Below are 60,948 nucleotides of genomic sequence, written 5' to 3' on the forward strand. Positions count from 1 at the left end.
TGGTTCAGATCCACTTGGAGGAAGTTACCAAGCAGAAAGAGGCAGCCTGGGCCCGAGTTTGCATGATTAATTCGGATCCTGGGCCTAAGGCCGAAACCGGGCTGAAGTAAATAGTACCACAGAATCCAACCACTCCACACCCCGTTGGGCAAGAAGAGGCTGAGGCCCCGGGGAGCAGCGGGGGCAAGAAATTTTCAGGTGAGGACACAGCAAATTAGTATCTGGTGGGTGCTAGATCCGTAGTCTCCTGCTACACGCCAGGACTTCATTCATCTATCCCGCGGATGGTGCAGGAGCTGACACCTACATCTGACCCAGAAGGACCTAAATCAATGCATTTCAATGGACAGAGAGGTGGAAAGGGGGGACAGGAAGACAGGGAGGGCCTCCCAGGAAGGAGGAACAGCTTGAACAAAAGAAGAGAGGTGGGAAAGTGGAGGACAAACGCTAGGAACGCAAATAGCTTAGTGTGGCTGCACTTGATGGACAGAGAGAGTTGGAACTCAGGTTGGGGCAGATCATGGAGGGCTAAAGTACCAACCCCCAGGTTGGGCCATATCCACTATAGAGGCAGTGGGATGCTTACTAGTTTTTCAGCAAAGGAGAGACCCAACACATCATGGTGAGGTTACTGTCTCATAATTCTGCCTCTGGCTCTAAGACTAGAAGCTGTTGGAAGGCCAGGAGTCTATCTTATCTCAGCATCTTGAAAACCTAGCACAATGCCTGACCCTATGCAAGAATCAGTAAATAACTGTGGAGAATTCACCTAAATGCTCAGGAACTCAGCTGGGACTTTCTAGGGGTCTCTTCCCTCAGACTTCAGACTCTGCTTTAACAACCATACAACCAAGGCCATGCAGCCAGCTGTAATAGAGCCCCGGTGTTTTCTCACCTTTCATATGTTGCCATCTAGGTCTCTATATGGACCCCGCAGATATAATCAGGTCAAATAAGACGTTAGTGCCCCTCAACCCCTAGAGCCTGTCCTAGAGGGAACATCTCAAATGAGCAAAAGTGCTTACCTCGCAATGGATTAGCTCCACTACATTGCCCAGCTTTTTTGTTTTGTTTTTTGTCTTCCAGATCTAAGGAACTGAACTGTCAATAAGTAAATAATTTTTCCACCGTGGGATCCCATGGAAGAAAGTAAGTTTTTTTGATCGTTGATCTAGAACTCCAATCTGGAAACTTTTCTTTTTCATTTTTTTTAGTTGGCCTATTAGAAAAATCGTATCTTGGGGGTCTGCCCCGTGGCTTAGCGGTTAAGTGCGCGCGCTCCGCTACCGGCAGCCCGGGTTCGCATCCCAGGCACGCACCAACGCACCGCTTCTCTGGCCATGCTGAGGCCGCGTCCCACATACAGCAACTAGAAGGATGTGCAACTATGACATACAACTATCTGCTGGGGCTTTGGGGAAAAAACGGAGGAAGATTGGCAATAGATGTTAGCTCAGAGCTGGTCTTCCTCAGCAAAAAGAGGAGGATTGGCATGGACATTAGCTCAGGGCTGATTTTCCTCACAAAAATAATAAATAAATAAAATAAAATAAAATAAACTTTAAAAAAAAAGAAAAAAATCTTATCTGAATTTTTCTTCTTTTAGTCAAAACCTTTTATAGCTGTATTGTTAACACTGCTTTCCTTGATCTTAATATAGCTTGGGAATCTTGGCTATGTCCTCAAGCTTCAAACATTAAGAAAATATCAAACAATTAAAGCTCTGTACCATGTATTTTTTTAAAAAACTGAAATACACAGAATCAGGAAGAGGGATTCAATTCACTCATTTCCTGATTCTCAGACATATTATATGAGGTGTCCCGAGCTTGAATCTCAATATCACAATAATTTCTAAAAATATTCAGTTAGTAAACATGCCAAAGTAAACAAATAGAAAGAGTTCTGCAGCAACTTCTTTTCATGGTATTCTTTTTTTTTTTGTCCCAGATACTTTGACAAGCTCTGTGGAAATGGTGCCGCTCACGGGAGAAACTTTTCCAAACTAGGTGATGTGTCCAGCACTCTCCTCCCACCTCCCCTCTCCCTTCACAATACACTCCTGCTGAAGGGCGAGGATAAAACTGATTCGTCTACAAGAACAAATCATTTTAATAATTAACTTTATTAACATCTGGGTTCGTTGTATGACAGATACCCACACCAGTGAGAGAGGAAAATTATCCTTCAAACAAAAGGGAGATGTTAATCTGTCCACAGTCTTCAGCTTAATTTATTTGGGGTTTTTTGTCTGGTGTCTCCTACAGATCTCCTGAAAATTACCCCCCAACTCCTCCCAGACAAGACCAGAGACTGGAATGTTCATTAGATTTTAGTGCCACCTTGTGGCAATCTTTACAGGTTTTTTTCTTAAAAAAAAAAAGTAATATATACATATGATTATAAAAAACCTTATCTAGTCAAAAGACATGCATTTTATGACTATTTTTATTTTAAGATCTTTCATGAGATGTAAAACCCTAAAGAAGTTTTACAAGTAGAATCTTAGAAGTTCTTCATGTATATATTTATATACCCGTATAACGTTTTTCATCTACACTTAAAAAAATAAGTTTCTTCCTAGTTAAATAGTAACTTCTAAAAGAGGTTAAACGAGATAAAGGCTATGGAACCTAGCTAATTTACATAATAATGGACTTCCTCTTCCCCTTATTATAATGTACAGAAATGTAAAACAACTTTAACCACAAAAATCATCTGTCTTTTTTCCCCAGTTGAAAAAGCCATTATTGGGTATTCTGGTATAATTAGAAGTAATAATAATTCATTTACCAATAAGCATTTATTGGGAACCAACAATGCTATAGACATTCCTGATAGCCATTTGATTTTTAAATTTTTTCTAATATAAGGAGTAGCTTAAAATCTATAAGAAAATTGTCAACCTTCCATCTCAATGCAGTGAGTTTTAAAAAGGGAAAGGCTCTTCTAGAACTAGTCACGCTGTTTCACCTGGGAAAGTGGAGGTGGTCCCATCTGGTCCATTTGGGGCCCCTTCAGCCGTGAGTTACATAGCTGAGCCTTCAAGCTGCTCTCTGGGGTCTCCAGCAATGAGCAACAGCAAGTAAAACATCCCTCTCCTGCTCTGAGAGTGTGACCCAGTGTGACCCAGGCCTAAGGCAGAGAAGGCTGGGGTCACAGGAGAACCACCATAGCTAGACTATTAAACTTCGGAATGTGGGCATTGCACTCTGATCAGACCCCCATCTCTCCAGCCCAGGGCCAGGCCAGAGGGAGTAGGCAGTGCGCAATGGGGCAGCTCCTGATTGCTCTAAAACTGCACTGTCCAATCCAGTAGCTGCTAACCACAAGTGGCTGTTGAGCACTTTCGGTGGCTGGTGCCACTGAAAAACTAAGTTTTTAATGTTGTCTGATTTTAATTAATTTAAATTTAAACTTAAAAACTGATATTCAAGAGCCAGCCCTGATGGCCTAGTGGTTAAAGTTCAGCACACTCCGCTTCGGCAGCCTGAGTTTGGTTCCTGGGCGCAGAACCACACCATTCATCTGTCAGTAGCCATACTGTGGTGGCGGCTCACGTAGAAGAACTAGGACTTGGACTAGAATATACAACTATGTACTGGGGTTTTGGGGAGAAAAAAAAGAGAGAGGAAGATTGGCAATAGATGTTAGCTCAGGGCAAATCTTTTCCAGCAAAAATAAATAAATAGGTAAAGATAAAAACTGATATTCAGGGTGGGAGGAGGGGGAGATGTTGGTCAAAGAGTACAAACTTCCAGTTATAAGATGAATAAGTTCTAGGGAGCTAATGTACAGCATGGTGATTGTAGCTAGTAATACTGTATCACATACTTGAAAGTTACTAGGAGAGTAGATAATAAATGTTCTCACCACAAAAAAGAAATGGTAATTATGTGACATGATGGAGATGTTAGCTAAGCTATGGTGCTAAGCATTTTGCAGTATGTAACTATCAAATCAACACCTTGTACACCTTAAACTTACACGGTGCTATATGTCAATTATCTCTCAATAAAGCTGGAGAAAGAATTAAATGAATACTGATAAGGACCACAAAAAAAAAATAAGAGATAAAAACTTATATTCAATTCAGTTACAGTCATATGCCACATAACAACGTTTCAGTCAACGACAGACCGCATGTACAACAGTGGTCCCATAAGATTAGTACCATACAGCCTAGGTGTGTGGTAGGCTATACCATCTGGTTTCTGTAAGTACACTCTATGCTGTTCGCACAACAACCAAATTGCCTGACACATTTCTCAGAACATATCCTCTTCATTAAGTGACGCATGGCTGTATTGGGAAACTTTTATGTATGTTTGAAACAACTTGGGTACGTGAATCTACTTTTTCCTACTGGAGATTTTATGAAATCTAAATATAGATTGAGTATTTTTGATGAAAATTTAGCACCCGAATTGAGATGTGCTGTAATTTTAAAATGAACACTTGAATTTGAAGACTTAGATTGAAAAACATGTAAAATAGTTCATTAATAAATTTTATATTAATTACATATTGAAATGATAATATTTCAGATATAGTGGATATATTTTTAAATATATGAAATTTAATATGTTGGATATATTTGGATATATAATTCAAATTAATTTTACCTTTTTGTGTTTTTTAATCCGACAGCTAGAAAGCTTCATTACACGTGTGGTTCACATTACATTTCTATTGGACAGCTCTGCTCTAAAATGTCTACAAGTTCGTGTGGCTCCCTGGCTACTCCGTCACTCACCATCCTCTCAGGGAGTCACCTTTATACGAGCCCCTGGAACCTGTTAATTTTCCTGTGGGTATGATTTCCTTTTATTTGTCCTAAACTCACTGCTGGGTTTCCGAGGGGCTCAGACACTCGGACGAACACTGTGGTTTGGGGCAATCTGGAGCCTCCTGGTCCCACTTTCCATCACCGCTTTCCAAGCCAGGCACTTCCAGGGCTTTTCATCTGTCCCCTGAAGCAGCGGCCTCCTCCCTAACCTGTCCCACTCTCATCCCAACACTAGGTGGTGTTTTCTTAAACAGTAGAGGCTGTTTGGGCTTTTTTGCATGGTGACTTATTTTCCTTTCCAAAAAAGAGAATCAAATGTAGTCCTTGTCCAATTTTGGTAGAAAAGTAGGAGTTATAGATTGTTTTCTTGAACTCTCAGATCAACCTCAATCTTCTCAGTTCCGTTCAGTAAACACAGATTGAGGGGAGGGAGTGGAGAAGGGGAAGTGAAGGCACAAAAGATACATAAGGCACAGGACCAACATGTAAAGACACACACACACACACCCCCAACTGTGGGACAAGATACCACTAATGTGTGGAGCCAGCTTCACAGGAGGTCACATTTGAGGAGGGCCTTGACTGACAAGGAGGATATTTCCAGAAGAAAGAGATGCTCATTTGCACCATCTGAAACACTTTGTGGATTTTCTGTGGAGACAGCTTCCAAGCAGAGCCATTTGCTGGGAAGGGGAAGTGGCAATAGGCAGAAATAGAAAATGTTCCTCCTTCCACATTTGAGTTTGCCTGATGACAACGGTGGGGTGAGGTTTGTCTTTCCCTGAGGAATGGGAGGGCAGAAAAGAAAGAGGAAGGTCACAAGGACTTGCCATTACATAAGTGCTGTCATTACAAAATCCACCCCAGCGAATGCTCGAGGTTCTGTGGTGAATGCTGAAATTGCACATACGTTTATTAATTTAGCAAAAGCTGCGGGAGAGTGGTGTGGAGTTGCGGTGAGCAGGAGGGAGGGAGCCTCATGCCAGGAGGCTGGAGACTTGCTTTTTGGGCCTTCCAATTCCCAGTTGTACAGCCTTGGGCAAACCATCCTTTCTCAGTCTGTTTCCCCATTTGTAAAATATAGGTAGAACTCAGAGGTTGGAAATTCAGATATCCACGAGGCCCTGCAGGTAACATAACAGTGTGTCAGACATTAGGTCCTGGTGGAAACTGGGGCGAACCGGAGACGTGCCGTATCTAAGCTGTGGAAGTTCAGAATTTAAAAACAAATTACTGGGCTGTCCAGAAAAGACACTGGCAGAGCAGGCTAGATTTGGCCAGCAGAACCAGTTTGTGGCCCCTGACCAGATGAATTTCATTTTTAACAGATCAAAGAGGTTCACCTGTAGAAAGTAATATTGTTAATCCTTTCATAAAGTAGAAAAAAACCTTTATAAACAAAAAATCCTTTTTGTTTAATTTTATTATTCAAGACATTCTTTTATTTGAGTTGCTTAAACTGAGGTCCAAAAGATGAAATATTCCAAAGGATGAAACCTAGGGAAATGTGGTCTTAAGTAAGGATAGGTCATTCTCCCAGCTAAGAGGGGGTTAGCTTTCAGCAGGATGGGAGCTGTTACCCACTGTGTCAGTTCAGGGGGCAGTAATGCCAAGTTTTTTCTCTTCCCTTTTTTTAGGCTTGAAAGCAAATGATCTAATCAAAGTATTTATACAAGGATGATTCACTTCTTGTGTTCTCTTATGATGTCAGAATTTTGCAATAGGGAGGAGCTGAATTCACACTCCAATGCATTACCACTGAAGTTGTGTCTGTGGCTATTTATAGCACAAGACGGAGTCTGTGTTAGGAGCCACTGCTCCCCAGGGAATCTGGGGAGCAGCTGACTTGTTCGTGGAGAGGCTGTGATGGATATACTTCACTCCACCGTCCCCAGGCCTCTGCTGCTGCTCCAGCCACACAGGTGGGTGGGACATGGCTCAGCAAAAGAAACTGTTCCTCTTGAGGGTCCTCAATCAGAAAGGAGAGCACGGAAAATCTTTCAGACAACTCTCCGCTGGAGTGGCTTCATTGTGGAATGTGGAGTTGTGTGATTTCTGTTCGGCTTGGTCACGTATGTTTAAGAAAGAAGCTGATACGTGTATAGCAATGCCTAGAATGTTCACTCATTCATTCATTCCACTAAGATGTGTTAGGTGCCTCCTGTATGTCAGGACCTCAGTATAGGACCTACCTGCCCTGCTTTAAGGAACTCAGGGACCTTGCATACTTGGCATCTCACAGCTGTTGAACTCCCTATGTCTAAATGAAGCAGGGACAGAGCTTGAACCTGGCAGATATGAAGGAGGTGATGACAGTTGTTACTCTCATTCAGTCATTCATTCTGCAAACGTGCTCTGTGCCCAGCAATGGGATATAGGGAGGAATTCGATAGAGTCACTGCCCTCAGAGGACCTCTGGTTCATAAACATAAGTGGCAATACAGTACAATAGTCATAGCAATTAAACTGACTGTGTCACTCTAGCTATAATGGGTAGGCCCAGGGGAGGGGCCTGAGGAGGAGGTTAGAGAAGGTTTGAACTCAGTGGTATATTGCTACTTTGGTGGCCCTCATGAACTACACCCTCCAGTATTCACCTCCGTGTGTGGTCACCTCCCATAATGAGTCTGAGCTTGGCCATGTGACTAGCTTAAGCCTATGGGACGTCAGCAAGAATGATGCAACCTCCAGCTGGATAAGTACTTACACACTGGACTTGCCCTTTTGGAATGCTTCTTCCCGGAACCTGGATGCCATCCTTTAAGGAAACTCAGTCAGCCATGTGGAGAAGCCCATATGGAGAAGAACTGAACCCCTGACCAACAGCCTCAGCAAAGCTACCAGCTGGTGGCCAGCACCAACTGCCAGCTATGTGGGTGGGGCCATTTGAACCTTCCTTTCTGACACCCCAGCCAACACCATAGGAAGTAGAACTGCCTGAATCAACCCATAAAATCAGGAGAAAAAATAAATTGTTACTGTCTTAAGCAACTGTATTTTGGGATGGTTTGTTCTACAGCAATGGGTAACTGGAACAAGCTGAATCTTGATGGTTGCATAGAGGTTAGCCAGGCCAAGAGAGGAAAAGAAGGGCATTCTGGGGTATGGAGGCATAAGACAGCATGCATATTCAGGTACTAGGTAGCTCAATGTGGGGGGAATGTGGGGTATAAGGTGGAGAGAAGCAGTCACTGGAACTGAGGAGGCTGGCCACGCCCAGATCCAAGCATCTGGAAGTGGGTTGGGAATCCCAAGACCACCCCTAGTTGAATGATTCACCAAGCGGACTCACAGGGCTCAGCATAGAGTAGTACTCAGAGCTGAGATTTATTGGACAAGAAGATGCAAAGCAAGAACAGCAAAGGGAGAGGCACATGGGTGAGTCTGCAGGAAACCAGATGCAAGGGAAATTGTTCTTGAGAGCTGAATTGGAGCCCTCTCCCAGGGAGCCATGCAGGATGTGCTTACTTCCCCTAGCAACAGGTTGTGACAACACGAGTAAAACATTGCCAACCGAGGAAGCTCGTTAGAGACTCGGTGCCCAGGATTTTTATTGGGGGCTGTGATGGTTAATTTTTTCTGTCAACTTGGCGAATCTATGGGGCCTGGTTATTTGGTCAAACACCAGTCTAGATGTTGCTGTGAAGGTATTTTTTAGATGTGATTAACACATAACTCAGTAGACTTTGAGTAAAGCTGATTACTCTCCATAATGTGGGTGGGCCTCATCCAATCAGTTGAAGGCCTTAAGAGCAAAGACTGAGGTTTCCCAAAAGGAGAGAGGATTCTCCTGAAGACTGCAACATAGTTCTCAGCCTGCTGCCCTGCAGAATTGGGCTCAAGACCGCAACATCTCTGAATTTCCAGCCTGCCAATCTGCCCTACAGATTTTAAACTTGCCAACCCCCAGAATCGCATGAGCCAATTCCTTAAAATGAATCACTTACACACACTCTCTCTCTCTCTCTCCCTCTCTCTCTATGTACATATATGTATATACACACACACACACATATATATATATATATCCCATTGGTTCTGTTTCTCTGGAAAACCCTGGCTAATAACAGAGGCTGATCACATAGGCACCCTCCGCCTGGCATGTGCCTAAATTCCAGACTCCTAGAAGGAAACCGGTGTTCAGCATGAACCATGTTGTTCGCACAAACACTTTGGACACGGAGCCACTCTTATCGGTTATCGGTATGATCCCTCCCAAGATCTCAGTCCCCAGATGCCAGGCAAGGGCCAATCTGGCGAGCAGGCCTTTCTAAGAATAGGTAGTCAGGCCTGCTATCTACTCCTTCTGTGCAGAAGGTAAGCAGTTTACAACGTGGGCAATAGGGAGTCGTTGAATTTTTTAAAATGTAAATATGTCATTCCATTGGAGATTTTAAGTGGGAAGAGGGGCAACACGTTATGTTTTGTTTCCTAAGGCCATGCTGGCAGCATGTGAGGGATGGCCCAAAGAGGGGGAAGGGAGGGAAGCAGGCTTCAGATTAGGAGGCCTCTCTGGTGATCCAGGCAGAGCAAGGCTGGAGAGACGGGTTTATTTGAGAAAACAACAGGACCTGTGAGAGGTGTGTTCCCACTTCCTAGGCTGTAACCTCCTCTCCCAGTCAGTGGGAGCCTCAGAGAAAGGCCTTCTGCAGCTGGGGTTGCCATGTGCACTCTGTCTAGTCCCTGGAAAGATCTGGACTGGCAGGCCCAACAGGGTGTGTGTGTCTGTGTGTCTGTGTCTGTCTGTTGTCTGTGTGTACGTGTGTCTGTCTGTCTTTCTATGTGTTGAGGCTGTCTTACCTCCCACGCCTGTCCTACTGAGAGACATGTGCCCTGAGGAGGGCACATGCTGTGGCTATGAGAGAGGACCTAAGGGAGGGCTGGATCTGTGTCTATCCAGGAGATAGAGTCAGCTCTCTGGAGACCTGCTGGCCCCCAGGGCCCTAGCCCTGATCTCTTCTCTCCCACCACAATCCAGATAAGGCTTGAGCCCCCCTGGATGCCAGTGGGGCCCAAGGGCACACCTAGAACCTTATAGCTGCAAGAGCTTCAGTGAGCTCTTAAGCTTTTGCTGCTCAAAGTGTGGTCCGTGGACCAGCAACTTTAGCATTTCCTGGAAGCTTGTTAGAAATGTAGAATTTCAGGCCCCAGACCAACCCAGCCTAGGCCCCTACAGAATCAGAATCTAGAATTTAACAAGACCTCCAGGTGATTCCTATGAACAGCAAAGTTTGTGAAGCAGTGCCCTCGGCTTGTCCTCTGCCTAGCGTGCTAGAGGAAGCGTGGTGGTGGTGGTTCAGCTGTGTGTGTGTGCTGCACAGCCAGACTACAGCTGTACCGGGGCCTGCTGCTTACTAGTGTGTGGTGCTGAGTGTCATCTTCCACAGTGTCAATTTCTCATCTATAAATCGGGGGCATTGACAGTGCCTCCCTCACGGGGCTATTGCAAGTTCAATGAATTATTGCGTGTGACGTGTTCAGAACGGTGCCCGGCACATAGTAAGCACCTGGAAACTGTTAGCTGTTGTTCCCGAGTGAGGGGTCATCCAGCCTCCGCTCATCCCATCAAATGGGCACACACACTTCCCCACCCACAGGGTGGAGGAACAGCCATTCTTCAGTTAGGCTGCCCCGAGGGGAGAGACCCCTCCTGATGCTCCTGGAAGCTGTGTCGGGAGGTGACACAGGAGTCTGCTCCCTTGTCACAGGACAGGGTTTCAGTTCTTGGAAAATGACTCTCTCTCCAAATCTTCTCATTTCCAGGCAGTTCTGGTCCCTATAAGCCATCTCTGCAGACCTTGGCTGCCATCCTGAGAGCCAGCCTCTGCACACACAGTAGTTTGCCCATGCCCTTCTTAAGGGACACTACCAAGATCAGGACACTGTCCTAGAGGGGTAATCTCACTTTGTGCCTTCAGACCTGCTGGTTCTGCGGGCAGGCCAGTCAGACGGCTACAGGATGAGGCCTCTCTGCAGAGGTGCTGCCACGAGGTACCCGAGGTGGAATGGATGCTGAGCTGCCCAAGAGGGTCCATGCAGAGTAGAGAGAACACGGACCACCCTGGCATCCTGGCCAGCACACAAGGGGAGACGTGGGCAAAGGCAAGGCCCTTCAGTGGGCTCCCCAGAATCGTGAGAGGGCGGCCCAACAGTCCCCTCACTTCTCCGTGAACCAACTACAGCAAATGTCCCTGGTCACAGGTATGAGAGGGCAGACGGTGGCCCATCCCAAATGTGGACGGTTCCACAACCTCTTCACCACAACTGGACTTAAAACTTCCTTTAAAACCTTTGGCTGATGTTCTTGGAATTCAAACAAAGAAAAGAAGTCCCTAAGAATAGTAATACCAATGATGATGATTACAATAATAGGAATAATAACTAACAGTTGGGGGACTTGTGTATTAGGTACTGTTAAATTCTTGACATGCAGTGTCTCATCTAATTCTCACAACAAGCCTGAACAAGGTGCTATTGTGACGGGGACAAAAGGTGTCAATGCTGGGAGCCTCATCCAGTAGCCACCTCCTCCTTGCCCCTTTCCAGAGAGATTCTGGGTTTGCCTGCTGGACCACAAGCTCTTTCTTGTGATCATTAATGAAGAGGAGAATTGAAAGGAGCTGAAAGGCTAAGTTGATTGACATTTTAAAAGGTCCTGGAGCTTCTCTCGGAAGAAAACAACTTGTCCAGAAGGCCAGAGGTCAAGAGAGAAATCAGGGAGAGAGAGGAGATTTGGAGACGAGAGAGATTGCTATAAGGAAGAGGCTGCCTTGAGGACAGGGCTCTGGGGAATTTTCTGGATAACGGGGTTTTTAGGGAGTTTTTCTTGTGTGTCTTGCACTACAGCTCTCCTTTGCCACCTCTTTGGGAGATTTATATACATATTTACATTTCTTTTCAAGATTTGTTTGAGCTGGAGCTTTGTGTCTTCTAGATGCAACACAAAACTGAGCCGGCCCAGTTTTATTTGTATTGCACTATTATTATCCCTGCCACTTATAGATAAGGAGGCAGAGATTAGAGAGTTTAAATAGCTTACCCAGGGTCACCACTGCCAGTAAATGTGGAAACCAACCTCCCGTGAGCAATCCGCTCTGGTGGACGGCAACCACCTCCCACAGTGGTCGGTTCAGATGTGCATGAAAACTCATTGCTATTTCCAGGCTCCTCCAGGTCACAGGTCTTGTAGTTGCCCAGTTCACACACACAAGTGACTCCAAAACACTTGGGTTGTGAAGAGCATTTTGCTCACTCCCTTCCTTGGAGTATGTTCCCCAAATTGTCCCCTCATCCTCCTTTCCCTCCTCGATGAACCACCCATTCCCTTCCAGAAAAAGGCCTCTGTAGGAGCTTCTCTAACCAGGTAGTGTCTGCAGGAGTGGACATTTGCTGAGGTCTTCATCAAGCTTTGACCTTGTACTTTAAAGCCAGAGGCTGCCATGGCTAATTAGAGGCCGGCAGGCCTGCCATGGCCAAAATCATTCAGTCCCTCAGTGATCGTGTCTTGAGCCCACACTGGCAAAACAGCTCTCCCTGGAAGCAACTCTCTTTCCTTTCCCTCTGAAACGCTCCCTAGCTTAAAGCTCTATTGTCATAAAATAAAACAAAGCATGCCTTAGACCTCTTTATGTCGTATTACTTTACTCCAAGTGGCAGAAGGACTGCCAGCAAGGCCATGTTGAAGAGATTAGACTATAGAAAAGATACATCTGGCCAGCAAGAAGAGGGAAGGGGGGGACTTTTATTTTTTTTTAATCATATAATTATTCAAGCTTAAAAAAATATAGAGAATAAATATCTACCACTCAGTTTTGCAATCTTTGAATGCTATTTCAAACCATTTCGGTTTGGATGTGTACCCCTCCCCAATCCTGCTCCCTAGCCTCACTCCCTCAAATATGTTTTTTAATATCCTCATGCATGTATTTATACATTTACTACATATGAGTGTGTCTTAAAGAATATATGGTGGTGTTTTGCATGTTTTAAATTTTTACACGAATTGTATCATACTGCACGTAACTTCTGCAACTTGCTGTTTTTACTCAATGATGTGTTTTCTGAGATTGTACTGTTAATACATGTAGCTCTTATTCATTCATTTTACCTATACAGTATTCCATTTTGTAAATATTTATACATTCTCCTGTTGTTGGGCATTTGACTTATTTCCAAGTTTTTTCTGATACAAACAATGCTGCAATGACTGTTGCTGCAACTGGAGAGGCCAATGTGTACATATGGAAGGGTTTCTAGGATACATATCTGTGTTATAGGAAGGAATTTTTCCCATGACAAAATCCTGGGTTGCATTTCTAGCTAAGAAATTGCAACCAAGGGCATATGAGATGTGCACCATGACTCTGCCTCCAGCTTCCACCTTGGGAGCTCCATGTCCTAGGTGAGTGAATATGACCATCTTTCCAAGAATGTGGTCCCTGACAATGCCCTTACCTCCAGACTCAGCTAAAGTCACACATATACACCTTACTGTGAATCATTTGTCTTGTCTGCTTTCCCTTTTGGATTTACAGTTGGAAATAGAGACATTCTGGAGTGTTCTGATGATTCATACTGAGTGTGACAGTGAGGGAGTCGGAAGGGAGGGCATGATTGTTTAAAGAAGGGGAAATGGGATTGTTATACAGAAATCAGGAGGACTAATGTTCCACTCAGCCATTTCTGGGTACTAAACCACCCAGAAAAGATTTATTATTCTCCCAATTCTATGGGTTCCTCTGTTGGTCTCTCCTGGGCCTGCTCATGTGGTTAGTTTCAGCTGGAGGGTTGGCTGGGCAGGAAGACCCAAGAGAGTCTTACAATTTTAGAAGTTGGTGCTGGCTGTCATCTGGGTCACCTTTTGACCCCTCCACTCCATCTCTCTCCTTCCAGTAGGCTGACCCTGCTTCCTTACATGGTGGTCCTGAGATAGTGTTCCAGGAGAGTGGAAGACGCTGTAAGGACTCTTTTGGATGGGGCCTAGAACTCACACAGCATCACTTCTGCCAAACTGGCCAAAGCAAGCCACAAGCCCCATCTGGATTTAAAGGGAGGACACGTTGACACTCTCTCTTGTTAGAAGGAGCAGCAAAGTCATGGCACTTTGCAAAGGAGCATAATACTAATTGCTTCAGCCATCTTTGAAAACAATCCCATGATTGAGCAATTTGGGCAGAAATGGAAATTTAACATCCACCATTGAGATTTTAGCTAAAGTCTTCTGTGCAATTTCCAAAATACATCAAGATGATATAATTCTCATCTCCCTGGCTTTCTTGGCTAGAAAGAGGTTCACGGAGGGATAGAGTTTTTTAATTATTGATGATTGCTGATTCTTCTCTTCACTTAAAAGTCCAATGAGGAATCTACCTTCAACCTTTGTGAATTAATTCTTTAAATAACTTTTTTAAGCACCTAGTGTGTACAGTGCCTTGTGCTAGGTGCTGGGGATACAGCAGTGAACAAAGCAGATACAGTCCCTACAATTTTGGAGCTTTCATTCTATGGAAGAGAGAGAGGCATTAATTAAACAATTAATTACACAGTTAACAATTTAATTACAATGGTGTTAAGTGCCACAGGAGAAGTAAGGAAAATGTAAGTGGGGGCCCTAATGTGGTGTCAGAGTCATGGGAAACCTCCTTGAGGAAGACATGTGAGCTAATTTTTGAGGAATAAGTAGTCATTATACAGGCTAAGGGAGTGGGGGAGGGTGGTAAAAGGAATATTTCAAGCAGAAGAAACAGTGTGTGCTAAGGTCCTAGAAAGGGAAGAAGCCTGCATGTTTGAGGAACTGAGAATTAAGCAGAGGAAAGGGGAGAGTCAACCAGATGAGGTTGGAGACCAGGCAAGAGCCAGATCAGGCAGGACCTGGTAGACCAGGGAAAGGATTTTGGTCTGTCCTGGACTGAACTGTGTCCCCCACAAATCCATATGTTGAAGCCCTAACCGCACAATGTGACTGTATTTGGAGATGGAGCCTTTAAGGAGGTAATGAAGGTTAAATGAGGTCATACAGGTGGGGCCCTAATCCAACAGGACTGGTGTTCTTATATAAGACGAGGAAGCGCCATCCAGAGAGCGTATGCACAGAGGAGGAGCCATGTGAGGACACACAGCAAGAAGGCGGCCGTCTGCAAGCTGAGGAGAAAAGCCTCACCAGAAACCAAATCTGCCAACACCTTGATGGTGGATCTCCAGCCTCCAGGACTGTGAGAAATAAATTTCTGTTGTTAGTTTAAGTCTGTGGCATTTTGTTAATGGCAGCCATAGCAAACTAATACAGCATGTGGAATACTGAGATTTATGCTCTTAAAAGATCATCCTGGTTGCTATGTGGGAGATGGACCCAAGGAACAAAAATTGTCACTTGGAGATAAGTTAGAACACTATCACAGAGACTTGTGGAGGAAGCGAGGGTGGCCTACGACAGGCTGGTGGCAGTGGGGATGGAGAGAAGGGGGGCATGACAGAGAGATGGGAGGCAAGGGCCCTTCTGAGAGAGTGACAGCAACCGAGGCCTGACTCGAGGAGATGGTGGAAGTGAGAAATTGAAATTTTTGAAAAACAGCTTCTGGCATGCTTCTGGGCTCTAGAACACACCGAACTTCTGAGCGTGGGACGCTGAGTGACCACACAGCCGAAACTACCCATTATCCAAGTCCTGTCAGAACCACCGCACTGTAAGGTTGAGCCGGCCCAGCCACAACCCACAGTGAGATGGTATCAATTCGGTTAAGAAGTTTGTCTGTAAAGAGAAGAGAAACAGGCAGTAGATATAGAGGAAGTAGAGTTAAGTTTTGTTTTTGTTTTTGTTTTTTCTGAGATAGTTTAAGTTTTGTTTTCTTGTGAGATGAAAGAGACTTAAGCATTTTAAATGCTGATGGAAAGGAAACGGTGAGTGCTGAGATGCGCTCTAGAGAAGACCTAAATACACGCGTCAGGCCCTCCTGAAGGAGGCAGGAGGCATCGGCCCCAAGCGCAGGTGCTTTATGAGAGACAGAATGGAGGGATGAGATTAACGTATACGTGAGAAAACGAATGAATGAAAAGCAACTTCCTTTATGCCCTAAACTATATTATTTAGAGTTTCCAGTGCGGCTGCCGGCCGTTTCGGTTTACACCCACGTAACCAAGGGAACCCATACATGAAGCAAGCTCGACTCTTTCCCCTTCCTTCAGCTGGTGGTTGAGGCTCCTCCCAGGAGTCATGGGCAGGAGCTGAGGGAGGGCACTGGGGCAGCTGTGGTGGGTGCCACGGGGTTCCGGGGCCACCTGCTTGCCGTGCCCGCTGGTCCTGCTGACGCTCAGAGATGCGCCTCTCCCATCTCGCCGTGGGTTGTGGCTGGGCCTGCCCAACCTTACGATTCGGTGGTTCTGACAGGACTTTGATGATGAGTAGTTTCACCTGCGTGGTCACTTGGTGTCCTGCGCTCAGAGGTTCTATCTGTTCTAGGACCCGAAAACATGCCAGAAATTGTCTTTCAAAAAGCGTTTAGTTCTCTACCCCAGAGGGCATGGCCTTGCTCCAGAACCCCAATGGTCTGCATTGTGATTCTCCCAGCTGGGGCTGGCCACAAACTCTACATGGCATCTTGTCCCACCACTGATACCTCTGGCACCACAGGGTCTACTGGATCCTATGGCCCAAGTGGCAGGGGCGCTTGTGGCTGCAGCCAGGGCCTGCTGCAGAGCGCTTTCATGTTGTCCAGTGTATGGGCCCAGCACAGCCCAGCCAGCCTTTCCTACCCCTCGGGGACACATGATGCCCAGATGTCAGTGGCCACTAGAAGGCGGTGAACGTGTAATTTTAACACCCCTTCAATGTGCCCAGTCCTCAGAAGCTTGCTAAACACTTTCTTATACTATCCTTACAACTTCCCTGTGAAGCAAGGCTTCACCTCCTTGTCTTACAGATGAGGAAACTGAGGCACAGCGAGGTGAAGAGACTTGTTCAAAAATGCTCCACACTGAGAGAGAGAACCAACAAGAATACCAGGTGCCTCAGACTAGGTGATAAAATCTTTTAGAAACAGGGTGAGTGGAGTAGAGAGGAGTGGAGTATGGGAGTGGGTGCCTGTGGATGGTTAATTTCATGTGTCAACCTGACTGGGCTAAGGGGTGTCCAGACAGCTGGTAAAATACTATTTCTGGGTGTGTCTGTGAGGGTGTTCCCAGAAGAGATTAGCATTTGAATCAGTAGACTAGGTAAAGAAGATTGCCCTCACCGATACTGGTGGGTATCATCCAATCGGTTGAGGGGCTGAATATGACAAAAAGGTGGAGGAAGAGTGAATTGGCTCTTTCCTGGAGCTGAGACGTCCATCTTCTCCTGCCCTCGGACGTCGGCACTCTGGTTCTCAGGCCTTCCGACTTGAACTTGGACTTACACCGTCGGTCCCTGGTTCTCAGACCTTCGGGTTTGGACTGGAAGTATACCACCAGCTTTCCTGGGCCTCCCGCTTGCAGTCAGCACATTGTGGGACTTCTCAGCCTCCGTAATCACATGAGCCATCCCCTTATAATGAATCTCTATGTATCTATATAGATATCCTATTGGTTGTTTCTCCTTGAGAACCCTGACTAATACAGTGCCCCAGTAAATTAAAATCCAGTCCTAACCTGAATTACTAGAGGAACATATTAGCTTCAAAAATTACCCGATGAAATCAAGGTCAGTCCTTAGCACATGGAAGTAGATGGTGTGGTCTGGGCAACCCTCATCTCCCTCCGCATCACCCCAAGTCCAGGCCGTGTAGAAGCCCAAATGTTCAGGACCCACTTATTGGATAACCAAACCAAACTGAATGCTCGGTGAGACCCAAGAATAACCCAGTAGCAGATGAAAGACCTCAGTCAAGGGCTTCAAGCTCCCCCTTCTACCCCAATGTTCATTTTTAGAGCAGCCGTTCTCAACCTTTAATAAGCATCAGAACTTGTCTAGAGGATTCGTTAAAACTCAGTTTGCTGAGCCCCACACCAAGAGTTTATGATCCAGTAGGTTTGATTAGGACACAAGAAAACGTGCATTTCTCACAAAGTCCAAGATATATATCTCCTATTTGTCCTAATAAGTCTCTCTCTGTCTCTCTCTGTCTCTCTCTGTCTCTCTGTCTCTCTCTCTCTCTCCATATATATATATAAAGAGAGTTGGCTCACATGACTGTGGAGACTGAGAAGTCCCGAGATCTGCGGTCAGCCCACTGGAGACCCAGGAGATCATTGGTGTAGTTTCAGTCTGAAGACCAGCAGGCTCGATACCCAGGAAGAGCTGATGTTTCATTTGAGTGTGAAGGCAGGAAAAACCCATGTCCCGGCTAAAAAGCAGTCAGACAGGAGGAGTTCCCTCTTATTCACAGGAGGGTCAGTCTTTTTGTTCTATTCAGGCCTTCAACTGATTGGTTGAGGCCCACCCACATTGGGGAGGGCAATTTGCTTTACTCAAAGGCCATTGATTCAAATGTTAATCTCATCCAGAAACACCCTCACAGACAGAGCCAGAAGAATGTTTGACCAAATAAATGTCTGTGCACCCCATGGCTCAGTCAAGTTGACACAGAAAACTAACCATCACAGATGCTGATGCTGCTGGTCCATGACAAGGTTTTGAAATCACTGCTGCAGAGTGTCTGCTTCCTTTTGTGGCAGGGTTAGATCATAATCCCCCCTTCCGCCAGCATCCTCACAACCCAGAGGGGAGCCCCTATGACCCCGGGGCAGGAGTCGCAGTGGTGACCATGATTGACCTGCCTGCAGGCTGTGGGGCGTAGTGAGCCCTTGGCTGAGCAGCAACGACCCTGTGATGCCAACCACAGGACCCACGTGGGCCACTCACCTCCTGGGCTTGAGCTTCTTTTAGAGTTCACAGTAAAATATAGCACGTGCTTACACTAAAAAGCATTTGTTGTTTATCTGAAATTCAAATTTCACTAGGCATCTCTTTTTTATTTTATTTTATTTTTTGCTAAATTTGGCAACCCTAGTTTCTTTCTTTGTGAAATGCAGTGCCACTCAAGTCATGGGAGGATGCGAGACGGCATCGGGCAGGCTGCACAGACAGGGCAGCCACTGCTGCTGTTATCACCAAGACTGCTTCCGGCCCAGGCCAGGAGAGAGGAGCAAACCTGGAGAGAACTGCTCCCTGGGCAGAAGGGAGCACAGCCTTCTAACCCTGGATAAGTCAGCCTGGTGGAGGGTGGGAGGTGTGGGGCTTACATCAACCACAGAAGGACGGCCCTCCCAGACCAGTGCTGACACCAGCAGGAAGCAGGAAGTTCCCTCCAGCCCCAGGCTCACTGCTCTTCTTGCCAGGGGAAAGAAGATTCTAAACTACGATTCAAAATAGTAGCCAGTGTCAGCATTTGGCAACCCCAAGCTGGATCGCCAAGCTCCAGACCCCAAGGTGCCTCCGGTTTTCCAGCCCCCAGGCCAGAGGAGGCCTCTACACCCAGTCCATTCCCTGTGCTGGGGCCCAGACCGGAGAGAACACCCTAAATCTGGTTTGGCAAGAGGAGGAACTTCCCCATAAGCGTGTCCTCAAGGTGCCCAGAAGTGGGCGAGGTGCCGGGTAGGTGCACTCCCTGGCCTGGGCGCAGTTTGCTGGTGGTCTCACTACTGCCTTACTGCATGTGGGCACTCTTGCAGCTGCTCCCTGGCTGCTCCCAGGCACCCTCTGTCCTGCACAGCCCTGTGAGCTCCACGGTCGTGGGAAGTGCCAGGTCCTAGAGTCTGTCGTCCCCTGCCCTGTGGCCCCCCACCTCCCATAGGCCCCATGTCAAGCAGACTAGAGGAATGAATAGAGGCAAAGACCAGGTCAAAGTTTAGGTGCCACTAGTACTGAGGGAGGCGTGGGGCCGAGACCCCCACTCCACAGGGCCCCAGGGGAGCACAAGGCAGAGTGTAGACAGTGGCCCAAGGGGAAGCCACTGGCTGCTTGGCCAGCTCGGCCACTGACCTGCTGCTTGGCAAGTCACTTAGCTGCTCTGGACCTCAGTTTCCCTTCTGAAACATGGGGGTATGAGAGTGACTTCGCCTGCCTCCTCAGGCTAGTATAACAATCAACTACCTGTGAAAGGGTTTTGTAAACTCTAAGTTGCTATTAGTTAGGGCTGTTTCAGTCACAAGTATGAGAAACCAGATGTAAACCAGATGAGGCCAAAGAGGAATTTACTGGCTCAGAGTATCAAGACTCAGGACAGGGAAAGGAGGCAATCTCCTCTTCTCTCATCCCTGCATCTCTCTGTGAATCAGCTTCTTTCCTGTCAGTCTGGCTTCTCCCATAAGCCTGGAGCATCTCCCAGCTTTCCTTATCTACCAGTACCAACTTGAAAAATCCCAGAGAAGGTTCTCATTGGTCCCACCTGGGTCACATGTTCACCTGTGGTGTGGGGCACTATGTTTAGCAGACTTTTCTAGAACTACATATTTGGAGATCATATTTTCCCCAAAAGAAAGGAGGTATTATTCCCTGGAAAGGGGGAATAGGATAGAAAATTATCTACTATGGAGGTAATATTTTATCGCTAATTTATTATTGTCATTGACATCAGCATCCTAAATTGGCCTTATTTTCCTAATTCCCATTATTCTTGGGCAACATAGTGGCTAAGGGCACAAGCTCTGAAACTCAGACTCCTGAATTCAAATTCTGGTTCTAGCTCTTTCTAACTGTGTGGCATTAGACAAGTTGCTTAACCTCTCTGTGCCTCAGTTTATACACTTGTGAAGATAAAATGAGTTGATATATGTGGAATGTGAAGAATAGTGCATGGTACCTGCCAAGGGTTCAATAAATGCTAATCATGATTATTGTCACAGGACAAGGTGACAGTGTCTCAGAACCCCAGCGTGAGAGAGAGAACTGGGAGCAAAACCATCGCTCCTTGCTTACTCCCCAACTTTCTTCCAGAGAGCGCTGACAACTTCAGGAGCTACATTCAACAGAGAATTATTGAGCTGTGTGGTAAGCCCCAATTATTTGAAAAGTTGCTAGACCAAGTGTCTCTCCTCCAGAAGCTCCCAGCCAAGTAAGGGCGGCAGGCACATAAAGAGAGGGCTTTCCTGCAAGTGGGCTTGTGCTGGTTAGAAGTGGACGCAGGGTTCTGTGGGAAACCACAGTGGGCACTGGGTCCAGAGGAAGCTGCCTGGAGGAAACAACACCTGAGCTGAGATATGGAGGGTGGGCAAGAGTTTGCCAAGCAGGGAAAGGTAGGCAGGGCACTTTGCTAGTTAGGCCTCAAGCCGTTGGCTCAGATCCAGACCCGCCTTCCTCCGCTTCATGCTGCTGGGGCTCGAGCTCTGCAAATTCCGTCTCCCTTGTCAGCTGGTTCCTGGCGGGTTCTGCCGACAGGGGGCACCAGAAGCAGATTGGCAGGCAGGAAGAGAGAAGGGACTTGCTCCTAGTTTGCTCCCTGTCCTGCCAACTTCTCCCCAGCCAGAGCCCACTAGCCCAGAAGCATCAGGTGAAGCCTCCAGCTGTCTTCAGCCTCAGTGGCTGGCAGCCACGGGGGAGCAATGGATAAAGAGCAGGAGCGGAGAGGCTGTGAGAGGAACAACCAAGTAAACCAGTGGGCAGGAGCATCAGAAAAGTTCCCAGTCGACAGCAGGCAAGGTGTGAGGATGGCCCTCATGCCCAGCACTCGGTACCAGAAAGGGGCAGGTGGGGGCAGGATCCAGCCCTGGGGCAGTTCAGAAACAGGACCCCAGGCCCTGGGAGGTGGGGCCCAGCAGGCAGGGCCTGGGCCCAGGGGAGCTGTGGTGCAAGGCAGCAGACCAAAGCTCCCAACACTCCCTCTGCCTTCCAAGCACTGGCGGTTTATTCGGACATCACTGAGGCCAGACCAGGGGCCAGGACTCTGAGTGTGGCGGATTAGGGGAGGGGATGGCTCTAAGGACAGGGGGCAGTGTCAACAGGGACCTGGCTATCCTCTTTGTATCAAGCTCCCACCCCCATATTAAAAAGAAAATTCTTTAGAGTACCTCTGTGTGATACACTCTCGGTTCTCCAGCAGGAAGCATGAGTGTGGTGACCCGCATGTGGGAAGTGTGCATAGGGGTATGTGTGGTGGCAAGTGGGGGATAGTAGATTTCTGGGAGCTTGGTCATTCCCTTAAACAGCTTATTTGTGGCGTCAAAAAGTCTGTCTTCAGCACTGTTATTCACTTCCGTGGGTTCAATTTCCACCTTTACTTCTAAATATGCATCTCCAGCCTTGACTTGGTTTTTGAGTCCTGGATATGCAAACTCACTTAACTCCACAGGAAAGTTTCACAGCATTTCAAACTGAACGAAATAAAATACCTCACTGTCCTCCAAAACTGCCCCTCTTCCTCTCTTCCCTATTTCCAGGAACCATAACATGTTCACCTGGTCACCAGGGCTCAGACCCTGAGAGTCAGCGCTGACATCTCCTTCTCCTCACTCACAACAAGAACACCAGGCAGTCCTCCCTTGCTTAGGGCTCAGATCCATCCACGCCCCCCATACCTGCTGCTTCACCCAGGGCCCCTAGCTAGCCACCCCGTCCTCATCCTTACAGCACAAGGAGCCAGATTCATCTTCCAAAGCCCGACCCTCCTCTCTGAAGCTGCAGTTAACTCTCTTGCCTTTGGACTAAAGCCTGCATGCCTCCCTTGGGGGCACCCCATCATCTGAGCCAAACTGCCCTTGTTGCCATTCCCTCACTCGACCCCACACATACTCCCTGAGCTTCCCAGTCAGGCCCCGCCATGCTCCTGGAGCGGGCCAGCCAGGGGGACATTCCCACTGTGGGAGCGTGAAGCGGGTGACACTCACTTTAGAATGGACTGGTTGCCCCTAGAGACGGGGTGGAATCTCTCCCTGTTTGAGGCTCTCACTCAAGAGGCCGCTCTCTGGGCCGTGATGATTAACAGTCGTGAGCAGCGCCAGGATCAATGAATCGCAGACAGAGATGGGGCTGCTGGCACAGGGTCGCCACACAAAGGCAGTAACTCAGGGTTGTCCAGCCTCGTCTGTCCCTCACACAATCCCCAGGGCCTGTGGGAGGGCCCAGGACGGGCCTGCGCCCGCGAGAAGTGAGGAGGAGGCTGCTTGCTCGTCTCTGCTGAGTGGCTATCTTTCTACCCGGGTCTTGTCTCACCATCTAAGAGTTTCTCTGCCTTTTTGCCTCTGAACAGATCAGCTGGAGTTGGTGACATACTGACCTGATCGCCTCTGACGGGAAACTAACCCTAAAGATGCCGTTAGTCTTACATTCAGAAATTCATCGTTTCTGTTTTACTTCTGTGTTATTTTTTTTTAAAGATAGCTTTGTATCTGGCCTTTTTTTCTGAAGGGCTTGAACAGGTCTTTGGACCAAAGCAATAAAATTCTGACCTTTTTAAAAATATATGTGTATAATGTCACATAATTTCCCACCATTAAAAATTGTGTTGCATTTTTGGTTCTAAAATGAAAAGCATAGGTGCACAAATCTAAACTTTATTCCCTAAAAAGATGTTTCCTGAGGGAATGTATTCAGAGATGGCTTGCAAAATACTATTTTTTCTTCAATTTTTTAAGCTATTTTAATGGCTCCCAAATGCTTTACACTCACTCCCAAGATCCCTGATTAGATGATAGACTCTGGAGTCGGCGTAAGAGATATTTTAAAGAAAGTTCTGAGATTCTTCATTTTACAAAAAGTTTCCATCCAGAGTTTATATAAATGAAAAGAATCAACCTAATTTAAGAGCATCTATGTTCTTTTTTTTTTTTTTTTTGAGGAAGATCAGCCCTGAGCTAACATCCATGTTAATCCTCCTCTTTTTGCTGAGGAAGACCAGCTCTGAGCTAACACCTATTGCCAATTCTCCTCCTTTTTTTTCCCCCCCTAAAGCCCCAGTAGATAGCTGTACGTCATAGTTGCACATCCTTCTGGCCAGAGAAGCAGTGGCCAGAGAAGCACGGCCAGAGAAGCAGTGCGTCGGTGCACGCCTCGGATCTGAACCCGGGCCGGCAGTAGCGGAACACGCGCACTTAACTGCTAAGCCACGGGGCCGGCCCCCAAGAGCATCTATGTTCTATAGGCAAAGCAGCAGTTAACGAATCTCACAGTCCGTGTCATGGTAACTTTACAGTTTAGATGCATCTTACTACATCTGAAATGGGTTTAATTTATACGAAAAAATAATGGCAAACACTAATTCAGAAGAATGACTATAACATAGAAGAAAGAGTGATGATTCAGGAAGGAAGAGGGTGCCTATTATAGGATCATCACTTTCCTATACACCAAGATGGTCCCTCTAGCTTTGCTTATAATATAATAAATGGAAACAACCAAATGTCCATGAACAATGGGCCAGTTAATATTAAGCAGCTATTAAAAAGAGAGGTCTGTGCTTATATTCAAAGTATCATATAAAAAGCTTTCCCAGATCAATTGTTAAGGACCTTTTAGGAAAATCTATAGTACAGCCCATTTCTATTTTAAAAGGGATGGTGTACATGTGTGTTTATCTGTGTGTGTCGGGGTTATATCTCGAAGTAATAATCTTCTGGCTTTTTTCTGTGTGTTTACCTCCCTCCATCTCTCTCACTGGTACCCCCAAAGGCTGGGCTGGACAGTTTTTCTTTCTTCAGCCCACACCTAAGCAGGAACAAAGATTCAAAAGTCCTCGCTAGACAAAATTTCATTCATGCATATTTGGAGAACCAGTTTTTCCTCTCCCAGGGGTGAAATAAGACTGTAACTGTGGAAAGGAAGGAAGAATGTAGTGGGGTGCCAGGAGGAGAGGACAAGGAAGACAGATGAAGAGTCACTGAATTGTGAAGGACGAGGAGAAACTTGGAGGAGACGAGGGGGAAGAGGACCTCACATCAAGTGTGCCTTCCTCGCCAACTCTCCAATCGGGGCCGATCTCAATTGGTCAATAGTACCAGGCACTTTAAGACTCCTGAATGAAGGAGGGATGAACAGTCAGTATGGGCTACATTATGCTGCAGTAACAAACATCCCCCAAATCTCAGTGGTTTAAAACAACAAAGGTTAATTTTGCTCACACTGCATGCCCATATAGGGTTGGCGGGGCCTGGCTCCTCTGCACATCATTCTTACACAAGGACCCAAACTAACAGAGCAGCCAGTGGAACACTGCCAGTCACCAAAGCAGAGGGAAATTGTAGGAAATTGTGCACTGACTCTTGAGGCTTCAACCTAGCATAACATACATCATTTCAACTCACATTTTACTGACCAAAATAAGTCATATAATCACATCTAACTCCAAGGGGGCACGGAAATGCAATCCTACCATCTGCTCAGGGGAGAGCTAGAAATAGTGAACAGCATGAATAACCACCACAGGGGAGGACTCAGACCCCAGGTCTGGTGATGGAGGTCTGAAGGAAGAATTGCTTCTTCTCCACAGGTGGAACAGAACAGGTCATGATTTCTCCTATGAGCAGAGAGCAGCAGTGGACTCTGTCATGGTTTACTTGTATGTGCACAGAAACTTTCTGGAAGGAAGCAAAGAACCAGACTGCTCTGGAAATTGGGAGTGTGAAGTAAGAAATTTTGATTTTCACTTCATATCCTCTGCAATGTTTGAAATTTTAACCATGACATTCATTTGTGTGGATTAATCTATGAGACCCAGGTCCCCAACTTCAACTATTCAGCAGAAGACAGTGTAAATGGCCAAAAGGAAGTCCAAAGAATTGAGTGCTTCTGACTCAGAGTAGCCAGGCTTTGCCCAAAACGGAGACACCGGACGTTGATGGGGCTGACCTGGGGTGAGAGAACACTGCTCTACCCGCCAGGAACCCAGCCAACACCTGCCCCAGAGATTTCCTGGTACTTATTGCTTCTCCAGAGGGAACAATGAGGACTCTGGCCCTTGTCCCCAAGACTCATATTTTTCCAGTCCAAAGGCCAGCACCATGACACTTACTATGTCATCTCTGAACTTACAAAAGAAGAGTAACAATGAAGACCATGATCATGACTCAGAGCAAGCAAGTCCAATGTACTAATTTCTTAAGAAGTCTCAGATTTCCATCTGGGATCGCTCCTCACTACAATCCTGGGGTCCAGAAAGGGGCCTTGGGCAGGACAGGAGCTCAGGGAATGTATGCCAGGAAACTGTAAGGGGCAAGAAGCTGCCCACCCAGAGCCTGGCCTTGGGGACCCTTTCTACCATCACAACATGACTGGGAGCCATAAGGCAGGTGGTCTTCGGAAGAATGGAAAGACTGTACCAAAATGAGACACGACCTGAGTAGGATGCATGACCCAGGGCCGCATCTGTGCTGGGTCAGCCCGTCACTCTGCTTTCCACCTCCAGCATGCATCCACTGCCAGCTGGAGGGGGACTGCTCAAGACCTGGGAGATGTCCCTCCTCGTTAGAGAACTTCTCAGGACAGGGCCTTGGAGCCCAGGGCAGAGGAGCAGCTATGGGAAGGATAGGCACGGGCAAAAATCATAAAAAATATAAATGTGATGCATTCTCTCATCCTTCAACAAGTACGCTGTGATTTTGATTCATCAAGCGTTATTGATGACCAAGGAGCCCAGGACAACGATGGGAACCGAGGCATGTACACACATGTCTAAGAACTAACCCCCACCCTCAGCAAACCCCCAGCCCAGACGGGACTATGACACACCAAACACCAAGGTGCAGGGCCCAGCAGGCAGAGGCAGGCAGAGACACAAGCAGTTGGGTGGGACCCAGAGGAGCAAAGGACAAATTCCTGCTTGTGGTATCCAGAAGCCTTTCCTGGTGGACTTTCAGCCTGATCCAGGCCTCCTGATCCAGACGGAACCAGCCTCTCTCGTCATTTTCTTTTCTCTAGGGTAGGCTGTGCTGCTGGGGTAAGGGATGTGAGGATTTTCCTAGTGGCAGTGTTCTCGGAAACAGGGCTGATAAAGAGTCCGCAGTTCAGAAGTGTGATGTAACAAAAATAAATATTCGATCTTTGTCCCCAGTTCCTGGAACACAGCTCCCAAAAGCCTTGGAATCTCCGGAGTTATGAGTGTCTTTTGTATCCTAATGAGATGACTGGTGGCTAGGGGCCTGTAGATAGCTTCAGGTTGGGGGTGCTGGTTGGCCAGAAAGTCCAAGATGTGATTAGAGGGTTGGAAATTTCAGCCTTACCCCCACCCCTGACCTCCAGCGAGGGGCTGGAGATTGAATTCAACCACCAATAGCCAATGATTTAATCCATCATGCCTACACAGTGGGACCTCCATAAAAACCCCCAAAGGACAAAGTTCAGAGAGCTTCCAGGTTGGTGAACACATCAAGGTGGTGGGAGAGTAACATACCCAAAGAGGGCGTGGAAGCTCTGCACCCCGTCCCCAAGCCTTGCCCTGTGCATCTCTTCCATTTGGCTGTTCCTGATTTGTGTCCTTTAAAATAAACCCGTAATAGTAAGTCAAGCGTCTTCCTGAGTCCTGTGAGTCATTCTAGCAAATGATCGAACCTGAAGGGATGGGGTTGTAACCAAGTTGGACAGATGTGTGGGTAACCTGGGGACCCCATACTGACATCTGAAGTGCAGTCTTGTGGGGCTGAGCCTCTTAACCTGTCAGGACTGAATTGAATTGTTGGACTCCAGTTGGTGTTGGAGAAATGGAGAATTGGTTGATGTGAGGAAAAAACCTGACAAGAAAGAAGCTCATGGGACATGCCCGCATTCATTGCAGGCTTTTCCATATCAATACTCTCACTGACAGAAGCAAACCCTGTGTAGAACAGTCTAGGTCCAGTTTCCGGAGCAGAGATGCTGAACGGCAGTCTCTGCCCTCCTCTTCTTGAGTCACCTCCCCCGATGTACTCAGGAGCTGCATCCCAGCCTTTCCAGGCACTGCTGTCATTCCCTGTTGTCCCACATTCTCACCGGAGCAGCCACATGTATCCACCCCCTCATTTCTGTATAGTCCTGTAACCACATTAGCCTTCTGGGGTCTGTTATAACTTTTCATCCTTTCTTCTAGAAATTTGACTGTCCTTCCTTTTACCCAAAGCCAGTAAACCCCTCCTTCCCAGGGATATATCTCTTGCTTCTTTCCCTGTTCAAGTGAGTTGGCAGCTTTAAACAGTAACTATAGTATTGTGTCTTCCTGAACAAGAAGGCTTGTCAGAGCCAAAGCTTTTCTAGTTGCAAGAAATAAAAACTATCACTTGAACAGAAATTGCAAATTTATTACAAGATATCAGGTTGTCCTAGACAATCAAAAAGCAGGAAGGACAGTCAGATGGCAGTCAGACCACAGGAAGCCAGAGACCAGAACTGTAAAAACAACCAAGGATCAAGGCTGCTGCCCTCTCAGGTTTTCCCCCCAACTCTTGGAGACCACATAATTTCTCAACTCCATCTCGCTCTATATCTTCTTCACTCTTCTCTGCACAGTGGCTTTCTCTGCTTCTCTGCCCACATGATGGAAGATGGCCCCACATAGATCCCAAGATTTGCAATTCCTCAGATCAAGCAGCCATCATAATTCTAATTCCAAAATCCCAGGCGAAGAGAATGGATTCGTGGTGCCCACCTGGGTTACAAATAGCTATCAAATAGCTATGACCCAGAGGGGCAGTCGTGTAACACGAGTGTGGCTGTGAGATCCAGCTGTGTTGAAGGAGCAGTTCTTAGAGAAGGAAGGGGACACTGTCTTGCATGGATAACCCAAAGCTCCATGACAGCCGTGTTATAGCTCTTTAGGATCTTATTAGAATTATGCACAGTCAACCTACAGAGAAGCTAGCAAGGCCACTTGTGTGGGGATGGAGGTGTCTGCAGCAAAGAGGGCAGTGCAGACCTGTCCAGCCCTTATTTAACATTTTTAGTGGTTGGAGCAACTTCCAGGAGCAGCTGGAGATGCAGAGTGGCCATCTGCAAACACTTGGGCTGGCACCAGAAGTAGACAAACAGGAAATAGACCAGGAAGCCACTGAGCAGGAACAGGAAGATGTACGGGAACTCTGTCGGGGGATGGTCGATGATGGGTGCCAGCACCAGGTAGAGAGAAGCAAGGAGCGTGATGACAGGGATGATGGTGGGGACCTGCAATGGGTACAGAGACCTGGATGCTCCTGGCTCTGGGCTCTGTCCTCCTGCCTACTTTCCTGTTGCTTCCACCTGCCACCAGCTCATCTCTTCCAAGCACATTCCATGATACTTTGCCTAGCCAGGGAAGCCACCAGCTGGGCTGCAGGAGGCCCTCCAGGGAGCAGAGGCTTTGGGACCAGCCTGATCCTCTCTGTGCTATGTAAGTCCAACTGTGTGCATGCATCCTCTCTGCATTTGTCTGCTATTGTTCTCCCCACGGTCCTCTAGAAGAGAAATGAGTCCCCACTAAGCAGAGTCAATGTCTTGTGATTCAACTGTCCCTTACCACCCAGGAAATACAGAAATTCTCTACCAAATATGACAGTGGCCACCGCTTACATTCTTCCTTTGGGCCCTGAATGAGGCTGTGGTCCAGTGATCTGCCTTATGCAAGAGCCATGGGTTGAAAAAGTCCAATGTCTATCCCAAAGTTCACCTTGTAAGGTCGGGGAAGATTCTTCTTCTTGATCCGCAAATACAGGAGACAGCTGATGGTGGTTCCATTGGTGAGCCAGGCAAGGAAGCTGAAAGGCAAATATGAGCTGCTTACCACCAGGCCCTGACACAGGTGGGGCCTGCAAGAGGAGCTGGCCTACCAGGTGCAAACCTGGGGCAGAGGTGCAAGCTCACCCGGGGCCTTTCAGCCACCCCCAGCTCCTCTTATCCATGTAGACTAAGGAGAGAAGGCAAGGCTGGGGCACTGAGGACAAGGATGCACTGGAGGGTCAACACTGGCCCATTCCTGCCTCCTTCATCTTCAGGCACAAAGTGGCACACGCCCAAGCCCAGTCACCCACATAGCTCCAGATCAGGCCTTTTCTGATTGCCCCTGGCTGGACAGAGGAGGACAATTTTCAAAGAGAGGGGGGTGTGTCTGTGTTTCACAAAAAAGAGAGTCTGGTGGAATCTCAAGGAAGCCTGTGCTCTCTTCAGGGACCAGCATACTTATGGCAGATCCCTTCCCCCCCACCTTAGGGTTGGTGACGGAGTGGGCCACTGAGCACCCAGACAAACCCCTGGCCTCTGTCTTCCCTAGTGTGTGTAGTTGAGTGGCTGATGTAGGTCTGATGAAAACCCCATCCAATCTTGAAGACAGGGTCCAAACCAGGCCATCTCTTGAGGCACTCAAGACCAGGAGACATTGGGTCCTAGTTGGGATGGACACCCTCAGTCACATTCCCCAATCTCAGCCTGAAGACCCCTATGCACACACAGATTTGATTTCATTCTCATCATATAATGAGTTCATTTTTTTTCATGGGAAAAAAACACAAAGAAAAACCATATCTGTTACTGAATGTTCTGAAGAAGTCACATCGAGCACTGTCTATCCTGTTCCAGAAGATTAATCATACTTGTAACAACAAAGGAAGAGAACATGTAATGCTTGAAAAATTACTCTGAGCACTCCCTCTGCACCCAGACATTATTCTTGCCTCTTGGTTTAAGGATCTGCCCATTGAACCTGCTGCAAAGGATTTTAAAAATTACAACTGGATAATGCAACAGCCCATAATTTCTGTCCCAGGGAAGGTAATAAAGGGAGTCAGAACATCAATCACTAATTATGCTTTCACAGCTTGGTTGTGTGTCTGCCCTGAGTTCAATAGAGATATGTTGGGTCAGAATCCAGCACACAGACCAGACTACAAAGGAAAAATTACACCAGAGCCAAGGACTACAAGTAGTGTGAGTAAAGGCTGAATATCCTTTAACATCATCTTAGTGCTAGAATAAACAAGGAAAAAGAACAAATGACAAAGACAACACACGACTGTAACTTGTCTGTCTCTTGGTGAAACATCTGTCTCACTGAATTTTGGAAACAGGGCAAGAGACGAGGGAGCCACATTGAATTTTGGAAACATAACTGGGAAAGAACAGCTGAAATGCATGTACATGTGCAAGGGCCCCGAGCCTGGGCTTCGAGAAGTGTGCATGCACATGTTTATATACTTAGGGGACTTACAGAAGCGTGCGTGCACATACTTAAACATGTATATGTACAAGTGTGAGTGTGTACACACATAAGGGGCTCCAGAAGTGTGCATGCACATATTTACATATATATATATATATACACACACACACACACATACATATAAAGTGTGTACACATAGGGGCCTTCAGATACCCAGCCTAGGAGGGCAGTCTCACTTGCCTCAAGAAGTTCACAATGGTGCTGAAGTTTCCTGGGATGACCAGGACCAAAGCCACTGCCGTGGTGAACATCAGGGCTGGAGCTCGTGTGAGGCGATGCACATGAACCATGGACAGAAGTCGGGGCTGGGAAGCAAAGCCAAGCGTCAGTCAGCCCCCAGGGGATCTGCAGTGTGTGTTTGTCCCCCAAAGCTCCCAGCCCTCTTCCTCTGCCAAACGCACTCTGGATGCCAGCGTGCCCAACCTAATAGTCCCCAGTCTCCATGGCTCCCAGATGTAGGTCTCTGTGGCTCACCTGGGGTGACCAGGCGCAGGATGTAGGTTGGGGGGCCAGTCCTTCCAGGCCAGCCAAGACCCAAATAGCTTAGGATGAGGGGCTGGAGTGTGGAGAGCTGTAGCAGGTGCCTGGCCAGGTCTTTCGACTTGCTATTGCTCACCGCCAAGATAGGAAGAGGGACCAGGACGGGGGAGAGGGTGGGACAGGTATGGATGGAGCACGGATGGGGATATTAGGTTATTGTGGCAGACTGTATTATTGTTTAGGAAATGTTCAGTCTCCCTCTCCCCACGTCTGTGGGAGAAATATAGTTTCGCATCCACTGATGTTGGGCTTGGCCAGTGAAATGGGAACAGGAGTGACACGGCAGAGGCTCTAAATATGCTTATGTGGTTTGGTTTGGTCTCTTGAAACCCTGCCACCTGCGATGGCAAAACCATGCCCCAGGAGCCACTGCTGCTTTGGCCTGGGTCCCTGAGATAAGAATGGACTCACAGTCGGAATGAGAAGATCTGACCACAAGCCCCAGTCTGAAGTAGAGCCACAGCTGACCCGTCGACTCATGAACAACAATGGAATGTTTCTTGTCGTAAGCCACTGAGATCTGGGGGTTGTCTATCATTCAGCATTATTGCAGCAAAAGCTACCCGTGACAGAGAGTCCCCTGGGAGAGTGGCCCAGAGGGTAAACAGCGGCTCTGCTCCTGTTGCTCCCCTCCTCTGCCCCCGCACCACTGGCGTACACAAACGTCTCCACCACCTACAACCTCCGCAGTGGGACCCAGTATGGTGATCTTCCAAAACCTGGAAGTAAAGGGACTGGAGTTTAAATGCAGATGCGTGGAGTGCTTGAGTCCCATTCTCAGAAAGGGATGGCTATGTCTGATAGGGGAAGTCCTGGTTTGGCCTACATGCTAGGCTTCCAGCAGGAGACAGCTTAGCTTTCAGTCCTTCCAGCACCCCTCCTGCAGCCCCCACCACCTTGCCCAGGCCAGAACCATCTCTTATCATGTGGTCCTCTCTCGCAGCCACATAGCACACACGGCTTCCACTGAAGAACGTCCCATTGGCAGAGCCGAATGTCGACAGTACAACAGCCAAGGGCGTCAGCCAGGCCCAGGCCCCCATAACCTGGTTCCTAGGACAACAGAGGGATCAAGGGAAAAAACCTCAGCAGCAACCTGGAAGACCGCAACAAGGCCCACTCAGAAAAGGAGCAAGCAACGCATCAGAGGCAAGTTGAAATACACATGGGGCACTATCCTTCCCCATCCTGGAATGCCTGCCCAGTGGCCAAGGAAACATCCCTTACCCCCAGCTCACAGCCGCAGCATCAGAGGAAAGGATCTCACTGGGTGACAATACTAGCAGATAACTGATGTTGACCAGGATGTACAGGACAGTGACCAGGGGGATGGCGATCGTCAGCGCCCACACCAGCTTCTGCTGCAGAGTCGGGGAGAAGAAGCCACATGTTAGCCGCTGAGGTCCTTCTCAGCCCCAGAACAAGCTCAACAGTGCGGTGCTGAGCTCCTCCTGGCCACAGGGCATGTGCCAGGCCCTGGGGGGCACTCAGGCCATGTTCCTCTCCTCCCTGAGCTCAGAGTCCCACAGCAGGGACACATACAGGCAGATGTGCTGGGAGGCTGTGAGGGGCACTAAGCAGTCAAAGCAGTGGAGGTACAGAGGGGCTAACAGGGGTGGGGAGGGGAGAGGAGTCATCACCAAAGCTTCCAGAATGATCAGGGCCTTACGCGGGGCTTTCTTTGAAGACTGAAAGAGATTCAGGCACATGGGAAGGGGAAGTATTCCCAGCAGGGGCAACCATGAGAGCAAAGGCACAGAGAAGAGACAAGAAAGTTAATGATCTCCATATCGGCTATTCACTGATCACTACAGCTGAGATATTCTAGGACCCACTACACCAACCCCACCTAGTTTCTGGGTCCCCAGGACTCAGGCCCAGACTGAGGGTCATTACCTGGGGGTTCTACTCTGACCCTCAGTCTCCTCAACTGGAAATTGGAGATCCGTAAAATGAGACTCCCCACTGCTCTGCCTCTCTGCAAGGTGTGAGGGTCAGCAAAGCGGAAGGGAAAGGAAGGACCTAAACACAGGGGCTGTGGGCACTTGGACCGGTTTGCACGGTCAGAACCTCAGTGCCCAGCTGACCACAGTCACTCCGTAAATGTATTGAGCAGGCACTCAATAAAAATAGAGGAATGAATGAAAACTGGGTGAAATCAGAGTGTAGACTGCTCCCTCCCACTCTGCACCCACAGCCCTGGACATCATTCTGGAGATAGGAGAAAATGGAGGGAATGGGCCTCCCTCAGACCCCCATAACTTTACCCAACATTCCCCAGGCTCCAGCCAGCCCTGGATAGACATCTTTAGACCCCAAAGCAGGAACACACTTTGAAGCAGAAGCGTGTCCATGGCACTCCCGGGTCTCCTGGACGGCTTTTTCTGGGTGCCTTTTGGCTCACCTTGGGAAGGGCAGGCAAGCAGTGATGGGCCCAGAGCCTCTCCCCTCAGTACCGGCTGGTACACCAGAGCATGACGTTGCTGTTACTGACGCTTATAACGCAACATGAAACCAAAGAGAGAAGAGGTCATTCTTTACCAAGATGCAGGGAGATCTCTTTCAGACTTGGCAGAGCTGTCCCATGGTGGCTGCACCACAGTCCCAGGCAGACCTCCTCCCCAGCCACTAGCAGGACCCTCCCGCATTTGGGCGTTTGCCCCTGATTGGCATGTCTTCTGTTCTCCAACATTATATAAAAAATCTCCAGAGCTTTCTGCCAGGGCTGAGATCTGCCCACAGAAAACTTTGGACGTGGGCTTGGGAGGAAGGACGTGGAGGATTTGAGGATGGGCTAGTAATTTCGGGGCTCACCATGATCACCTCAGGGCTGAGCCTGTTCTCACACTCCCCTCATTTTCCTTGAGACACAGCCATGCCCTGTTATTTCTGGTTTCTAGGTTCAGGTTCCTACAGCTTCTACATGGCTGCTTTGCCACAAACGGCATCAGCCCTTCAAGGCTCAGCTCCAGCCCTCCTCTTCCAGGAAGCCCATTTGATTGCTCTACCTCATGGAGATCTCCCTTTCTGAGCTCCAGCATCAAGTAGAGGCAATGCCCCCCAAAGCACACCTGCTTTATTGTAGCCAAGCGTCTGTCCTGTCCCATCCTGTCCTGTCCTCTAAGGGAAGGGGCCAGGTAGCATGACCAATTCATCCCAGTTTACCTGGGACTTTACGTCTTCTAGCACTGAAGGCCCAGCATCCTTGGGAACCCTTCAGTCATAGACAACCAAGATGGTTGGTCAACCCACCTAACACCTAGCAGGTCACGTGGCAAACTTGTGAAACTGACACAAATAGGACAGCAATGGATTCTCATATGAGATGGATCCTCTCAGGTCCCTTTCAGTTTTAAAATCTAGGAATCTCCGGCCGGCCCCATGGCTTAGCGGTTAAGTGCTCACGCTCCACTGCTGGCGGCCCAGGTTTGGATCCTGGGCGCGCCCCGACGCACCACTTCTCCAGCCATGCTGAGGCCGCGTCCCACATACAGCAACTAGAAGGATGTGCGGCTATGACATACAACTATCGACTGGGGCTTTGGGGGGAAAATAAATAAATAAATAAAATCTTTAAAAAAAAAATAAAATCTAGGAATCTGAGGGCAAAGGAAATTGCCCCAAACATAGTGTGGGCGTAGCAGCTCATTCCTCATCATTCCAATCCTGAAAATGTGGCTCTGCCCGGGCCCAGTGGAGCAGAGTCCTGGGTTCCTCCCCCTATGGGCCTTGTCATGGGGTGCCCTTAGCAAGGTGAGCACCCATCATGCATGACCCAGCCCCACGCTGAGTCAGAGGGAAGGGACCTGATGTGCTTTTGAACTTGACTCATCTTGGGCAGCCCACCCGCCAGAGCCCTGAGCTGTGCCACAGACAGATTGCTGTCCAAGATGCCACAGGAACAGTGAGATTTCCTGGTTTCATTCTCAAGTACCTTAATCCTTCACTCAAATCCCAGGGCGCACGAGCATAAGGCTGGCCCTGGTTTGGCACAAGCTCTGCAGTTTCTTGAAAAAAAATGTGAAACAAAGATACACCTAACGTGTGCTTCAGAGGGCCGAGTTAGAGTCAGAATTTCAAACCCCCAGCGTTCAGACAAATGGCTTTGTTTTTGCTTTGAAACCCACATCTGTCAAAAATGCTCTATATACAGGAGAAGTTGACAAACAACAGCCTGTGGACCAAATCCAGTCTACCACTTGTTTTTGTAAATAAACTTTTTTTTTTTTTGGTAAGGAAGACTAGCCCTGAGCTAACATCTGATGCCAATCCTCCCCTTTTTTCTTGAGGAAGATTGGCCCTGAGCTAACATCCATGGCCATCTTCCTCTACTTTATATGGGATGCCACCACAGCATGGCTTAACAAGCAGTGCGTCGGTGCACGCCCGGGATCCGAACCTGTGAACCCCGGGCCGCCTCAGCGGAGTGTGCGCACTTAACCGCTTGTGCCACCAGGCCGGCCCCTGTAAATAAACTTTTATTGAGCCATAGCTACACTCGTTTGTTACCTAGGGCTGTTTTAACGCTACAACAATAGGATTGACTATTTGCAACAGAAATCGTGTGGCCCACAAAGCTTAAATATTGAGTCTCTGATCCTTGCCGATCCCTGCTGTATAGCATGGGAGCTTGTCTCACTCATCTTTAGGCCCCTTGCTCTTTCCCTGGACCAGCTCTGAGCCCAGGGCCTACATTCAGAGAGAGAGGGGTCTGGCCCCTGTGAACGAAATGGGCCAGTGCCCTCACCCTGCAGCTCCTACCCTACCTTGGAGCCAACCTGAGCACGCACTAACCGTCACTTGAAATTACAATCGTACAGCTGTTTACGGTACGCAGAGCCTTAGGCATCATCCACACGTGATTATACCACTTGATACCCCAAAGCCCTATGAGGGAGACAGGGCAGCTATTATGATCCCCATCTTATAGGCAGAGAACGGAGGCACAAGGATTACATGCAAGAATAAAAACTAGGTCCTGGGCCTCCTGGCTCTCTCTCATCTCTCTCTGCTCTTGGACCTGAGTCTTCCAAGCTCCTCTTCTCCTTTCAATTTCTCCCAAACCCCCTTTGCTGAGAGCTAAGAGCTGTAATGGCCTTTAAGCCAGCACAGAGGACATAGAGGAAAAGACTGGCAGTCTTCATTCTACGAGAATTAAAACTTCTGCAGGGGAAAAATAAAACAATGTCTTAGGCAAATATATTTATAGCAAAGAGTTAATATCCATAGTAACTGAAGAGTCCAAATATTCCAACCGAGTCCCAAGGGGCCCTGCAGACCCATCCCCCACCAGGGCAATGACTAGCCAGCCCCAGGCTCACAGGTAGGTGAGCCTGGCAGGACTGGTCCATTCTCCTGTCCCAAACTATCCTGCTATGTCCTGTAGTGGTTCCCATGCTTTGGCAGGTAAGAATTCAGTATCTACTACAATGTTCCAAAGAACAATCCAGGAGATATCTCTGAGTCTGCCTCAGGAGATAAGCTGAGTCGTCTCATCTCAGCCTCTTACTAGCAGTATGACCTCAAAATCACTTCTTGTCTCTAAACCTCAGTTTTCCTGTGTGAAAAATGGGATGATAATACCTGCCTCACAGGGCAGAGTATGAGACCATGGGTGTGATACTTTAAAGTTCTCTGCTTACTTGAGAAGTTATTGTTTATAGAATTCCATAAACTAATCTGGGTAGACAGTGGGCTGGTATTCTGTCCCATGGGTACAAGAAGGGAGCCCCTGTTTCCGGCCGTTTTCTCACGGTCTTAGCTCAAATAACAATGATTGGAGCTGCTGATGTGTGGAGATTTCACCCCCAAAAGTATCACGAACTCACGTTTGGATTCTTGAGCTCCTCCATCACATAGTTGAGACTGTTCCAGCCATCAAAGGCCCACAGGCCCTAGTAGAAGGCCATGACGACGCGCCCGGCCTGCTGTGTCGTGTTGTGGAAGGCAGACAGAAGGGCTTCTGTGCGGCCACAGCCCTGGCCCAACACCACAGCGCCAAGCCCCACGATGACCAGCAAGGAGAACACTTTGGCGGCCGTACACACATTCATCAGCCTAGTGGCCAGCCACGAGCTCCAGCAGTTGACCAGCATCAGCAGCAGAATGCAGGTGGCAGCCATACCCTTGAGCAGAGCCTGGGGCAGTGAGAAGCAGCCCAGGTAAAAGGGAGCCACTACATACTCAGCAAAGCTCAGAGAGATAGCAGCGATGGCGGCTGGTCTGCCCAGCAGCACAAACGTGTAGATGACCAGGAAGGCTGGCAAGGAGCCAAAGGTTCGCAGGATGTAGGCATACTCCCCCCTGGACTCAGGAACCAGGGCACCCAGCTCAGCATAGCACAGGGCACCCAGCATGGCCAGGAGGCCACAGACTGCCCAGACCACAAGACTGGCCCCAGGGCTGCCCATATAGACCAAGACCCCCTGTGATGAAATGAAGATGCCAGAGCCAATCATACAGCCAGCAATCAAGGACACAGCGCTCCCCAAGCCCATCTCCCTCCTCAGCCTCAGCCTCAGCCCCCCACCACCCAGCTCCTGCCCTGCCACCCCCTCACCGCCATCTCTTTCCTGACTTGTCTCCATCTCAGGACTTCAAATAGTGGCGGTGTCTAGTTGAGCAGAAGCAGATGCTCTGATACCTATCTGTCTTGTGGGCTTCTTGCAGGAGTTAATGATTACAGCACATGAGGGAGTCTGAGCCAGAGGCCAGAGAGGCAGGATAGGGCGTTTAGAAGAGACCGAGCCTTCACTGACCTACAAGCCCCTGTCTGACCCAGACCCCAGCATAGGCAGTTTGCAGGAGATGTTTGCCAACGTAGCCCAGGACGGGTCAGGGAAAGAGGGGTTTTAGTAGAAATCCCTGTTGCCCAATTCCACAGCAGCATGAGTGGAATAACAGTCGGATGAGTGCTCTGTGTCAACAGTATGATTGCTGAGCAATCGCACCTCAGGAGCCTCAGAAATCTCTGCGACAGTTTTATCAGTCAAGCAATAAAATCACTGTTTTATCAGGGTGCCAGTTAAAACTGCATGAGCCCTAAAGAAGAACCAAAATGATCAAAGAAGAGGATCCAAACAGTCCAGAACAGAGCCTGTTGCCCCAGCAGGAAAGGAGCAGGTGGCTAGAGCACAGGGCCTGAGAGGGACTGCCTGCATTCAAATCCTGGCTCCGGTCCCTCATAGCTGTGTGACCTTGGACAAGGTCTCTGAACCTCACCCTACTCATCTGCCAACTCATGACAATACCCACCACACGGGGTTGCGCTAAAGATTAAATAACATAGGCCATTCACAGTAGCTAGAATAGTAGCTGACATGTAGTAAGCTTTCCTTACATGGTCACCAGTACTATCTGGAACTATTTCATTAGTTCCCTAGTTTCGGATATATACATATATCTGAATATTAAATATGTATATCTATAATATTCTATGTTTAGTTTAACACTTAGTTTCATTCATCTATGAATAATGTTCATTTCAGGATATAATGTATAACCTTTTTATTGATTCTCCCTTATATTTTTAAAATCTTGGGTTATAGAACCTTTACTAGTATTGTTAGAGAAAGGCCAGTGGAACTCACTGGCATTTGGGGTAAAGATGCTGGCACCCAAAGTGGGCAGAGAGGTACTTGCAGTCTCCCAAATAGACTGACCTAGCTCAAGCCAGCCATACGGGCTACTTGGATCTCATGTACATGTGTCGTCAATAAAGCTCTTGACAGATGCAAAGGGCTTCACTGTCACTGGTTCCTGGAGTGTCCGTCCTATTTCCTCTCCTTGCTGCACAGAAGCCTACTGGGCATAGGTCCTCAGAAAATGTAGAGCCATCTTCTTCAGAAAATTCCTGGAGAGGGGGCCCTCCAAGATTCAGAAGAAAGTCCTCCAAAATTCCTACGCAGTAGGAAGAGAGAGAAGAGAGAAGCGAAGTACATAAGAAAAAAGTAGCTGGAAGAATTGGAAGGAAAAAAGATCAGCTGCCCTCCAGGAAGTTGTTAAGTAATAACGAAGACCCTCAAATTTCTCCTTCTCCAGGGACTGTTGCTGGTGGATATTGTGAAAGTTAGCCAAATGCAGAGTTTGAGAACAGTCCACAAGACCACCCTCACCTCTGACACCAGTAGCAAGTTTGGGGGTTCCCAAGACCAGCCTTAGGTTCAATAACTTGCTAGAAGGACTCACAGAACTCACCAAAAACTTTTATACTCAAGTTATGTTTTATTACATCTAAGGAATACAGATTAAAATCTCCCTAAAGGGAGAAAGGACATAGGGCAGAATCCAAGAGAGTTCCAAACACAGAGCTTCCAGTCCTCCTCTCCCCGGGGAGTCAGGACAGCATTATTCTCCTAGCATCAATGTGTGACAATATGCACATCATATCACCAACCAGGGAAGCTCACCTGAGCCTTACGGTCCACTCTTCACTGGGGTTCCATCACATAGACATGATTGACTACTTATGTGTCTGACCTCAGTTTCCAGCCCCTCAGGAGGTCGAGCTGATATTTCATGACCCAAAGCCTCCATCCAAAATCACATTTTACTATCTGGCTGGCCCAAGGCCCCCAGGCAAACAAAGACACTGTGATCAAGCATGACATTCCAAGGGCTTAGAGATTACCTCCCAGAAGCTGAGGGCGAGAGCCAGACCTCACTTTGGGCAAGGTTTAATTCTTTACTACACACATGTGGAGGTACCTGTGACCGGAAGAACATCATGAGAACATAAAGACCATTTTTAATGACTCATCATGTCAAGCGGTGTGTCTAAAGAGGAGGACCCTAAATGCCAGGCTAAGGAGCTGAGACCAGCCAGGAATGGGAAGGAAGAAGGGGACGAGTAGAAGTGAGAGTGGGGAAGGACCCACTTCAGGGTTTTTTCTGGATGGGGGAACCAGAGGCTCTAAGGTTCTAAGGGCTTCAATTAACAACTCCCCTATCCCTTCCAGAATCTAACACAGGATGGCCTTCAGCTCTAGGGTCGGGTCTGCCTTCAGACCCGACTTCAGAGGGAAGGAACCCTCTGAAGCAGAACTCAGCCCAGATGGCACCCCTGTGCTGCCACCACAGACTATAGGAGTAGCTGATGTGACCCCATCTGAGCTCCGCAGAATGGATGTAGCAGGAAGAAATTCGGCATCCAAGACCCAGAGAACTATGTTTTATATCACTGGGCTTTCAGCAGGGTCTTCATTAGCTCAATTTCCCATCAGTAAAACGGGATTGATGATTCTCCCACAAAAGTGTTCATGAGAATAAACTGAGAACTCTTATATCCCATCATCCTATGGATATGAATAAAGTTGTATTAACATCAAAAACTCACATTTCCTGGGGCCGGCCCAGTGGCATAGTGGTTAAGTTTGCATGCTCCGCTTCGGCGGCCTGGGGTTCGCAGTTTCAGATCCTGGGCTCGGACCTACATACCACTCGTCGGCAACCATGCTGTGGCCGCAACCCACATAGAAAATAGAGGAAGATTGGCACAGATGATAGCTCAGTGACAATCTTCCTCACCAAAAAAAAAAAAACAAAAAAAAAACAACTCACATTTCCTGCTCTTGCCCTCGTTGATCATGCATGATCTACAGGCCCCTGCAAAGTCTCCTCAACTATTTCAGGGAATTCTCAGGAAATATCTCATCTGTGCTCAAAACCAGCCTGCCAGCCTCTGTCTATAAATGGTTTCCACTCTGTTCCCCCTCTTGCTCCAATCTCCCTGTCAGTACCTGATATCAAGGGTCAGCAACTCTTTCTGTAAAGGGCCAAATAGTAAATATTTTAGGCTTTGCAGAGTGTACAGTCCTCATCACAGTTTCTCAATTCTGCCATTGTAGTGAGAAAGGAACTATGTCAATGAATGAGTGTGGCTGTGTTCCAATAAAACTTTATCTATGTATAATGAAATTATTTCATATAATGTTCACATGTCACAAAATATTCTTTTTATTTTTTATCAACCTTTTAAAAATATAAAAACCATTCTTAGCTGACAGGCCATTAAAAAAACAGGCAGCAGGTCAGATTTGTATCACAGGCTGTAGTTTGACAACCCCTACCCTATACCCACGATACTCCAGTGAGGGTACCTCCTCCCTGTGAAAATGCCAAGGGCATCTCATAACCTTGTGCCAAGGGTGCTGCCTCCAATGTTTCCAAAGCTTCCAGTCCTCGTGGTGCCAGGAGATGCCAGGATCCAGGCAGAAATGGAAGAAGTCCCCTCCTCCCAACTTTGTGAAATACTTTGTCATCTCAACCTGGAAGCTTTGCTTGACCATATGCCCAGAGATAATCAAAGTGCAACCACATAATAAGGTCACATTTTCTTAATACCCAAAGCTGCCTGAGTCGCCTCTAACAACTCTACCCCCAACTAGGGGTAGATCCAGGTTTTGTGGAGCTTGACGCATATATTATTTGAAGGCCCTCTTTAATACAAAATTGACATGGTGGTGACATCAGCGTAAATGATGGAGTAAGGAAATCCAAAATCTGCCCCTTTCCAAAAGCAATGAAAAAACTAACCAAAAAAAAAAAAAAAAAAGCCTGTCAGAATCAACTTTTTCAGAATTCTGGGAACTAATCAAAAGCTTACAATAATCAGAGAGTGCTTAAGCAGGAAAAACAGCTGAATCCTGGTAAGAACAGGGAGCTTTGTGGCATTTTAACATCCTCTGGTTCCATCCCCCACTCCCCAGCTCAGCAATAGCCTTGAAAATAAACAGCTTGCGTTCCCAGTACCAGAATCTGTACTGGAGGGAGCAGAACAGACTTTGTCCACAAAAAAATTGTAATTATTTGTTTTAACCTGTCTAATGGTTCCCTGAAAGACCATCTCAAAAGGCTTGCCTTTATTTCATCTAACTTGGAACTCACCCAGTGCTAAAACAGCAGGCAGCAAGCAGTAACAGTCAGGGCAAACAACAGACTAACCAAAATGCTTGGAAGGAAAGGCTGGGGAATGAGATATTTGGGGGAATAAGGACTTTGAAATCCTTTAAAATATTCCTGGCAATCTAGACGGCCACACACATGCCCAGAGTGATGTGCATGCTCAGGAAAGATCTGAAAAGGCTCTAAACTTTCACCTCTGGCTCACGTTCCCTCAGGCTCTGTGAAAGCAGGAAGTGAAGGCTAAGATAACATTGAAAATCACCTGGCTGAATGTTGAAGGTGTGCTCCAATGAATGCACAGAGCCCATCTGCAAAGACTAGGAGATTTTTTGGTATCAGGCATTGAAGGAAATCTCTGTCTAATCATTGGCTGACTACTAAGCTAATAGAATAGAGACTTGGGGCCACACACTGCCAAGAATATAGACTTTACAAAAAGAGTTCAGAAATGTCACTAAACAAACAACTACAACAAGCAGCAACAAAAACCCTTGAAAGGGGAGGGAATCTGATTTCCAGAATTACCACATTACAACATTTAAAATTTCCAGTTTTCAAAAACGAAATGGTAAAGCATGGAATGAAACAGGAAAATATGGCCCATATGTGTGGGGGCTTTGGGATGGGAAAGGGGGAAGCAATCAACGGAAACTGTCCCTGAAGAAGCTCAAATATTGGGTTTACTAAACAAAGAATTTAAATTAGTTATTTTAAATTTGTTCAAAGAACTAAAGGAAACTATGCCTAAAGAATTAAAGGAAACCGTGAGAACAATGTCTCATCAAATAGAAAATACCAATAAAGAGATCAAAATCATAAAAAGGAACAAAAAAGAAATTCTGATATTGAAAAGTACAATAACTGACATTAAAAACAGACTAAAGAGCCTCAACAACAGATTTGATCAGCAGAAGAAAGAATCATCAAACTTGAAGATAGGTCAATTGAGATTATCCAGTCTGAGGAACACAAAGAAAAAAGAATGAATAAAAATGAACAGAGCCTAAGATACCTGTGGAATACCATCAAGTATACCAACATATGCATAATTCGGAGCCCCAAAAAGGGAAGAGAGAGAAAGGGGAAGAAAGAACATTTGAAGAAACAATGGCCAAAAACTTTTCAAATTTGATGAATAAACATTAATTTACATATCCAAGGAGTTCAACTCCAAATAGAATAAACTCAAAGAAATCCATAGACACCTCATAATCAAACTTGTCAAAAGTCAAAGACAATGAGAGAATCTTGAAAGGAGCAAGAGAGAAGAAATTCATCTTGTACGGGATTCCTCAACAAGATTAACAGCTGGTATCTCATCAGAAACCAAGGAGGCTAGAAGATAGTGAGATGACATATTCAAAGTGCTGGTGCAAAAATGTCAGCCAAGAATTTTATATCCAGCAAAACTACCCTTCAAAATAAAAAAGAAACTAAGACATTCCCAGATAAACAAAAACTGAGATAGTTCATCACTAGAGACCTGTCCTCCAAGAATTGCTAAAGGGAATCCTTCAGGCTGAAACAAAAAGACGCTAAACAGTAACTCAAAACCACACAAAGAAACAAAGAACATTGGTAAAATTATCAACATAGATAAATATAAAAGACAATATTAATATATTTTTTGTCTTTACTTCCTCTTTTTTCCTGTCTAACTTAAAAGACAACAACAAATGGGGCTGGGGCACTAGATATCTACATGAAAAAGAATGAATTTGGACCTCTCTCTCACACCACATACAAAAATTAACTCAAAAGATATCAAAGACCTAAACATAAGAGCTAAAACTATGAAACTCTTAGAGGGAAACATAGACCTTGGATTAGGCAATAGTTTCTTAAATATGCCACCAAAAGCACAAACTTCAAAAGAAAAAGTAAATAAATTGGACTTCATCAAAATTTTAAACATTCATGGGGCTGGCCCAGTGGCACAAGAGGTTAAGTGCAGGCGCTCCACTGTGGCAGCCCGGGGTTTGCCGGTTCAGATCCTGGGTGCACACCGATGCACTGCTTGTCAAGTCATCCAGTGGCGGTGTCCCATATAAGGTGGAGGAAGATGGGCACAGACGTTAGCCCAGGGCCAGTCCTCCTCAGCAAAAAAAAAGAGGAGGATTGGCAGATGTTAGCACAAGGCTGATCTTCCTCACCAAAAAAAAAAAAAAATTTAAAACATTCATGCATCAGAGGACACTATCAAGAAATTGAAAAGACAATCCACAGAATGAGAGAAAATATTTGCAAATCATATATCTGATGTGTCTAGTATCCAGAATATATAAAGAGCTCTCACAACCCAAGAACAAAAAGACAAACAATCCACTTTAAAAATGGGCAAAGGATTTGAATACACGTTTCTCCAAAGAAGATATTCAAATGGCCCTCAAATACACACAAAGATGTCCAACATCATTAGTCAATAGGGAAATGCAAATCAAAACTGCAATGAGATGCCTCTTCACACCCACTAGGAATATGGCTATAATTGAAAAATAAAAAATGTTGGTAAGGATGTGGAGAAATTCAAACCCTCATACAATGCTGAACCCTCATACATTCCTCATACATAGGAGTACAAAATGGTGCAGCCACTGTGGAAAATAGTTTGCAGTTCCTCAAAAATTTAAACATTAAAGTTACCATATGACCCAGCAATTCCATTCTCAGGTATATACCCACTAGAATTAAAGACATATGGTTACACAGAAACTTGCACGTGAATTTTCATAGCAGCATTATTCTTAATAGCCAAAAGGTAGAAACAAATCAAATGTCCCCCAATTGATGAATGGATAAATGAAATGTAGGATATCCATACAATGGAATATTATTTATGCACAAAAAGAATAAAGTACTGATATATGCTACTACACGGATGAACCTTGAAAGTATTATGCTAAATGAAAGAAGCCAGACACAAAAGGCCACATATTGTGTGACTGCATTTATATAAATTGTCCAGAATAAGTAAATCCATAGAAACAGAAAGTGAATTAGTGGTTGTCAGGGGCTGAGGAGTGACTGCTTTAACACGTATGGGGCTTCTTTTTGTGGCGATGAAAATATTTTGGAATTAGATAGTACTGATGGTTGTACAATATTATGAATATATAGTCATACGTCACTTAATGACAGGGATACATTCTGAGAAATGTGTCGTTAGGCGATTTAGTCATTGTGTGAACAACATAGAGTGTACTTAAACAAACCTAGATCGTAGAGCCTACTACACACCTAGGCTATATGGTACTCATGTTATGGGACCACCATTGTATATGCAGTCTGTCGTTGACTGAAATGTCTTTACGCAGTGCATGACTGTACTAAAAAACACTGAATTGTACCTATAAAATGGTGAACTATATGGTATGTGAATTTTATCTCAATCTTTAAAAATTAAAAAAAATAGCTGCAGGGCTTTGGAAGGGGTGTGTCCAAGTGAGGGACCCCAAAGCCTGAGTTCTGTTAGCTTCAAAGGAAATTTGTCTCTGTCTCCCCAACACCAAGATAGCAGGAAGTCCAGTCTTTCCCTGTGGTTCTCCTCCACCCCTATCCCCAAGGTCCTCGGGAATGCTTACACTGCTCTGTGAGTCAGTCTTCCTGTCAATCAGCTCTCTGTTGGGAGAGCCAAAGTGGAGGCACGTCCCAGTAATTGCTAGCTCATAGAGAGCCCCATCTGCTGGCCTTGGCTTCCTCCACGGCATCATGTACACCAAGTACCCAGAAAACACACAGCTGTGGACACATGAGAGACTGTTTATAAATGCAAACTTTTTATCTAAAACTAGCTAAATATTAACCTATCCCCAGTGAGTCACTAACATACCCCCTACTGAGCCACTGAAAGTACAGCGCTGGCAGGACCCTAGAGGTGAGCTGATCCAATATCATCCTGTTTACTGGTGATGACACTGAAGCTCAAAGTAGGGCAGTGTAGGGCCCAAGCCACAGAGCCAGCTAGTGACTCCAGCCACGCTGAGTGGTGACTGCAGACTCCATGTACAACATTAGTGACTCCAGCCCCAGCAGAACAGGTCAAGACCAAAGTGTCCACATCAGGTGGCCCTTCCAGAGATTTCTCCCTCTTCCGAGCTTCAGTTGCTTCTGCATCCTCTATGGCACTTACCACCTGCTCTTTCATTTTCTAATTATTTGCTTCCTTTTTTAGCTTCCCTTCTCCCCAGGTGAGCTCCTGGAAGATGGAAACAGGTCTCATTTGCCTTTCTACCTTTTACAGTTGAGCCCAGCAAAGAGTGATCAGAAAATGTTTTCTGGAGTGGTAAGAGAATGAATGAGTGAGTGAGTGAATAAATGAATGAGTGAGCAAATAAATAAATTAGAGATGAATGAATAAATGAGTAAAAGTATGAATAAGAGGATGTATGAATGAACAAACTCTCCACTAAGCTCCGCATCTGGAGATCAGTCTGAGGACCAGGTGATCAATGCCCATGGTCTGGCTGGATTTTGCCATGCGGGTCCCCTGGGTGCAACAGGAGGTGGTTGGAAAGAGCTTTCAGCTCTACACAGGCCTGGAGAAGAGTCCATGAGAGAAGCTCAGAGTAAGGAGATAGTAGAATGAGCCCCTGGGCTGAGTCCCCAAGGATGCTGCCTGGGACAGACTGGAAGAGATTCAGCTGGTCATTCTGATCACTGCTCAGCCCCTGTGATCTCAGCAGAGGCTCACCTGTGTTGTCTCTTGGCTATGCAGCATGGTTCACTCTCCCACTCTGCCCATCCATGAGCTTGGAGGTGCCCACACCCAATGGGAAGTTTAAGCAAGGCTCTTGCTAAGTCCCTGCACACATGTGCAGGCCTGTGTTCCTCCCAGACTGTCAGAGATGCTGAGCCCTGTTTCCCTCAGTCTCCAGAGGGGCAGCTCCCCCCACTCTTTTCTTTCATACCTGCCTCCAGATATACTGATCCTCGGGCTGACCTGGCTTATGGGACCAGTCCTCACCCCTCTGCCTGCCCAGGCCCTGTCTATTCATTCCAGCCCCAACTTAGCAAGATGTTTAATGTGTTCCAGCTCTTCCACTTGATCAGAGAAAAGGAAGACCAGTGGGGCCTATTTGTGGAGGGAAATGTCTCCACACTTACCAGGAAACTCCATGAGGAAAAAAATCATGTCAAAATAAGAGGGTCTGAGAGCCTGGGCCAGACAAAGGCCTGAATTTAGGGCGAAGGAGGGAAGGAAGGAAAGAAAAATCACCTACAATTCCAGCACCCAGCACACTGTCACATTTTGGTGTGTATTCTTGAAGGGTTTTCTGTGTATATACCTTTTGTTAACTTATAAATAGCAGATTATAGTAGACACTATTTTTTTATTGTGGGAAATATACTTCACATAAAATTTACCATGTTAAGTATTTTTAAGCGTATAGTTCAGTGGCATTAAGTCCATTCAGATTGTTGTGCAACCATCACCACTATCTATCTCCAGAACTTTTTAATCTTCCCAAACTGAAACTCTATCCACTAAATGCTAATTCTCCATTCCTCCCTCCATGCACTGTTGTTTAACCTTTGTTTTTGTTTTCACTTAAAAAATACATCAAGAATTGTCTTTCATGACTTTTCCTTGACATTTTCAACAGGAAACTAGAGTTTTCTCTCTCTCCAGGCCTGTGTGGCTCAGCCTGTGTGAGAAGTTGAGCCAGCCATGGCACCATCTTGGTAGGGGATGTCCTCACCCGTTGGCCAGACAGCATCGTGGGAAACTGAAATTTTGATCAATGGAGTCTTCCAGGAACATGTCCATTGAACAAAGGGATCACTCCACATCATTCCTGGACAAGAAGCCTCTTCTTTCTAGATCTCTTGTCCACTTACTCATTGAGTTGGCCCAGCCCTGCCTGTCCTCCTCATCACATCAGTGACACACAAGGTCCCAGGTGGAGGTGACCAGCAGGATGGATGAATGTGGAAATGATGACATCTCCTTCCATGCGCTCAGCATTTACAAAGCACCTTCCCATCCAGTTCTCTGTTTTATTCTCACGAAGACCATGGGAAACAAGAATTAGGATCATTAAATGGGTAGATAAACAGAATCAGAGCTGAAGAAGCACGGGAGTACCTGAGAGGCACCATTCTGTTGCAGGGCAGAACCTGTTGGAAACCCAGCTCTTCTGAGAAGCTGTGACAATTTAGGGGGAACAGGGTAATCTGTAGAGGCCGTGTCAGCGGGTTCATCCCAACTTGGTTGATCCAAGGAAAATTTTCATCACCAAGAGACCTTAAGAAAATTCCAAAGGAAGTAAAAGTAGGAGATACAAGATTATCATATCTCCCTCCCTGAAAACCTAACAAAAGCAGTAAAATGACAAAAGCAACAGAATTCAAATGTACAATATTTACTTGGAAAAGAACCATCTACAGCAGAAAAAAAGATTTTGGGGTCAGTTATCTGGAGATGAATGGATATGCTGAGAGATCAATATTCTGTAAAATCTCATTTACAACCCCCAGTCAGGACAAATGTAGAGAAAGACAGCCCAGTGGAAAATGCAGATTGCCCCTCTAGACCAGAACTTTCTGCCCATCATGTGTGGCATGTCACAAATTTACAGGCTGTTCCTCAATTGTGCAAAGGAATTGTAGCTTCTTTATTTTCTTTAGCTGATATCAGATAACTCCACCCCCTTGGTTGGGAAAACTTATACTTGCTTATTAATGGTATCTCCATCTCTTCTAAACAAAACAGTCTCTTTAAGTAATTCAGTCTCTTCAGAGAAACACGAGTTGTTCATATTTCCTCTCTCTAACCTTACTCCTCCCTGAAATGGCATCTGTGTACAAGTGAGGTCTTAGGTGACCAATAGCAATGGGGGCGAAGGGCCTTAGAAGTGCACATGAAGGACCTTGTTCTGCCTCTGGGTCCTCTGGACTCACCACAATGTCCTTTGTCCTCCTGGATACTTGTATCATGTGAGCATCCATCACTTTGGTTGACAGCTGGTAAATTTTCAGCCTTTTCTGGCTCGGGCAGGTCCTAGTGGTTCTCCTCTCACTTACTCACACCTACTTCCACTAATCCTGATGTATAACCTGCTGAATTTCAGCCACATCTTCTATTTGGCCTGAAGCTTAGACTCAGCCACTGTGGTGGTACCTCATTGCCTCCCGCCAATGGCAGCCCACTGACTTTCCATGCAACTGCCAAGTACCTCCTGCTATGGAGCCTGCAAAAACATCTAGATTTTTTTCCATTTCACATGAGGAACTGGGGAGCACTAGCTCAGGTCCCGCCCCTAAACAACTATATCACAGGGACATTTGCAGTGTCTGTCCCCATTTGTCAAGGTCATGCTGCACACCAGTCTCCTCCCAGAGTTCCAAACAGGGAGCAAAGTAGAAACTCCCTCTGCTTTTGGCTTTCCCCTTAATCTAATTATTTATGTAACACCTCCACCAGATATGGGGCAGGAAGAGGAAGTCCAAACGCACCTATCTGATCTCTTGTTTCTCCTATCTCTCGGTTATCCTTCCTACATCCCACTAGGCCGCAGAGGTCACCTTTCCACCTCCAGTTTGGGTGGAACCCTTCTTACATTGCATCCCCCTTCTTCCCTAGGGCAGGAAACCTCATGGGGGCTGCCACAGGCTGAATAGAAGCCTTACTTCTATATGGGAGAAGCTCTGTGGTGATTCCATCAGGCTCGGCTTTTGAAATGAGAGCCAGAGGACATCCAAAAAGTAGACAGTACCAAAGACATTGCTTTAAGATCCCCCAAATACTACCCTCAACCCCCACGAACAAGCAGGATCTCAACAGGACAGGGGTCGCTATTTTGTGCAACTCAGAGGAAAATGGTAGCAAGTCTGAAGAAGGATAGGCCAGCTACTAGAATAGTATTTCTTCTGTTTCAGAAATTTAAAGAAAAAGGAAAAACCCAAATGAAAAGAAAATTTTGAAAACAGAGCAAAATTTGGTGAAACCAAATGTCCATAAAACATCTGGGCCTAATTCTCCATCATGGTCCTCAAGGCTGTCACTGAAATGAGCCCTCGGGGGGTCATGGAGCCGTGATGATGGAGAAGCTGGGCTTGAATTGGCCCACCCCAGCGGTCACGGGCCAGCCATGCCAGCCTCCTGAAGCTCGACTCCCGGCCCTCTGGCTTCAGCCAGGACCATTCCAGGACCATTAGTGGTGTCTCTTAGCACTCTACAGGCCTTACCACTTATTGGGTTTCCACCTCCTTTTGGAAGGAATAGGGGCCACAGAGCCAGCCGTGTCAGCTCAGCAAAAGCAGATGGGATGGAATGGGCCAGCTCTACCGAACAGTGTGGCTGAGCTCAGGGAAAGCAATCCCAGTATCTAGGGGTCTGCAGGACACTGGTCAGGGCCAGTGACTTCCTACTGAGCCCCTGCACTCCTGGGCCAGGCTCCTCAAACCCCCTTGACTAGGGCTGCTCTCTGGGCCCAAAGGAGCTCAGAGACTGCCCCCTAAGTGGTCGCAGCTGTGAAGCTGGCCTATGTTTGTGTGGATGGGGATGGGGGAGAAGGCGGGGGTTGCAGCTGGGGCCTGACTCTGGGCAAGCATTCTGTTTTCCAACCTGTTGTTATAGAAGTTCCCTCCCAGCATGCCCCCTCCCCAACCTGGTCATTCCATTTTTCTTCCTCTAACTTGGAAAAACTTAGTTTTTCTTGGTCTGACCATGCCTTTGGGAATGCAGGCCCAGGCACACTGCTCAGACGCAGTCCCTCTGACTGTGTCCACAAGGAGCCTTTCAGGAATGAATGGGGCCTCGCACACCCAGGCAACCAGGCCCAGGGAGGCTTCTAGGGGAGGTGGAATGGAGCAGCCCAGGAATCTGCACTGGGCTTTTGACACCCTGGACAATATTGGAGCCCGTTATTTCCAGGAAAAGTCCTTTCAGGAACACCCTGGGACACAAATGGTGGGAACAAGATCCAGCCCCAATTTCTTAAGGCCCTGTGGCCCTACAGGTGACTGTCAATTCAGAAATCTTGAGTAGATCCTGGCCCTTCTCGGGGCCTCGACGTCCCCATCTGTCTAAGGTGGGTACAGTTGGCCACCGTGTCTCTATGCTTCAGCAAAGCAGAGCAAAAAAGAAGCAATTCCTGCCCTCTCTACTGAACACAGCGTTTTCCACCACATGACAGCCCTATTAGTACAGGCCTGCCTTGGGAGAGGAGACTTAAGGGCCTAAGGGTAATCTTGGTGCCTGCCCGCCCCCGCCAGAGATCAGAGCACAGGCTAAGGCTCAGAAGGTGGATGCTGGGGCTGGACTGTGAGTTGCCGCCCTCTAGTGGGCCCAGAGGGAGAGAAGGAGAGAGAACTGGACAGAGAGGAGAGAGAGGAATAGAGGGAAGGCGACAAGGGAGAGGAAGAGAGAGAGGGAGAGAAGAGAGAAAGCCCTCAAAGCAAAAGACAGTAAAGGGAGATGGAGGAGGGAGGGCATGGGAGATGGAGTGAGCTGAGGGGGAGAGATCTCCCCGTGTGAGCATCCCCATCCCCTGGGCAGTTCAGTTTCTAACTTGCAGTCACTATTTCCACCTGATTTGTACATCAGCCCCTGAGAGCTCTGTCAGGTTGAGTGTGACCAGGGCTCTCACTCAACTCCAAGAGCTCTGACAGAGTGGGGAATTCCTGAACCAACTGGTATCTGCTGATCTTGTCCAGATGTCTCCTCTTGTGACGCCCCTCTGAGAATCAGCTGCCAGATGGGTCAGCTCAGGTTTCATCTCTGTCTGACTCTAACTGCCACATTCATTCCTCTGACTTCTATCCCACATTTACGTTTTTGCTAGCCCAGATGCATTCCTCCTCTGAGCTCTACCATGTTTCCTTAGTGTAGTAGACACTGTGATGGGCCCCCAAGACTCCCCTCAAAAATGATGGGTTTATTTCCCCAACCGCCAGGAGTGCTTTCAGCAGAAAGCTGTCAGCTGTCTTGAGGGATTTCCTCAGCTGAGAGAGCCATCTCTCCTAAGGTCACTCCTTTCCCAGGGAGATCTGCATCCAAAAACCGATCAATGTGGGCACATAAATCCCAGCCCCATTGCCCAAGTTGGTACAACACTGCAGGGTCATCCCTGTAGGGTCAGCTGAGCTCTGCACTGAGGCTGTGTTGTGGCTCAACTTCTCCATCTTCCCAATTCTACTTCCTTCCTTTCCTACCACCGATGTTGATCCAGAGAGAACTGCCTAATCAACCTGGGGAATGTGAATCTCTGTCTCAGAGACCCCTTTCCAGGGAACGCAATCTGTAACACCTGGTCACCAGGGCTCAAACCCTGTGAGTCAGCGCTGACATCTCCTCCTCCTCACTCACAACAAGAACACCAGGCAGTCCTCCTTTGCTTAGGGCTCAGATCCATCCACGCCCCCCATACCTGCTGCTTCACCCAGGGCCCCTAGCTAGCCGCTCCCGTCCTCATCCTTACAGCACAAGGAGCCAGATTCATCTTCCAAAGCCCCCCTCTCCTCTCTGAAGCTGCAGTTAACTCTCTTGCCTTTGAAATAAAGCCCACATGCCTCCCTCAGGGTCCCCCATTATCTGAGCCAAACTGCCCTTGTTGCCATTCCCTCACTCGACCCCACACATACTCCCTGGGCCGCCGAGTTGGTCTCCACCATATTCCCGGAGCAGGCCAGCCAGGGGGACATTCCCACTGTGGGAGCGCGAAGCGGGTGACACTCACTTTAGAATGCACTGGTTGCCCCTAGAGACGGGGTGGAATCTCTCCCTGTTTGAGGCTCTCACTCAAGAGGCCGCTCTCTGGGCCGTGATGATTAACAGTCGTGAGCAGCGCCAGGATCAATGAATCGCAGACAGAGATGGGGCTGCTGGCACAGGGTCGCCACACAAAGGCAGTAACTCAGGGTTGTCCAGCCTCGTCTGTCCCTCACACAATCCCCAGGGCCTGTGGGAGGGCCCAGGACGGGCCTGCGCCCACGAGAAGTGAGGAGGAGGCTGCTTGCTCGTCTCTGCTGAGTGGCTTCCTTGTTCTTTTCTCATCATCTAGACTTTTCTTTGTCTTACATCACTGAACTATATAGAGTGTGATTCAGTGGCATCGACTAGGTGATATATTGACCCCATTATCCCTTATGTGAAATCAAGCCCAGAAATGCCATTTACTCTTAGATGCAGAAATTTCTCTTTCTTTTTATATTTTTTAGAGTTTTTTTAGTCTCTAGCATTTGGAGAGTATTTAAAATTTGTTTTTAGTTTTGCTCTTTACACTGGGTTTTTAAAAGAACAATGTTTTTTTTTTCTTTGCTCTGTAAGTTTTGAAATGGCATTTAGACAAAACTGTAAAATTCTGCCCTTTTAAAAATTAATGACTATACATTTTCACCTTCATAAATTATAGAAACTTTTTGTTTTAAAATGGAAAAGATATGTATATACAAATCTAAACTTTACTTTCAAAAGAACACTTTGTTTTGAAGTGATTTTCAAAGTTATATGCCTCTTCCATTATTTATTTGCTTCTTAATGTTGTTCCTAAATATTTTACATTTATTCCCAAGGATTCTGGTTCCATGTTAAAATTGGGAATCAGAGTGAGCTGCTTAAGATACCCAGTTATATTCTTTCATTCTTCACTTAGGAAAGGATCCAAATAGAGGTCCTTTAAATTACTTAGCAACCAGACCAATATTCAGTGTGATCCATTTGTTTTACACACATGCACACATACACACACAAGCATATATGTTTATGTGTGCTTGTAAAATTTCTGGAAAGATACAGAAGAAAATGTTAACTGTTGTTGCCTCTAAGGAGTAAGATTGGGAAGTAAGTACATGCTTCTGTGGCTGTTGGCGTTTCTGCTAGCAAGCATGGTCAAGGAGGTGTTTGCTTTTTCTGTGGTTGCAGAAGCAGAAACCTCAGTTGCTGATGCCAGCTTTGTGGTTGCATAGAGACTGAGTACCAGGCATCCAATTTTTTTATGTGAATTGCAGTTGAGGTGGTATATCCTGAAGCCAGCAGCTAGGATAATGATTTCCTTGGCAGGCCAGTTCTGTGGTGTTGTCACAGGGGAGCCATTCCTAGAAGCTCAGCCTCCAGTCTGACCTTCTAACAATTTGGTAATCACCTAAGTTCTTGTATTGTCTCTTTCTACTTAAATTGTCTGGAGTCATTTCCGTTATCTCCAACCATACCTTGAACTGACACAGGAGATAGTGGTAGAGAGGAGAATCACAAATCTCAGAGAAGGAGATCTTCCTGTGAATACCCTCCCCTGTTTAATTTACCCCCAGGGATCAACATGAGGCCCTGACCCAGATCCTGGCTTTGCACAGCAACACTGACCCCTTTCTCGACCTAGTTTCTCCACCTCTTCACCAAGATGTCTGTGTTTGTGTACTAGTCAGGACTATTTGGTTGCAAATGACAAAAACTGTTAATTCAATCTACTTTAGGCAAAAAAAAAAAAAAAAAAAATATATATATATATATATATATAGTATTAGACACAACCAAACAGCAAGAAGGGCTGGGATGGACCCGTCTTTTCCTCTCTCTCTCCCTCAACTCTCTCTCTCTCTCCCTCTCTTTCTCTTTTTCTGTCTCTCTTTCATGCAAATCTCTATATGTTAGCTTTCCTCTCTTAGGCTGGCTGTCACCCACAAAAGAGTAATTTTGACTGCTGGCAGCTTGTGGCTCATGTCATCACAATTTGTAAGAGAAAGGAGAGGGACTTTCCTCCTCCAACTTTAGTTTGAAAAAAAACCCTGGAGAATAGTTCTGACTGAATTAGCATGGTTCACATGCTCCCCCTTTGGAGAAATCACTGTGTCATGAGAGTGGCTTAGCTTAGTTCCAGCAGGGTCTGTTACTGGAAAAGACTAGAGGACACTTTAAAAAAGTAAATGGCCACTACCATGTGAACCCTTGACTGCTCAACACATATACAACCCTATCTTTATACATATACAGTTCTAACAGTGGTGATGCTTAAAAACTAAATGCTAAAAAGACCACGGTCACTATGATAGATTGTTTCAAAAACAGCTGCAATAATTCCTCTCCATGTACCCACATCCTCAGATAGTCCTGGCGACATTCTGGTAAACTGGTACTGTGAAAAGAAAAAAAAGAAAGCCCTGGTTTATAGCATTTGCCAATTTCTGTTGTCGATGCAAATAACGCATAATCATTCTATAAATCAAAATTGGGGTGAATTCATTATAAGCCAGATCTGAGGACTAGCCCAGGACCTTCCTTCTCCAAGGAAGGAAGGGCACCAAAGAAGTGGGGTGTACAGAGTGGTTATATACCCTCATGGAACAAAGAGCATACATCACATATGATAGGAATGTCCCTTTTACAATAGTCATGAGATTGCTTTGCTGGCACAGCAGATCTGTGAACACAGCAGGTCGGTGGTCATAAGATGAGTGGTCACAAGGTCACAGGCAGGTCAGTAATTAATCCTTAGTTTAGAGAAAGATACTTATCCCAAAGGAAATGCCAATATGCAAGTTATATCCCTATCTTTAAGGGCATCATTCTTGTCTTTGGGACATAGTGAATATTTAAAGCAGATGTACAATGCATGCTCAACAGGCCACTTCAGGCCCTTTTGGAAAAACAAGATCAGGCTGAATTAGTTTTAAACCCAACGGCTTCCTCATATACTCCAATATACCCTATTGCTTTTCATTTATTTATCACTGTGGCGTAAGTATTCCCACCATGGCCAATTTCAAGCTATAAACAGTTTAACAATAGCCTTGCAAAATTCCTGGAAATTTATCAAATAGCTCTCAAGCTCTCATACCACTGTCCCCTCCCATACTAGCCCAGGGTTTGATCTGATGTTACTTCATGTAACACTAGCAAACTTGAAGCAAGCAGAGACTTAAAAAGTACTTGCACACTGATGCTTACCCTCTCTCACTCCACTCAGAACCCTGACATCAAGCATGTGAATGAGCTACATGAATGAGATGGATGGTGAGGGACACATAACCAACTGCCCTGTTCGCCCAACCAACAGCCAGAAGTGTGAGAGGGACCAGGGACTGAAGACCTCCAAAACTGGAGGAAGGCCACAGAAGCTTGAGTGAGCCCAGCCAAGACCAGCAGAATTGTCCACTGGACCCAGCCCAAGTTGCTGACCCACAGAACAGAATCACTGACTAATAAATGACTATTTATTAGTCATAACGCATGTTAAAGTAACTTGTTATACAACAAAAGCTAATTGATACACTTACTTATCCTATTACCTGAAGGGAAACAACAAAGGACTATATCCAGTCACTCCATTCCGCTGAGTCCAGAATCCTTAGTGATCTCTGTCCTTCTCTGAAAGTTTAAGATATGGTTCATCACCATACAGCAACCCATATATTAAGTGAAAAATTTAGTCATCTCCAAAACACCTGGTAAACAATGCTGGAGAAAAACAGGATAACAAAAAGTTTCTTTCAGAAAGAAGAGAAAGAAAAGCAAAGTATCTAGTATAAAGACATTTGTCATTATTTTTGGCTGCCCAGCATTTGAACTCTTTTTTATATAGAAGGAGTCCTTTGCCTTATGAAGCAGAGCCTGTATCCCATGACAGAAGCTAAAAAATATTCCCCAGACTCCCTATCGGCTCATGGCCTCGGTTCTACCAACTACATGCATTTACATTTTAAATCAGAAAACTGTGATGTGAAGAAGCAGAAAATCCATTTGGTTAGTGAGCGGCAGCAGTGGTGGCAGTTCTAGGAACAGTGACTAGTGCCAGCATCAGCGGTGTGAACTATGCAAACCTCAGGGTTTCTCCCAGTGTCTTCACCACATGATTTGTATGTTACGATCTGGAATTTTGTTCCTGCCTTCATATCCTTCAAGCCTAGTTTTTCAGTCCTTCCTCCTCCCCAGCACACACAACACTCCTACCACCAGTTCTACAGAGTGAAGTGGGCAACAGAGAGGCTCTGGAGTCCAAACTGCCTGGGTTTGAACCCTGGCTGTATCACCAATTAGCTGTGTGACCATGGGCAAGTTCCTTAACTTCTCTGTGCCATTTCACATCCAAAATATGAGGTTAATCATACTGTCAATCTCAGAGATACTATTATTGTTGTTATGAAAGTTACGAAAAGGATTACATGAGTTTCATGCATACAAAGAATTTCAAACGATGCTTGGCAAAGTGTAAATGCTTAATAAATATTAGCTGCTGTTGTTATTATTACTTAACATCATATTAATAAATTCCTTTTTCTACATAAATCAGTCAGTTTCTGTTGTTTGCAACTAAGAATGCTGCCAGATGCAATTAGTCACCAATCCAGAGTTTATACTATATCCTGTTAAATAGGAATTATAAGGTACATGGACTTAATAAATTTCAAATGAGCCATTTTGGTTGCTAAAAGTTCTATTGACTATGGGGATTCACTTTGTCCAGGTCCTCCATGGCCATTGTTGGAGTCTGCACCTTAATAGCCAAACTGCTGTTGGTACAGGTGTAAGAAGCATGGGGAATGTTTTGCTACTCTGAGCACCACTTTGGAGCCATAGGAGACCAGAGAGGATGTCTTGAGGCACTTTGTCTAAAGATGCCACTTCTACATTTCTATGCTGTATCCTGCTGTCTTGCATGATGGCAAGGTGCTGCCTTGCACAATGGGGGAGTTCTAGGACCTGACATGCTTTTTGGGTCTTCCCCTTGGGCGTAAGCACAGGTTCCTCTGCTGTCAGATCCCCAAACACATCTGGAGGTTCTCTAGTCTCTACGTGACACTTGTCCCAACACGTGCACACCTTGCACCACTTGTATGTTACTGTGAGTCTGCCAAGGAGCAGACACCAAGACAAGATTAAGTGTGCAAGAAATTTATTAGGGGAAACCCCAGTGAAGGAAAATGGGAAGGAAGTCAGGAAAGGCTAGAAGAGATGTCAGCTCATGATACAAGTCTGACCTTGAGTGAAGGACAAAGGCAAGGAAGGAAGGAAAGTTGGGTGGAAGTGTTTTGTCTGCAGTGCAGTTGGAAGGAAAGTTGAGCAAGGACGTTGAGGAGTCCTTGGGCCAAAGTCACCCTTCAAAGTCGTCCCACGTCTCCCAAGAATGGGCCTGCCTTAGTACCCCTACCACACTCAGTAATTGGCTGGGAGCTGCTGTGATATGCACAGGCTGGGAAGAAATGCAGAGATGGATGTCAGAGGAAGAAGGGGCTATTCACTACATGACATCAGTACAATTAGCTAGAAAAAAAGGTAGTTTCCTTACTTTATGCCTTTTAAAAAATCCAAATGAATTAAGGAAATCATGTGAAAAACAAAGTTATAAAAGAATGTGAAGAAAATATAGAAGAATCAAAAGACAGAAATAAGAAGTCTAAATGCCAGAAGAAAGAAGAAAAAGAAGAGAAAGTGATTCTCTCTGAGACAGAAGAAAGAGGAGTGGGAAGGAGTGGAACCAGGATCTATAATATTTTGACTTTTTAAATAATTAACTACAAATAAAGTTAATTCAAAAAAAGAGAGCAGGAGAATGCTATGTACTACTTTTTCAACAAACCTGAAACAGAAGAAAAATAGATGACTCGTATGCTACTGTAACTATTAAACAAATTAAATCAGAGGTTAAAAATTTTACAGGAAAAAAAAAAAAAACCAGGTCCAAGTGTCTTTATGGGAACATTCTGCCAAATGTCAAAAAACAGATAATTCTAATATTACGCAAATTCTCAGAGAAAAGAAAAAGGTGGAAACAATGCACAAATCATTTTATGAAGATACAATGGTTCTACCACCACCAGATAAGAATAGGACAAGAAAGAAAAATTAAAAGTCAATTGCATTTATGAGTATAGATGCAGAATTTCTGAACATAATATTAGAAAATTGAATCCAATAATGTATTTTTTTGTTTACTATGACAAAGTTGGTTTATCTCACCAATGCAAAGATGTCTAAATTTCAGAAAAATCTATTAACATAAGTTATTTACCATATTAACAAATTAAGAGAGAAAAACTATTACCTCAATAGCTGCAGAAAAAATATTTGTTAGAGTTTAATACTAATCATGAAAAAGGTTGAAAGTAACTAAAGAGGTCTGCTTTAATCCCACAATGTGAATCAACAAAAAAACTACAGTAAACAATGTACCTAATAACAAAATATTAAGGCTATTTCCTTCAAAGTCAGGAATGAGACAAGAATGATCGCAACCAATGCTTCTATTAAGGATTGTGCTGGAAGTCTAACCAGTGTAGCAAGGCAAAAATAAAAATAAAAATTATAATAATTGAAAATGGGAAAACAAAATTGTCATTATTCACAGGTAATATGATTGTCTACATAGAATCAACAATTATTAGAATTAAGAGAGTTCATCTTAGAAGAAAATCACATTCCAATACACTAATATCTAATAAAAGGTTAGAAAGTGTCATTTTATAAAACACACTAATTGTATCAGTCATCTATTGCCACAATAATGCTGTGTGACAAACCATCTTAAACTCAGTAGCTTGAAACAGCAATCATTTATTCCTGCTTGCACACCCAGAGGTAGGTAGAGTTCAGCAGATCCGCCCTGGGCCTGGCTCTGCCTCAAACGGCAGGCTTGCAGTTAGGCTGAGGCAGCTCTGCTCCACGTGTCTCTCGTCCTTCTGAGACCAGTGGGCTACATCAAGGGTATGGTCTTCACAAGGCCAAAGCACAAGAAGGCAAGCAGGAACTCAGGATTCACCCTAAGACCTGGTCTCTATGTTAACCACACTTGGTCTTTTCTTGATGCTCTGGCATTTGGGGGCCTTAGACTTGGGGAGAGACTCTTTCTCCCAGAGCTTGCTAATTCCTTAGGATAGTAAACAGCTACCTGGGAGCACGCCTCTCATAAGCAAATCGACCACTTCGTCTACCCAACTTGCACACAGCAAGCCCATATTTCCCCCGCCCTAAAACATCCCAGGGCCAGGTATGAGGTAACTGGAGACCACCCCTATAGGCTGAAGCCTGCTAGAATTATTCCACTAGCCGATCCTAAACCGTTTCCCCTGCCCTGCCTTGCCTTTCCTGTGGAAACCCCAATAAAGGCTGTGGTTTATGCCTTCCCCTCACTCTTTTCTGCCTCCTGACCAAAACTGGTGCTTTCCCTGTGGCCCTGAAGAGCTTAGCAGGCCCCCTTCTCTTAGGAAATATAAGCAATAAATTCTTCTTTCAATGGCATTGGCCTCTCTGTGTTGGCACTCAGTCACCTCCATAAATTAAAATCCCATGGGTACAAATGAGACAGTTTCAGAACTGGCACATAGTCACTTTTACCCAAATTCCACTGTCCAAAACAAGTCTGACATCAGTATTGAGGGTGGATTTTACTCCTCCTCTGAGAAGAACCATGGCAAAGACACATGGCAAAAGGTTCAACTATGGAACCTTTTGGTTCCTTCCATAGTTGGAAGGATAAAGGACTAGAAATAATAATGCAGGCTACCACATCATTTTATAATAGCAATAAGGAGAAAGTGCCTAGGCATTACTCTAACAAAAGATATTTTCACGACCTTATAGAGAAATTTATGCAACTTTGTTGAAAGTATTTTAGAACCTACATAAATGGAGAAAAATAGCATGTTATTACACAGAAAGACCCAAAGGTATAAAGATGTCCATTTTCCCCAAATTAATCTGTAATCCAATGCAATTTCAATCTAAGAAAATTT

At 46.2% G+C, this 60,948-nt stretch overlaps 1 protein-coding gene and 2 long non-coding RNA genes across 4 annotated transcripts in view; 2 read left to right on the forward strand and 1 right to left on the reverse strand.

Annotated features, from left to right (window-relative positions):
• LOC131412176 (uncharacterized) overlaps positions 1 to 6,171 on the forward strand; it is a 6,734-nt gene extending 563 nt beyond the window's left edge. Inside the window, exons 1-4 of one of the 2 annotated variants that reach the window (XR_009221715.1) lie at positions 1 to 198; positions 1,087 to 1,149; positions 1,951 to 2,009; positions 4,651 to 6,171. The exon at positions 1 to 198 is cut by the window's left edge and continues 563 nt beyond it. This is a non-coding gene — a long non-coding RNA (uncharacterized LOC131412176). Of the gene's footprint in view, positions 199 to 1,086; positions 1,150 to 1,950; positions 4,552 to 4,650 lie in introns of those variants that run through there. The other variant, XR_009221714.1, reaches the window with a different exon arrangement.
• A 3,631-nt stretch (positions 6,172 to 9,802) lies between these two features.
• Positions 9,803 to 23,137, forward strand: LOC131412177 (uncharacterized). Its single transcript, XR_009221716.1, has 3 exons — positions 9,803 to 15,000; positions 20,606 to 20,750; positions 22,945 to 23,137. It is a non-coding gene; the product is annotated as an uncharacterized LOC131412177 (long non-coding RNA).
• Positions 23,138 to 28,583: 5,446 nt separating this feature from the next.
• LOC131411733 (b(0,+)-type amino acid transporter 1-like) lies at positions 28,584 to 37,970 on the reverse strand. The gene is given in 6 exon segments (XM_058550715.1): positions 28,584 to 28,817; positions 29,299 to 29,386; positions 31,024 to 31,148; positions 32,280 to 32,436; positions 32,611 to 32,744; positions 37,212 to 37,970. Coding segments are annotated over 6 exon segments (1,497 nt in total).
• Between the last annotated feature and the right edge of the window lie 22,978 nt (positions 37,971 to 60,948).

Source organism: Diceros bicornis, chromosome 12 (assembly GCF_020826845.1).
Source record: "Diceros bicornis minor isolate mBicDic1 chromosome 12, mDicBic1.mat.cur, whole genome shotgun sequence".
Taxonomy (NCBI): domain Eukaryota; kingdom Metazoa; phylum Chordata; class Mammalia; order Perissodactyla; family Rhinocerotidae; genus Diceros; species Diceros bicornis.